The sequence below is a fragment of the Manis javanica genome, chromosome 2, assembly GCF_040802235.1.
Source record: "Manis javanica isolate MJ-LG chromosome 2, MJ_LKY, whole genome shotgun sequence".
NCBI classification, from domain to species: domain Eukaryota; kingdom Metazoa; phylum Chordata; class Mammalia; order Pholidota; family Manidae; genus Manis; species Manis javanica.
The window spans coordinates 151586362-151658450 of NC_133157.1; the positions used below are offsets into that span (position 1 = coordinate 151586362).

The 72089-nt window shown below is 36.4% G+C and overlaps 1 protein-coding gene across 7 annotated transcripts; it reads left to right on the plus strand.

The window, feature by feature from the left end:
• The first annotated feature begins 1157 nt into the window (after nucleotides 1-1157).
• YTHDF3 (YTH N6-methyladenosine RNA binding protein F3) lies at nucleotides 1158-39229 on the plus strand. Of its 7 annotated transcripts, none has more exons than XM_036998026.2 (6): nucleotides 1856-2010; nucleotides 2559-2583; nucleotides 5839-5984; nucleotides 8265-8350; nucleotides 16627-18225; nucleotides 36152-39229. In XM_036998026.2, the coding sequence occupies exons 3-6, from the start codon at nucleotides 5927-5929 to the stop codon at nucleotides 36173-36175; spliced, it is 1767 nt and encodes a 588-aa protein (XP_036853921.1). In that variant the 5' UTR covers nucleotides 1856-2010; nucleotides 2559-2583; nucleotides 5839-5926; the 3' UTR covers nucleotides 36176-39229. The 7 variants fall into 7 exon arrangements, with proteins under 7 accessions (XP_036853925.2, XP_036853921.1, XP_017525358.1 ...); XM_017669867.3 differs by having other exon boundaries at nucleotides 1984-2094; XM_036998027.2 differs by lacking the exon at nucleotides 1856-2010 and adding an exon at nucleotides 2107-2298.
• The last annotated feature ends 32860 nt before the right edge of the window (nucleotides 39230-72089 follow it).

The window sequence follows — 72089 nt, forward strand, 5'->3', positions numbered from 1 at the left end:
GCCTGTATTCAGATGCTGGCTCTCAAGTGACTAGCTGTGTTATTTTGGGCACATTTTTAAATCTCACAGGGTGTCATTTTTTTATAACAACTCTAACACACAGGGTGCTGAAAGGATTTAAATGATTACTACAGTGCCTGCATAAAATGAACACTCAGTGAATATACGCTGTTGCCACCTTTCTGAGAATTGTTTAGCAAAGGAACCAGAAATTAGCCATATATAGACAATGCTTATTGAAAGCTTACTTTTTGCCAGGAATTGTACATATCTGACTTAATTTTACTCATGAGGAAAGTGAGGCTTAGAGAGGTTCAGTCACTTTCTGAAGGTCATACAACTAATTCTAGTCTAGCCGGAATTCCAGCTCAGATGGGTTGGATTCCTAAACTCTGTTTTTCAACTAAGATAATTAAGAACCAAAGAGGAGGCCTGCCAAGATTTCACAAGCTTTCTCTTGAATACTGTCAATTTCCGCACTCATAACATGTAGTAGCAAACCCTTTCAAGCTAACAAGTTCTGTATGGGAGTGGAGGATTGGGTGAACTGGGGCAACTGAGAACAAGACCCGGAAGGGTAGGGGTAGTATTGGAAAATGGCAGGAGGGCCGAAAATCAGGCTGAGTTCCTGGGATGGTGCCAAAATGGAAAGCTGAAGATCTGAAAAATGCCTGTGATTTATATGAAGCAGTTGACAACTCAGATATTTCAGTTCTATTATTCAGTGCTTCTAAAATATTCTTACATGGTTAAAATTAATCCTATAATTCAGCAATTTTATACTCTCAAATTATCACTTGTTGGCTTTGAAGAAAGGAGTTGGTCATTTAAATTATGTCTTTACTACATCCACTCCACCGTTATTGCACAGATGTTATTTTAAACTGTCGCAAATGGGCCACCTTGGCATTGCCCATTTGCAGAAAAGTAACTACCATTTTTTATTGGAATTTTAAATGTTTCTCCTTTTAGGGCTGGAAAAGCGTCCTGCAACTATGCGCATCTTTCCCAGGGTAACTTTATTCACTCATGTATAAACCAGGACGGGGGAACATAAATCCAGGAATTGGGTGGCAAAGTTTGACTCAATTCATCTTAACACCAGGACGGGGGAACATAAATCCAGGAATTGGGTGGCAAAGTTTGACTCAAGAGGTTCCAGTTGAATTGTTACTCCTTATCATGTTCCCAGGGTTTCGTGATATCAAATACTTGCTGGCGCACCTATTTGCTCGTATCAGGCCTGGGGCAGTACCCCAGACACTTTCGCCGCACGTCCTGGCTCGAGCGGCAGGCCCAGCAACCCTGTCCCGAGGGCGGCTTATACTCAGTCGCCACGTGGCCCTGGGGAGGCTCGGGAGCAGACCCGGAACGGCGCGGCTGAGGCTGGGGCCCCAGAAGGCCCACATCTACCCCGCCGCGAGGAAGGCGCTGCCAGTGCGGGCACCGCGCCTTCGCCCAGGTCTACCACTGGGCACACTCTCCTCCCGCCCAGAGCCGCTTCCTTCCCGGAGTGTGCGAGGGAACCCGGTTGCGGCCCGGCTTCCCGCTACCGCCGCCGTACGGAACGCGTCCTGCGGTCTCTGCGCAGGCCAGAAGAAAGCCGGCAACGCCGCCCGGGAAGGGGGAACTCGCGGCCGCCCAGGCGCGCTCTCACGGCGGCGCGCGCGCCCACGGCTCGGCCAGCGGTCCCCGTCTCCGGTGACGTGGCGATGCGCGGGCGGAGCCAAGGTCGGCGGCGGGCGGGGGAGGAAGAGCGAGGTGAGCAGGGACGTCAGACTGGAGAGCGGAAGGTCAGGGAGGCTTGGAGCGGAAGTGAGACTAGGGAGCCTGTCCGCCATTGTGGACCCGAGGAGCGGAGAGCGAGAGAGGGAAGAGGAGCCTGCAGGCGGAGAAGACGGGCCCCTTCCACCGGCTCCCGAGCGCGAAGCCCTCTTTCTGGCCTCTCAGCGAGCGGCGGCAGCGGCGGCGGCTGGAACGTCACCCGGCCGAGAGCGGCAGCCAACTGCTGTGAGTGCACGGGGAGAGGCCCAGGCGGCGGCGGCGGCAGCTCTCGGGTTGCGGTGAAGAATGTCAGCCACTAGCGTGGATCAGGTGAGGGAGCAGAGGCCTCAGGCTCGGCGAAGGCCCGAGTCCCGGAGCTCCACCCTCGCGCAGGACTTCGGCTCCTCCCCGTCGCCGCCGCTGTTGGCCCCATAACGGTGCCCCGGGCGCAAGTTGCTGCGGTCCTGCGGCCTGGGCCGGGGCGTGCGTCCTGGCCCCGGAGCCTGCGGCCCAGGCGGCGGGCCGCGGGCCGCGGTGGGTGGGGAAGCACTGCCCTCATGGTCTTGGGCGCATCCCGAGGGCGACAGATGCGGGGCGGGGACCAGCGGGCTCAGGGAGCCAGATTTCCAGCGGCTGGGAGGAGGTTTAAAGGCTGGAGGTGGCCGGGTGATTGGCTATGGAGGATGTGGTGGGTTTTAACTCCTACGCGGATTGTTTAAAATAACTTGTCTTTGATTAACACACTTTCTCTCTCCTTCTTTCTTTTGTTTTCATTACCACACCTTTCGTCACAGAGACCTAAAGGGCAAGGAAATAAAGGTGAGTTTGGATATTTTATGTTATTTCGTAGTGTTGTTTTAGAGTCACTTTAAAACTGCGCTGAGGGGCTTTTTGTTTTTGATCCAGTCTTTTTTTTTGAAACGTAAGATTAGAGAAGCATTGATCACGCCTAAGGCAGTCGAATGCTATTCAAAACTTTGGTAGTTCCTTGCTTTGAACCTAGTTTTACAGAAACCAGAGCGGTCCAAGAAACAGTTTTTCTAGTTGCATTTTCAGTTAAGGAGGTATTATGAGTGTAGTAACATTTCTGTAATTTTGCAACTTATCTGTGTTACATAACTTGGGCCATAAAAATTTCTACAGATGTGTCGGTCAGTGGACATGTTGGACATGTCTTGGTTACACTGGAACATGCAGCTCACACAGTATTCCATGTCACATTGGTGAAAATTGTACTGTTTATCACTGATTCTGTTGAAATCAGTTGCAACGAGGCAGTAGCACGTGAGAGAGAAAAACTCAAGGCATGTCATCTTTCTGTTTAGTCCTGATTGCATGGTGTGACTCAATCTGATGTTTTAGAAAGAAATGGGAAGGAAATAATGTGTGAGGTTTCTGGCAGGATTATCTGATTAACTCTTAAGACTTAAAAAAAAATACTGTTGAAAGTAAAGTATTAAAAAATTGTATTTCGTATTTATCAATCTGGAATAATACAATCAGCTGACTGAAACAGTCATGTGACATTAGTACGTATAGAACAATAACTGCTTTCTTGGGACAGTGCCGGTTAACATTACATCAAATTACATATTTATAACAGGGCTTGAAATAAGTCTAAATAGAATTATGCTTCCTGTTTTTTATTTCAGTAGCAAAGTATTTCCTAGAAAATAAGATCTGCAACAGCGTTTTAGATGTAAGTTCGATGTCTTTATTGGTGTTCTTTATAATCTTAGGGTTTTTATTTGCTATTGCAAATTTGAAAGGAACAGGTTCTGTATACACAACTTAGTTAATTTTGAGTTTTAGTACATTTTATTTGGGCATTTGTATATACCAGATAGAGGCAGTGTATTAGGTAACAAATTTATTGCTTTGTTTTGATTAAAGATGTATTTTTTGCAGTATATAAACACTTAGAAATTTTAATTTTGTAATATAATTTTTAGAGTATGAATGTTAGGGTTTTTTTTTCCTATGTTGTAAGCATAAACCTCAATTTCATATGGTTAAATTATTTTAAATGAGTTTTTAAAATTTTATTTGTAATTAAAAAAGGATGATCCATTAATTTTTTGTTAGTCTGCCCATTACGAAGTGTATAGACTTGGACATATGTGAAATCTGTGGTCATTATTGCCTAGCATAAATTATTTTATCCTAGATCTGTGGGGAGGTGGCACTTTGCAAGGCTATTTGAAATGCTAAGTGTTTTGTGTTACCTGCTTTAAGGTAAGTATGCAAGTTCTTTGAAGTATTTAACTTGTTTAACAAAATAGAGCATCTACAGCTTTATAAGCTTTTACTACTGTCAGTTTGATTTATGACAGTCATTTCATGTAGGTATGTCCTAGTAATATCTTGACATTATAGATACAAATTTATATTGACTAAATATATATTTTTTGGTTATTAAATTTTTTGATACATCACTGTCACCTCTGTTAGTTGTATTTAGACATACTTACAAGGTATTTACTTGGATAGTTCTTCATTCCTAGAAATTTTCCTTCTTTCCCTCTTATTGTTCAGTTGATAATTTCAGTCATGGTGAGAATGATGGACTGGGAATCCTAGAAGACCTGTATTGTTATACTTGCTGTGGGTATTGACTTGGCAAGTGAACTTGAACACAATTCACCTTTTGGTCAGAATTTGTCCTCTATAAAGTAAAAGTAACAATTCTAGCCATAAATCCCATTGTAACTCATGAAAATTGTTGTAATTACAATAGTCCACTTATCTAAGTAGCTATTATATTTGCTGGATTTCTTCTCACCTTCCTCACCACATCTATTTTTAAGGTGCAGGAAGACTGTTGCCTAAGACATGGCAGGAAGGAAAAACTACTGGCCTAAAAGTATTGGTAATCATTTAAAATCCTTTAAAGTGTTAGATACTGCAAGTACACAAATACATACAGATTACTTGTATTTTTATGCCTCTGCAGGGAGAATAACAAGGTGAAGGCATCACCTGCAGTGAACTGATATGAGTAGCCAAGTGTGCGTTTGAGAAAAACTACTCTGCCTTAGCTGGCTTGGTTTTCAAGCTAATAAAATAATTTTACAATTACTCTCTTTACTTTTATGAAGCAGAAAGAGGTTATATTTCTTGAACTACAGCCTCAGCATTCTGAGAATATGAGTATTAAATTTGAACTCAGAACTTAACAAACTTATGAAAAATACATGTCCCTGAGGAGGTGCCACAAGTTTTGAAAGCATAATCTTTTTTCAGTTAATATAATTTCAGAGATGCTATATTTCTATGAATTACCTCAGTTGAAAGCGGTAGCCTAACACTTTTCTTCAGTGTCTTTGGTTTTCTGCTAAGTTTTTTTCTGTGTATCCTTAGTGGCCTAAAGGCATTAAAGGAACTAAAATTTAAAAGGAGTCAATCTCTTTGTAATGCAGAAATGCTTTTGTAGTATAAATAATTCTAGGTTTACTTATAAGTGTGAATTCTTTTTAATTGTGGTTTTCCCTATGTTAAATATTAGAACTCTGTTCTTTGCCAGGACAGTACTGAAGAATAGTATACATGTAAGGATAATTATTTGCCTGTTGGTCTATAATTTAAAACTGACTATATCACTTCTGTTTTTTAACAAGTAGAATTTTTAGTTGCTGGAATGAAAGTGTACTGTTTTTTCCCTGTGGGAAGCCCAGATAAAAGTGTCAGATCCCATACTCCTAGAAGCCTCAGGCCTTGCTGCCTGCTTCCTCCTATCCCTTAAGTTTATATATAGGCAAATCTCTGGAATGGAATTGATCTTTTCCCTCTCCTGTCTCTTCCCCACCCAACACAGAGAGAGATTCATTGTGTGGTACTACTGCAATTTAAAAGAATTAGGTTGAGTTTGCCTATCCTTTAGTGTTTCAGAAAAGTAGTGGAAAATGCCTTGTATTTTGGCAATATTCTTTTGTCTCCTCTCCCTCCTCTCTCCCCCTTCCTCTGGAAATGATTGCAAAGAACTTTACTGTCATTTTGGGCTTCATTTTATTATTAATCCTCAAAACATTCCTATAAGGAGATAGAGGGTATATGGTATTGTCGCTGTTTTTGTAGGTGGGAAAACATGATGCCCAGATCTGTTGACTTTCCTAACTTGATGTAGTCAGGACCAGAGCAGAGAATCACCTGGCTCCTAAGGCCCATGTTCTATCTTGATTTGACTCTGCTTCATAGAGCAGAGGAAACAGGCGAAGAATCATGTAAGTCATCTGTTCTTTTTTCCCTGAAGAACTTGTACAGACTATGGAACTGGCTTGGATTTCATTACTCTTTAATGGCTTTCAGTCTCCAAGACATTAGATTGTCATTAAGTAATATTCAAATACTAAAGTCTTTATGACAATTGATTTTCTTAAAGAAAGATATGCTTCTGAAACTCAAGGGCTAGTTTCTTATTCAGATTCTGATTTAATGCAAATTGCTTGTCAGTATGTGAAATACTTCTAATTAAACATTTTTTTCCTTAGATTGATATACTCCTTGAACAATCTTTTAGGACTTCTTAGACATTTATGCATCATTTATAAATGACTATAGACTGTATTTACTTAGTGTATAGGAATATTCTGTTCTTAAGTCTCAGCCTCTTAGGATAGAGGAAAATAGTAAGAATATCAGTATAATACATATTTAGATAAATTTTAAGTAGGTACTTATTTTTCCTACATTAGCCATATAGACTAAATTTCTGAGACTCTAATGAATAGTTGTCAAGTGGGTAGCTGTTTCAGATACTAGAATTTACTAATGTAGTCTAGTAGTGTGATGAAGAATTTTTTTCCAGAAGCTATAGGCCATGTATAAAGTTTTACCATTGCCTTTGATAAACTAGTGGTAAAGCTAGTGGTAAAGGAGAACAGGTATGTTACAATCTCTTGGGCTGAAATGATAACTCCACCAGAAATAACCTGAGGTACTCCTCCTCTTCATTCTAGTGGCTGTTAACATTAAAATTCTGGGAAGCACATTTAGCTTGACCTGTCTCTCATGCAATTCTAATCAAATACAGTTAGACTACCTTAGTGGAGCCAGGATCAGGGTGACCTTCAGGTGCCCTTGTAGTCTCAGGGGAAGTGTAGTATCATACGAGGTATACTTTAAAAGCTCCACAGAGTAAGAGTATCATTTCTTTGAGTGATTAATTCTACCCAGTGAGTGGCCAGGAACTAAGAGATTTCACCTGTCTTTGTTCTCATGTCACTGTCAACTCATACTACTACATTTTAGGTGATCTTAACTGGGAAAATTAGAGAAAATAAAAATGTTTACAATATTTAGAGATTAGGAACACATAACTTAAATCCATTGCCTTCAACCTTGTTTTCTAGTACTTTGTGACTGTTTTTGAGCAATAACTCTTGAGATTTGTTTCTAAACAATTAGTCAGCATGCATCAGAAACTTGCAACTTTTTTCATCGTGTGTTTCAAAAGTAAACTAGAATAGTATGTTTACATAGACAGTGCTAACACATTTATGTGGTCCTAAAGTAATTTTTAATCCTATTTAGTTCTTGTAATATTTTATGTAATGATATCCAAGATTGGGAACTGTTACTGAATACTCAGATAACATGAGGTAGGTACTGTTAATAATCTTGAACAGAGAACTAGAGTGAGAGAGGCTAAGTCATTACCTAGAGATCACCCAGTTTGTCCATGTTACACATGGGATTCAAACCCAGGACCCTCTTACCTCAAGCCTGTGCTTAAAAGCACTCTGACACAGAGTACAAAGAATAACAACTTCATTGATCATTTATGGAAATGAGTTTTGAACATATATGGCATTTTAAGTGATCCTCTGGTTTTCTCGTGTTGCAAGAGCAATCATGGTTATCTTTAGTGTCTTGATATTTATTTATACTTTGATTTGAAAGTCTTCATAATTTTTTGGTTTAGAGTTAAAGCCCTTTTTAATTTAGATTTTTCATATTGTATTTATTATTTTTGATACTGCTTTAAGTGAATTTTAGTCACTTTCTGTAACTGGAGACATTGATTTACTGCAACTTTAGTTACCAAATAAAGTTATATTCTTTATATATCTTATTGGACTAAATAACATAGAGATTTAACAAAGGTGGGGAACATTCAGAAATCTCTCTTTCCTGCAACACTATTTGAAGTGTTTATTTTAGACTCAATCAAATACAGTACTAGTGAACTCGCCCGACCTTTTAATTTAATTACCCTCTACAGTCTGGAGATAGGGATTTTACTTGTTTTTTGTAATGGTAAGAGTATATATAATTTGAATTTATGTAATCTTGAGCTTATATATAAGAGATGTGTAATTTTTTGGCAATACATAAATATTTGTACCCAAAATTAAGTTAAACCTTAAGAGGGTTTTTAAATGGAAAGAAAGAACTCAGGGTAATTTTTTCTGAGTTGGTTTGAAAAACACTGAAAATGTTAGGTTATTCTGTGAGTTTCATAAAGATAATTACAACGCATCTAATACAAACATATTTTTTAGTTTCAGTACAAAACGGTTCGATTCATCAAAAAGATGCTGTAAATGATGATGATTTTGAGCCATACTTAAGTAGCCAGACAAATCAGGTAAGTCTGACAGTCTCATATTTAGGAAATTAAACTTACATTAGTATTAAATGGTTTTTCAAATAAACATTTTAATTGAATGGATAGCCATAACATGAATTAGTCTATTGTGCTTGCTTAATAATGAATAGCAGTTGCAGGTTTATGGCACAGGAGGAGAGTTCTTCAGAAATTGTAGGTGGCTGAAACTAGCTTTGAAATGTAAAGATTTGAAGATTAACATTATTTGTATATGTTATGGTTATTTTTCTTGAATGTGAAAGAATTTACCTTTTTAATGTCATTGCCATGTTTTCCTAGCCAGAGCAAATCCAAGGTTTAAATACCTGGTAGTTTGTGAGAGGACTAGTTTGTGCCTGAAATTTTTGGTTAAATACGGTTTTTTTTTCTTCTCTGCAAGGCATTCCATTTTGAATGTCATTGATTATTAGAGTTTTAATATAACCTGGTAATGTAGAGAGTAGTATTAAAGGCTTTATAAGCATACATGTAGGCATGGAGAACTTCTTCAAGTAACTGGTGGTTTTTGAGGTTCCTTTGTGTCTAGGTTTTTTTTTTCACCCACAAATAACCTTGTGAATTTGTATGTAGGAATAGTTCATATTTAAACATTGACAAACAAAGATACAATGTTATTTGGTCTCTATCATTTCAGAAACCATTTTTGCTTAAATAATAAAAAATATGTCTACTAGAAATAGATTTTTAAAAAATACACTTTAATTATTAACCATTTTGTTTAAAACATTGGAATGAAACTGCTCTTGTTGTTATGCTTTAAGAAAGATACGAAAAACATACCTGAAATCTTAACCTCTAGATTCTTTTTAAACTATAAAAGAACAAAGAACCAAACATTATCACAGTTCCAGGGAAAATCTGAACAAAAAGTAGTTCCCAGTTTGTGGAATGTAAGATTATTTTTAGGACTGTGGAAATCCATGGTTATGTTCTACCTGATCTACCACTTGATCATTTCTTTTTAACCACCCACTTCTATCTGTTGATCTACATTCCTAGTATACATTGTTGAGAAGTAATAAATAAATGACAAAGAAAATAATGGTGGTAATATGTGTGGAAGTTTGCCAACTCTTAAAGAAAAAATTCATTCAGTACTTATATAATCTAACTTTGGAATCTCAATAAATTTACTTTTCACCTGAATGTTATAAAAGAATATATCACTGGAAATAGGGGAAGATAATTTGTTGTGAAATGTAGTGCAGATTTTAAGAGAAATATGTAGGATTTGGGGCCCTACGGGGATCTCAGTTAACATCTCCTACTGCAGTTTCCCAACTTTTTTGAGAAACTCTGATATTATGAGGTATAATAGATAACTTCCTCAGAAAAGTCTCCATGGATTAGATAAATTGGGGAAATTTGTTTGGTTTCGATTTTAGATCATTGTTTTTTTTGCTCTTGATTTCATACTTCATATAATGTAAAATGAGTTTTTAAGACAAGGAGGGATATAAGATCCTCTGACTTGTTCAAACTCTGTTTTCAATGAACTTTAGTGGAATTGTTACCTCTAAGAATCCTCTTGTTTTACTTGGTAACAGATTTTTTTTTATTAAGGTATTATTGATATACACTCTTAGGAAGGTTTCACATGAAAAACAATGTGGTTGCTACATTCACCCATATTATCGAGTCCCCCACCCATACCCCATGGTAACAGATATTTTATAATTTATTTCTCACAGGGGTTTAGAAGATTGTTTTTTTTGACATTCTGCAATGGTGCTTCAGGTCCGCCTAAGGCGGGGGAACCAGTGGAGGGGTACCCTATATCCCTCTGGTGTGGCAACCAGCCCTGCTCTGCTTTTTATCTGTTTTGTATATTGGAATTCTGCATAAGATTTCACTTGTAAAAAATCTTTAAAAGTGTTAGAAAAGCATTATTTTTCATGTGTTAAAGGCATTTAGTGAACTCAGTTTTTAAATTATATCTTAAAAATTTCCTTACATTAGGGCAAAAATATCTATAAAGATTTGTTTTAATGTGATTAAATGGGAAATCTTGTGCTTTATATTTATCATTTTAATTCATCTAATATTTCAATCAACGTATTCATAAGCTTTTATAGAAAAGTTTTAAAATTTGATACTCAAGGAGGCTGTATTTTATCTTGCTCTCTTTGCCAGTACTAATGAGTAGTTTTTTAACTATTATCCTTCTCTAATACTAAGAGTAATTATCTGTAACTAGGGCACATACTTACTTTTTAAAGAATACTAACACTCTAGAACATTGAAAACTGAGTGTATTGGAGAGAAAAACTGAAAATTAGCTGAAATCTTAAAGATGAGTTATTCCGGAATTTAAGTAACTCATAGTTACTTAGGTAAAGATATTTTTGAAAATTGGCTTTTAAGGCAGACTACTGAAAACTTGATTTATTGGTGAAATATCTCAAGTAATTATTTGCAGATTTAAAGTTATGCAAGTACAGTTCCTTGAATCAACCTAGTTGAAATAATTGTTTAATTAAAAGAATTTTCAACTAAATATATAGTATGTCTTTAAAATTAAATCCCTTCATCTGATTTTAATATTATAAAAAGAATGAGTCTTTTATCGGGAGAGGTATTTAATGTTTTTGAGTAGTGATCTAAATTGTTCTGTGTACTTAGATTTAATTTAGTTCAAACCCAGAGGTACTTTAAAACAGGTTGTTGGCTTATGGCAACATACTTCTTGTATTTTCTAATGCTCAGCTTCTTAGAATAGCTTTTATATTAATTTTTAAAGTAAATGTGTTTTACATCTTAAAACTAGTTGTCTATAAAGTTCCTCAGGATAATCTAACAATTAAGTTGTTGATTGGAAAATTCAGATTTATTTGGTACTGTTAAAGATGATATGCAATTTGTGCATATATATTTGAAGAATAAATTGAAAAAAATGAAATTTGAGTTTGTTGTACATATGGCGAAAATCCTAGCCATATTTACCAGAGAAGAGGTATAGAGAACTAAGAAATAAAATAATATTTGTAATTTTGTTATTTTCTGTCCTGTCATCACTGCCTTTAGTTAAGGTTTATATTATCTCTGCCTTTTGGCATAATTTTCTAAGTGGTAATTCTGTGTTGCTACTCGTCAGTCTTCATGAAGTCCAAGTCTGATTGTACTATTGCCATGAAAAGAATTACCACAACTTAACAACAGTGGATACATTTATTATATGAATTCTTATTAAAATGGCTCTACTTCACACTCTGCCCTATCTTGGGTTAACCTCCATCTAACTTGCTCAAGGAAATAGGACGTACCATTATTTTTTGAATTTTTTTTCATGATCTCAACCTTTGTATTTACATGTTTAGTTTATATACACACAGACATACTCCTATATCTGTCATTTTATGAATTCTGATTTCCTCAGAATTGGATACTTGCTCTGTCCTTTTTGTATGAGTGTTTGCTTTGTACTTCTAGTACAGTACCTATCAAATTGTAGGGTAACATATTTCTTACTAGACCTGTGAAGTGTTCCAGGTCAGAGGCTGTGTTCTTCATGTTTTTGCCTCTCGTGAATAGAACTGTATCTGGCACATAGAAGGGATTCATTGAGTGTTCATTGAATGAATGCATTAGGTTGTCTGTTGGAAATAAGGGATTAAGAATTATTGTTGATGAAATATTCAGGTTAATTGAATATGACATATAATACTATTTTCTTATATCTTTATGATTAGATTTTTTTGAAAATACAGCATTTTTAAAACAGAAGAAAATATACATAAGCATTAAAAGTATACTAAACTTAACTTTTTGTTGTTTAATTTAGAAGTCAGTTCTAGAGTTTGAAAAACCTCAGGTTCTTAATGGAAAACAGTTTTTGTTTTCCTCTGTGCAGAAGTGCGGTTATTGGTGAATAATGCTTTAACTTTTTTAGTTGAACTTTTAAGATGTGGTACATTGCTCTTTCTTGGAAATTTGGATATTTATGAAGTAAAAAGATTAAGTTACTGTAACTGAAAAGGCCTTATTTTTAGTGGAGCTGTGTTAAAATGTCCTAAGGTCAGAACAGTAGTCATGAACTTTTTTCTTCTTCAAGTTTTCTTTGAGATAATGGAAAAACAGTTGAACTATATCACAAGGCTAAGGAATAAAAATTATAATGACTTTATAATTCTAAGGAAGAACATTGATTTTTTTTTATATCATAGTTTCCAAATGAAAAAAAAACAAAACAAAGACTAAAGGTAAGGGCTTAATTAAATCTGTTTTATTTCTGTATAGCATTTTGCAATTAACAAAGTAGATTTAAAAAAATCTTTACTATTGATTAGAGCAACAGGTATTATCAAAGAAACAGTGTTAGGGAAGTTAAATGATCTGATGAGATCACTGACATAGAATGTGGAAGAGTAAAGCATTAAGCCCATATGCTTTACTACATCATGCCATGACTTCATACTCTTTGCAGTTTACTATTTGTTATATTATGTGTTTGGTGATTAATTTACATCTTAAGGGAGCAAGTTAAGCTATTGTAATATAATGTTGATTGAATACTTGTGTCCTAGGTACTATGTCTTTATTTCCTTTTAATAGATGGGAAAATGATTCAGAATTTAAGTAACTTGGCCACTTTTCCTCCCTGGGCTGGGATTAGAATTTAGATACCTCATGTCTTCACTGCAGCCTTACAGTAAATGGCCATTATAGGTTGTGTTTCTAAGTTTAGGCTGTGGGTAAAGGGTCTATGGATCTGTTGACACAAGTGTGTTTAATTGTATTCACTGATTATTATATCACCACATGTTAATGTTATTTTTCTCCTTCCAGCTAACTCTTTTGAGTATGAGAGAAATATCAAACATTTCACATCATTTGGTTTAAATAAGCTATTTGGACATGACATAAAGTGTTTATGTCTAATTATAACCACGTTTTAAGTAAAAGGTGAAAGTAAATTTTGAGTTTATTTTCCATCATCAGTAAGTGGAAATTTTGTTCCTCTTGCACTACGAGGGTACATCCCTCTAGTTGATGTTCCACTTAGCTAGTAATTAAAATTTTATCTTAAATTTAGCAAAATGTATTTCAAAGTATTTCCAGTTACAGTTAAAATTCTACCAGTTCAAAATGTGTTGACCTTATCTTTCTTCCAAGCTTTGAAGAGTTTCCTGTGACTTTTTTCTTACTAGAACCAGACTGAAGCCTTGCTTTTTGAAAGGACACTGTTTAAGTTACTTTCATAGAGTTAAGGAAAACTCTAATTCAGCAAAACTGCTGAAAGAATAGGGAAATAAATGGTTATGTTGTTTAATAAACTGGAGAAAGCAGGCATTTATCCAGTATAGTCAAGGAGTGTAGTAATAGTAAGACTGTGGACAGCTCTATAGTCAGACAGGGACAGCAGTGCATCTCTGCTTGTTAGCCAGAGTTATCTTTGATAGCCAGTTGGATTAAAGGAGAACATTTTAAAGCATTTAAACTGACTATTTTGACAAAATTACTAATTTAGGGTTGAAATAGTCATAGTAAAAATCATGACATTTAAACATAATTGAAGATATCTAATAAAACCCCCACACCTGAAAGGGTTTGGGCCTGTTTCCAGAACCAGAGGTGACAGATTAGCAATAATTTGTTCCCCATCAATTGAATAGTGTAGGTTGGGGGTTTTCATTTTTTAGGAAACAGTACAGATGAAATAATCAGTTAAAATGAGTTTGACAGACTGGCCTAGGGACCAAATCCAGTCTATGCACTGTTTTCAATGAGAAGACCATGGAGCTAGTAGCTTTTTTAAGGGAGTTGTTAAAAATGTTACTATATGATAGTGACTGGCAACTATTTGGCTTGCAAAGCAAAAAATATTTCTCTGGCCCTTTAGTTTGCTGATCCCTAGTTACTGTATGGATACGGGTATAGTTATTTCAGGAACTTGGCATGTAACTGACATGCAAACTTTAGCATTTGCGATGGTGAAAAGATGAATATTCTTACTGTATTTAAACTTACATTGAATATACGTAAGTTAAGAATGTAATTTTGTAAACACTGTTATATAAAGAATGAACTTAAAATTTTTCTGCCTGGTCTGCTTTTCCATTTCCACATCCAGGTAAGGACTTAACTGAGTCCAGATTTTCGTGCCAGTATTCTAAATTAAAATTTCAAAACTGATTACCTCCATATTCAGCCTAGTTCTCTTACTTCTCCCCCATGTGGAATTTATTTACTTCTTTGTGTTTTATCTTCTTAACTGATTTCTTTTAGAATTAGTATTTTTTAATTAGGCATTCAGTAAATGGTAAATGGTAGGTAGTTGAAGTAATAAATAAAAGGATACCTTTAGTTTAAAAGAGTTTTTAAAATCTTAATTGATTATATGTTCATGTATATTGGCTGAACTTCTGTTCATTTTTATTAAGCTTTTTAGAGTTAATGTCAGTGACTTGTCACTATGAAGCACTATGAATAGTTTTATTTATAGTAAATAGTCTAGTGATCAGTTTACATGTATGTGTGCATCATCTTCATGGATAGTAAAGTTTACTCGTTATTTATTCAAGAATTTTTTCTATAAGAACTGTTGTGCTTCTGAGCTTTCCTCAGACTTCTCTTTTGTTTGTGTAAAAGTCAGTATTTCCAGTGTTGGTCTCCCTAGTGATACCGGTACTGTGTTGGTTTTGAAGACACTATTTCCTTCATACTAATATAATAATATTGTTATCGTTCTTTGAATATATTTTCAGGATGATTAATAATTAGCCAGTATAGTTAAAGAATATGTTCAACTAGATTAGTGATAAGTAACACATATATTTCCAGTTTTGCATACAGTAAAATATATGTAATATCAAGTGAATTTAAAGGTCTTTTTTTCCTTTAAATAATAGTAAGTGATAAGAGTTATTTCTTGCTGTTAGCCCAAACTTTACTGGAAATACTCAGTAACTATCATAACTATTTATTTAAATGCAACCTTTTTTGATTTTTTAAGTTGTTTTAATTTGTTATATCAGAATCATTTCCAGAGACAAAATACTAGCTTTTTCATAGGCTAATTGTAACATAGGCAGTTGTAACAGTTGCAGGCTATGTCACAAGTAATTTAATAGTAGTAAAGCATCTCAGTTTTCAGTGATAGGCCTTTAACAAATAATTGCAAATGAATTCCAGGTAGTATCTGTGATGTTATTGTCACACATTTATGTAGACATACTTTCTCAAATGGGAAAGCAGTGGCAGAATATTCCCAAGACAGTAACAGAAAAGAAGTGGGTTGTGGGGGGAGGTTAAACACTTTGCTCCCTGGAACTTGGATTGAGAATATCTATATAAATTAGATGAATAATCAGCCTTCAAAATGGTATTCACCTTTGCAAGGGGACTAGTCCTGACTGGATATTAGCTTAATTTTTTCAAATCATCAAAAGAAATCCTTAAAATACTTTATTTCTTACATTGGCTATTAATAAGTTTGAGTTTTTTTTTCCTTTAATAGAATTTGGTGTCTTTATTTTTGTCAAATTACTGAATGAATAGTTAACATTAAAAGTAAAAGTTAATTACAGTGATTTTAGAAAAGAGTTACAGGAACTTAGTATTTCTAACTTGAAATTCTGATAAGAAAGGTTATACATTTATTGTGTAAAATCTGGAAGGACAAAGAAAAGAGGCAGTTTTTATACTACCATTAAGAAACCACAGTATGGATTTTGTTTCACTTCTATTTCAAAATTCAAAACAAAGCAGGAAGTAAATTTGGATCTTGCCATATGTGTAATCTTGACTCTTTTTTCTTCTCAGAGTTGAGCATTTATCCATGTTATTTTTTTCTTTATGAAAGTACAAAATTTAATTGCTGTAGATTCCATCATATAGATGTACTGTAATTTAACTTCTCTATTGGCATACCTTCCAGGTTTGTTTAATCTTTGCATATAAATTTTTGGATACCTCAGTTGCATAAAATAAAGCTGGCCATGAATGATCACTCCGCCTCCCTAACCAAAAAAAGCCCTATAGTTTTATAACAAATAATTTATTTTAAATTATTTGTTATATTTTAAACATATATTTTAAAATAAATTTTAAAATATTTTAAAATATTTTAAAATAAAAGTACTTATCAGCAAATTTTCTGTTGATACAAATAGGTGTGAAATTCTAATTTTGTGTTCTCAGACTAGTTGTCTTTTTCATTTATTTACAACTATTTGATTTTAATCTTTCAGGTATCATTTTTCCCCCTTATTCTTCAGAGGACATATCTCTTCTGATTACAATCTTTTGTTTTCCAGAGTAACAGCTATCCACCAATGTCAGATCCATACATGCCTAGTTACTATGCTCCATCCATTGGATTTCCATATTCTCTTGGGGAAGCAGCATGGTCCACGGCTGGAGACCAACCTATGCCATATCTGACAACCTATGGACAAATGAGTAATGGAGAACACCATTATATACCAGATGGTGTATTTAGTCAACCTGGGGCATTAGGAAATACCCCTCCATTTCTTGGTCAACATGGATTTAACTTTTTTCCTGGTAATGCTGATTTCTCTACATGGGGGACAAGTGGATCTCAGGGACAATCAACGCAAAGTTCTGCTTATAGTAGCAGTTATGGCTATCCACCTAGTTCTCTTGGGAGAGCTATTACTGATGGACAGGCTGGATTTGGCAATGATACTTTGAGTAAGGTGCCTGGCATTAGCAGTATTGAGCAAGGTATGACCGGACTGAAAATAGGTGGTGACCTAACAGCTGCAGTGACAAAAACTGTAGGTACAGCCTTGAGTAGCAGTGGTATGACTAGCATCGCCACCAATAGTGTGCCCCCAGTTAGCAGTGCAGCACCTAAACCAACCTCCTGGGCTGCCATTGCCAGAAAGCCCGCCAAACCTCAACCGAAACTTAAACCCAAGGGCAATGTGGGCATTGGGGGCTCTGCCGTGCCACCGCCTCCTATAAAACACAACATGAATATTGGAACTTGGGATGAAAAGGGGTCAGTGGTAAAGGCTCCACCAACCCAACCAGTTCTGCCTCCTCAAACTATAATCCAACAGCCTCAGCCATTAATTCAGCCACCACCACTGGTGCAAAGCCAACTGCCTCAGCAGCAGCCTCAGCCGCCACAGCCGCCACAGCAGCCAGGACCTCAGCCGCAGGCCCAGCCTCACCAGGTGCAGCCCCCACAGCAGCAGCTGCAGAACCGCTGGGTGGCCCCTCGGAACAGGGGTGCTGGCTTCAATCAGAACAATGGAGTGGGCAGTGAAAACTTTGGTTTAGGTGTGGTTCCTGTCAGTGCTTCGCCTTCTAGTGTGGAAGTGCATCCAGTGCTGGAAAAGCTAAAGGCCATAAACAACTATAATCCCAAAGACTTTGACTGGAACCTGAAGAATGGACGCGTGTTTATAATTAAAAGCTATTCTGAGGATGACATACACCGTTCCATTAAGTACTCTATCTGGTGTAGTACTGAGCATGGTAATAAGCGTTTGGATGCAGCTTACCGTTCCCTGAATGGGAAAGGCCCACTCTATTTACTCTTCAGTGTGAATGGCAGTGGACATTTTTGTGGAGTAGCTGAAATGAAGTCTGTTGTGGACTATAATGCATATGCTGGTGTCTGGTCTCAGGATAAGTGGAAGGGCAAATTTGAAGTTAAATGGATCTTTGTCAAAGATGTTCCTAATAACCAGTTACGGCATATTCGCTTAGAAAATAATGACAACAAACCAGTTACCAATTCAAGGGACACTCAAGAGGTACCCTTAGAAAAAGCTAAGCAAGTGCTTAAAATAATTGCTACTTTCAAGCATACCACCTCAATCTTTGATGACTTTGCACATTATGAAAAGCGTCAAGAGGAGGAGGAAGCCATGCGTAGGGTAAGAGTATAGTAATTTTTTCTGGGGTGTGCATGGATGGGTATGCTCTAATGCCTTTTAATTGTACTTTCTGAATTCAAGAATGTTTAGTCTGAAGGAGACCACCCACTTAGTTTACGAAACAATTCTACAGACAACCTTGATGGCCTCTGATGCCACGTTTGAATCATTTCCTTTTCCTTCTCTAAGGTTGCCCTTTGAATTTGCCAGTTCTGCATACTCCTCAGGTGATAAAGGTTGCTCAGTCTTGTTCATCAAAGTTTAATGAGTTCTACATTTATAATTAAGTACACTTAGGCACTCCAATCACCATCACTAATCTGCAACATTAATTTTATGGGAAAATATGTTAGGGTTTGAAACAGCTTATAAATAAATGTTTATTATCCATTTTGTATTTGTGAGAAATAAAATAGATTTTTTTTTCTCTTGAAACTCCTGAAGCATTTTTGTAATTTGTACACTTAAAGCACTTGTACAGAATAGAGTAAAGCTTTGACTTTAGGAAGGCAGCTTAGAATTAGGAAGACATGGGCTTTAGATTTAGACTCTGCAGAATTTGATTTCTAATTGTTATTTACTCTCTCTGACACTAAGGGAAAACTTTCCCTGAGGTTACACACTGTTATGCTTGCATCACGTCTGCCAATATTTGATTACAGGTCACAAAGAGCAAGAAAGGCTGGGACATGTTTCCTGTTCCAAACTAAAAAAGAAAATTGGAGTCCTGTTTTTAGGAGGAGAAGAAAGACTGAACGGTGTAGGCAGCTAGCGGATTTTTCCATAGACAATACATTCACGTTTCTTTTCAAATGAAGCAGAGATTAAGTTAGAAGCCTCTTCAGTAATTTAGGTTGGTTACTATGGAAAGCTCCTATGTAGAAATTAAGATAAAGCAGAAGCTTAACTCTATATAAAACATCAGTGATTCATTTGTGTTTGAACTGTGTCTTGAGGCTTTTTGGTTTGTGCAGAAGAGGGAACTGTTTCAACTAACATTCCTCACTGGTGAATAATGTTGAAATGACCCCAGAGCAGTGGTTTCCAAACCTTAAGGCACAGAAATATTAAATGTGGTGCTTCTTGGAAATGCACCCCAGAAATGTTATATATTTGATAAGGGACTTGGTGGGGTACATGTTTCAGAAGCACCACAGGTGATTTTGGTGCTAGTGGTGATGTACTGCTTTTGAATAATAAGATGCCTGTTTCAGGTTCTGCTCAACTATTTAAATGGATTGCTGAATGCAGTTGTTTTCTCCCAGTTAAATGTGGGAAGTTAGGGAAGAAGGAGACTCTAAAGCTTAGCTTCTGAGTTTTTGAGATCAGCAGCTGAGTAAATACTCTTACTGTAACTGTCATTACAAATAGTGGCTCAGGAAAAATGATTTGAGGTGTGAAAGAAAGGTGGGATGAAGGTGAAGATTTTGTTGTAAGATACCTTTGAGAAATACAGACAGTGAAATCTCCGATGAGGCAATTAGGTGTGGGAATCACAGAGTTGGGGAGTTTTGTTCTTAAACAGTTGGAATCCACAGAAATGGGATGAGATTACTTTTGGAGAAATGATATATGGCAAGGAAATATTTATCTGTTTCTGTATCTACCACAATGAAGGGGAGATCATCCTTGTGAGTCTTTCCACTGTTAACCTGCAAATAAAGAGCCACAATGAGAGGCAAATGAGCATTTATTTGGAATCAGAATTGCAATATGGGAGCACAGATTCAGGTAGAAATCCTTAAAGTGTCCCACTTGTAGGGTGAAAGCAAGGGGTTTTATGAAGAAAATTTAATGAGTTGAAGAAAAGAAACAAAAGGTTTCTGTAGGTACAGGCTAATAAGCTACTCTGGTTATATAATAATTGACCTATTAATTTCATCTTCAGAAAGTTCACAGCCATCAATCTTGTGATCAGGATGTCTGCTCTTGTGCTGACTTCTCAGGCAGTGGCTTAAAACAGTTGCCGTTTTGCCCAGTTCAAACAAAGATGGGTTAAGGCAGTTTCTCTGCCGTGGGTGTGTTTTGGCTCCAGTTATGTCAGTTTCACAACACATTTCCTCCCTACCCAGTCTGAAAATGCAGTCCTAATTTATTTTTATATAATTGTCTCAGAAATTATTTATGATAGTTGCATATTATCTTATAATCACATATACAACAGTGACTTAAATTTTATAGTTAAAAAATTTTTAATTTTACATTTAAATTGTTTCATGATTTACTTCCAGTCTTTTCATAGTATGTCTACCTTACCTTTGATAATGTTTATTTTGAATCTTCTTTATTTTTTTTTTAGGAAGAGTAATTTGATAATATGTTTAATTAAGCCCTTCTAGATGCAAAAAATGTGTCTTTGGCCATGATAGGTGAACAACTGTTTACTTGGATATAGAATTCTTGGGTCACAGTCTTTGATATTTTGCTTTATAGTTTTATATTTACATTATGTTATTTACAGTTTTATATTATGGAGAGGTCTGAAGCCGGCCTAAATCTTTTTTCTTTGGAAATAACTGTTTCTGTCTGTGCACAAAAGATTATTGCAATATTAACATGTAGAATGTGTACAATATTAGTGTTTTATAATTTTCCTTAGTACTTTATCTGTATGCCAACTTTTTATTTTCCTTTTTCTTGTAATGTCAAAAAATATGTACCTGTCTTTGAGTACCATTAGTCCTTATTTCTAGTATTTTTCTCTGTATTTGGAGTCTTCTGTGTCATTGATTTGGTTTGCTTTGTGTTAATTCTGATTTGTGATGTTCTGAATTCTTCAGTGACAGGTTTTAGTTTGCTCATATCATCACAGTTTGATCTCCTTTACGTCTGTTAATTTTTTTCTTATCTGAATTTCTTGATCCAGAGTTCATCTTGATTTTATTGAGCACAAAGATGACTGTTTAAAGTTTATTTCTCCTTCCTCTTTAGTTTGTATTTAGAAACGTTTTCCTCTTCCATATCCTTTCCAACTTTTCTTTTTTTTTAAATTTACATGCAGTAAAACAGTAAATTCTCTTTTGCTGACTCTTTGTAACTAGCACTCTCTTCCCCCATTCTTCTAATTCACTGGTCTGTTCTTTGCCGTCATAACGCATTTTCCATAAAGTCATATAAATAAAACTACACAGTGTATAATCTTTGGAGATTATGTATGTTGTTTGATATATATCAGTACTTCTTTCCTTTTAATTACTCACACCATTTTACTATATGAATTTACCACAGTTTATCTCTTCCTTCTTTGAGGGACATTTGGGTTGTTTACAGTTTTGGAGAATGTAAATAAAGGTGCATATCCCAGATGCATATCCTATAAATTCATGTACATATCCTTTCTTAAACATTTTGTAAAAATCATATGGTTAAATTAACTTCTTTGGTATGTACAGTGCTGTGAATTACAATACACACATAGGTTTGTGTAATCACCACCACCATCAGGATACAGAAGAGTTCATCATCCCCAGAAAACTGCCCTGTACAAAATACAAAGCAGAAGTACTTTGTATCTATATACTTCCTCCATGTCTAACCTCTGGCAGCTGTGATCTGAACTCATAGTTTTGTTAGTATTCTGTTTTGTGAATAAATTTCTCAAGACTTGTTTTGGCTTTCTTCTTTCATCCTTGAACGATGAAGAGAATTCAGGTCAGGTATTTGCTCCAGAATAGGTTTTTGCTTTTGTCTTTTTCCCTCTTCCCTTTAATTTTTGGTGTTAGTTGCATATTTTTGTCCATTTCAGATGTGGAGATGAGATTCATGATGTAAGTTTACCAGTTAAATGATTCATCAGCCTGTGAAGTGTAAGAAGGGGGAGCCAGTACAATGGCTATGCTAGGACATTAATTTTGACTGCAGCTTGAGTTTGAAGCCATGTCAGGGAAGAGATTTTCCTGCTTACTCACTCTTTAGTATTTGGGGTATCATCTCTCTTTGCCCAGTTTTCTTTCTGGTGTTGTTACCCCTTGTCCAGGCAGAACTTGGAGATTTTCATTTGTAGATTTTCTCTTGGATAGGCTTGTTTTTACATTTTGACTTTAGAGCATAATTGCTTTTAAGTACTCTTGGCATCCCAGTAATGAAGGATGTGCTCCCTATCCTAACTTATCCTTGGCTCCATGAAAAAGGACAAATTAGTGATGTTTTCCTAGAATTTCCTTTTCTTAACATTTTTTTCTTTTTTTAATTAAAAGAGTTACAAGTGATTTAGTGTTCTCTTTTAAAATGATTCCATTGGTCTTGTGTTTAGCTGAAATTCCTCAAAAGCTTTCGATATGTGGTGGTCATTTTCCCAGGTGCATATCCTTCAGACATTAGGTAAAGCAGGGTTTCTTAAGGCACAAAACAGCACTACTTATAAAATAAATGATTGATAAAATTTGACCAGATTAAAATCAATTTATTATAAAGTGCTTTAAAGAAAGTAAAAAGACATGCTGGGAACTGGGAGAAATTGGGACACAACTGACTGAAGATTAATATCAAGAATATATAAGAACTCCTTGGAATCAGTTTAAAAGTTCAATCCAGTAGAAAAATAGGTGGAATATATGGATAGTCATTGCACAAGAGAGGAAACAAATATGTATGTATAAAGTACATAAAAAAATATTTAGTCTTATAAATAATTAGGGAAATACAAATCAAGACTATTTTCTACCCATTTGTTTGGCAAAACTAAGAAATTTAATAGTATTGAGCATTGGAGAGACTATAGATCAACAAAAGCTGTTATAATTGTGGATTCATTAAATTGATACAGTGGGGAAGCATTTTTCCTTTTCTTATAAAGCCGAACATTTTCATATACATTGTAATTAAGCAGCTCTTCCCTAGGATATATACCTAAGAAAAACTTCCCAAATACCCCAGAAGACACGAGAATGTCCTTAGGAGCACAGTTGATAATAGAAAACAAACACTGGAACAACTCAAATATCCATCAGCAGGAAAATGGCCAGAATACATAGGAGTGATTGACCTACAGCTATGCAGCATTATGAGTGAATCTTTTTTCTTAATCTTTATATTTAGAAATAATTTAAGTTTATTTGGAAGAATAAGCATAGTGCATGGAATGCTCATGCCTTTTATCCAGATTGACCTATTAACATTGTTCCCTGTTTGCTTTACGATTTTTTGAACAATTTGAGAGTAAGGTCCATACGTCATGGCTCTTTACCTCAAAAAAGTAAAGTGTATATTTTCTAAGAATAAGAATATTCTCTTAACAACCACAGTATTCTTGTCAGTTGATCCAGAGTGTCCTTTAAGCCTTTTTATCTTTTTTCCAGTTTATGATCTGTGCCATGATCAGGTAAAGGACCTAGTAGCCAAAACAATTTTCAATAATAATAATAATTTTAGAAGGCTTATACTAACGTGACTTCAAATCTTTGTCTTTTCCAGCTTTGGGAAGATTTTTTCCTATGCTTTATAATAGGTTTTTGTAGTTTAAAATTTTACATTTGGGTCTGGGTCTGTGGTTACAACACTTTCTTTTCTTTCTGTGTTCATGTTTTTCTTTAATTTCTTGAACCTACTTGTAATAGCATACAAGGGCTTTAAAAGACTAATTCCATCTTGTCATTGCTAGGTCTTTTTTATTACTATTTTTTTTTCTTTGATTATTTTAACCTTCCAGGAATTCCCCAGTTTCCCTTGGCAGCAAAGCACCCTGTGGAGGAGCCAACCAGCATATCCTGTCTGGCTCTATACAACTTAAGAGTCCAGGCTCTCTGAGTGAAAGGGTATTTGTGAAATTTATAGCCTCAGGAGAAATGCATGCCAGTTATTGTAATATTTTTCTAGTTCTTTCATTCTTAGGTTTGAACAGATAATTCTGATATAATATTGGTATTTTTTAAATTAAAATCAACCTTGATGACAGTCAAGACAAATCCACTAAAATAGTTCATTCAAGGAGCAGACAATAAAATATAAAACAAAATTTGATATGTTGTTTAGATGTTGTTAGGGAGTATTCATAAGTAAAAGTAAAAGAAAACCAGAAAATGTTCTTGGAAAAGAGAAAATGATTGTTAAAATTAAAAAATCCATGAGCAAACACGAGTAATAAAATGTTCATGCTTTAGATCCAGTTGATGATCTGGAATTAAAGAAATTTCCAAATGAGCAATAGAGATGAAAAACAGAAATGATAAAAGATGTGATAAAAGAGAGGAGGCCGACTATCTCTCTAATGGAAAAGACAAAGGAAAGAATGAATAAAGAAAAATTTCCGAAGCTGAAAGGGTAACAAGGATTGGGCTTACAGAATAACTATCAGGATTATCTAAAATTGAAAAGAAAGGAAAAGAAAAGGAAAAAAATAATAAAAGACAGAATAGAAAATTTTAAGCTTCCTGAGCAAAAGACAAATTACCTACAAAGGAAGGAGAATCAGACTATCAGAATTCTCTCATCTACAATTCTGGGTACTGGTATGTAAAATTATTTCAGAGTAGAATGGAATGGGATATAGAATTATGTTCTTAAAGATGAATGTTGAATTATATCAGTGAAGGGGAGTGCAAAATAAATATTTCAGGTGCACAAGAGCTTAGCTGCATATCCTTCATGAGAAAGTTATTTCAGCAGGATGAAAAAGAAATTCAAGAAAGATAATACCATCTGCTAGCCGGTTATACTAGAACATATATCTCTCAACATGGACTCGTATGCATTTTGAGTCAGACAGGTCTTCATTGTATATAATGTATCTTAGGACTATAAGCATCTGTCCACTCTGTTAGTGGTGCCTGTGGTCGTTGAAGCCTGACAAATGAAATCAGCTCTTAGTGGGGAACCACTGACCTTGGAGAAGTGAAGGAAGCTAAAAAGAAAACATAAAATGTCTAATGATCTTTGCTGTCATTGGAACATAACTCTTTGTTAGCAGGACTTGATTTGTTCTCTGCTGAATTCCTAGCATCTAATGGCTTGGCACATAGTAAGTAGATGTTTAGTAAACATTTGTGAAATGAGTAAATGCTTTGAAGAGTTTCTTTTTAGAAAGTTTGAATGTCATAGAATTTTTCTTTAAATTAATTACTGTACTTCAGGAACTATGTACTCAATCAAGTTACATAATACTGCCTATTGGTTTTTCCATTTGTAGAAATGGACAATAGTATATAAAGATTCAATTATAGTTAGAACAAAATGTAAGATGGAGTGGGAGGGTAAGATTTGAGGAAAGATAAATACGTTATTTTTCTCATTTTTCTGAAGATAAAGGATAATTGTTAGAAGATGATATGAAGCAGTTGCGATGAAACATATTATTTGAAGTCATAAGGACAATCAGAACTAAAAATAGTGTGGCTTAGTGGAGGTAGGGGAAAGAAAAGGAGAATACAGCATTCACTGTATTAAATTACTGTTTATAGTATATCCACTGGAAATTGATAGTGTCTCATTTGATAAAGTAGGACATTTATGTATCAGTTTGCTACTTAAAGTTACAACAACTCATAAAGGAACTTAAAGTAGAAAGAGCTAGAAGAGGGTAGGGGAGCTTTACTTTTTACTTTAACTTGCTGTTTGTATATTCTCATGACAAAACTAGTTTAATTGGAAAATAAAAGAATGTTCAGTGTATATTTGTCCAATATAAATTTAAGTAATCTACACAGAATTTATTTTTGACTACTTAGGCAATGCTTTCATTGAAATTGTACTTTTGTTGTACTGAATGCAAGTCATTTAGATCCTAGTGTATTCTTTTATTTTATAAATCCTTATTGATCAGGAAACATAATCTGAGGTGAGCTTTTGATTCAGTGACTCAATTCCATATAGGAATAATTAGTTTTCAAATGCCTGTAATTAGTTTTGGCCCAGAATGTATCACATTAATACCATGAACTTTTATATTGAATTATCTGATTAATATAAAACATGGAGTGATATTTTGAGTAGTCAAATGATTCTGTTTTAAATGCAGTAATACTTTATCCTAAAGTTGGTAAATATTCTTTGCTTCCATAGGTGGGAAATGAGGTGTTTCAGTTACTGTCTTTATAATAGTGATTTGTTTTTTTTCCTCAGACTAATTTTGTCATTCCATAGGAGAGTTAAAAGGAGGCTGTGTTATATTCGAATGCTGATAAAGAATTTTACGAGTTTTCAGTAAATGAACTACTATAGTTTTATCCAGGTACTTATAAGTCTTGGGGAGATATTTCTGTATCTATTACGAACAGTCATTATTAAATTGAATGTATTTCAATTATTTTTCTTCAGCAGGAAGTACATAATTAATAATTACTTAAGGAACATTTATATTTAATTTCCAGTGAATATGAAAAAAAATTCAGGAAGTAACTTAAATTGTTCAATTATATTTTAATAGTTTATTTTAGAAGTTTGATGTGCAATTTCTTAATTTAGAAATTTACTGACTATATTGCACTTTAATTTCTGAATAAAACTGACTACAGTCTCTTGGCAGAAAACTTTGAGTTTATTGAATTGATTTACTTACTGAATATTAAATTCTGCTGCACACATCTTATATTCTAGTCAGCCTAGTCTAGTAGCACTTTATGTTCTTTTATGAACTATGTTCCCTTGTTCTTTCAACAGATAAATATTAAAGGTTACCAGTAAGCGAGTAAAGATAATAGCCCTTCATAGAACTCAATCTTGGAGAGAGTGTTTCTCTCAATGACATAGTTTTCAATGTTGAGGCATGCACGTCTTTTGCTGAATTTATTGCTAAGTGTTTTATATTTTTTAATGCTATTGTAAATTGTAATTGCATTTTCAGATTTACTTCCCAGTTGTCTGCTGCTAGTTTATAGAAATGGCCTGTATGCTTGACCTTGCTAAAATTCACTTTTATTAGTTCAAGTAGTTCTAACAGTACATCCTTAGGATTTTTTGCTTTTACACATTTGTCATGTTGTCTACAAATAAAGATCATTTTATTTCTTTTAGATCTTTAGGCTTTTTTCTTAGATTATATTTTTAATCTAGCATTATTTAAACATGAAATTAAGAACTCTAAAACCCAAATAAGACAACATATAAACAAAAAAGTTAGTTTACTGTGGTATGGTGATGTTATTTTGCTGAAACGAAATCACAGCTCAAAACATGAATTAGTCCAAATTCTTAGAATCATATTTTTAACTCTCATTTGGACCACTTAAAACTAACACAGTTATGACTCTTTTCTACCATTTTTCAGTATTTGAACTTATTCCTAATTCTTCAGTTTTATAGTACACTTTGAGGTTATTTGATCTTTGGTGATAAATAGCTTATTGACTGCATCTGTTCTTTTCTGAAACCTGAAATAATTCTTAATTGTATAAACACATATTTAGGCACTGGAGTTTTTAAAAGCAGTTCTTTACTGTATTGTGGCCATGCAGAGAATCAGATGTTAGTGTCTCACTTCAATGGAAACAGGAAAACTCACAGTTGACTTCCAAAAACAACCTCCAAAGCAAAATCATTGTTCCTTCCCTTTGATTTCTTGATTTTGAATTCTTTTACAGTGCAGAATTGGTCTATTTCCTTTACATTCTTTTTCTTTTCTTTCCATGCAAAAGGATCCATCATGTTGTTGGACAGTGCATGTCAGTTTATCTCAGCATTAAAGCACTTTAATGGCTTTGGACAAATGTATAGTCCTTTGAACAGCTGTGGTTTTATCCATCTGTTACTGCCCTTGTTTTACTTTTTAGCATGAATTTTTCCAGTCCTGTAAGCCAATCTGTAGATTTCATTCATGGTACATCATTAATTTTCCTGAAAAATTGAATATATTATATATTTTAACTTCAGCCATTGTACATCTGTAAACTTTGCCTGTTCTTAAAACACGCATACCATTTATTTTTTAAATTTAAAAATAGAGTCTGATACTTAACATGGTTTTACTTTGGGGTAGAATTTAAGTAAAGTAACACTTTAAACTTCATAAACAATACAAAGAAGCATTAAAATGAGAATTCCCTATAGGACATATATGTGATACATATTTCTGCTGCAGTATGATGTTGGGGAGTTGTATTTTTCTAACTTTATTATGAGTTTTTGAAACTATTTTGAAATTCCTTCAGGTTTTAGATAATACAGGGAGTTTCTGTATGTCCTTTATTTAGATTTTCGTAATATTGACATGTTACATAATCATAGCACATTTATTCAAACTAAGAAATAACATTGGTACACCATGTTAACTAAACAGACTTTTTTCCAGATTTCCCCACTTTTCCCACTAATGTCTTTTTCTGTTCAAAATCTAGAACATCAGCTTTGTGTTTAGTTGTCATGTCTCCTTGATTTCCTCCCAGCTATGATAGTTTCTCTGTCTTTCCTTGTCTCTCTCATGGCTTTAACTAAATTGGTATTTTGTAAGGTATATCAGTGTCTATCTGATTACTGAGGTTATGGGAAGAATACCATATAAGTGATGTGTCCTCTTCATCTGACCATAACTTATTCTGGTCCTATTAACTTGGATTACTTGGTTAAGGTTGTATCTGCTAGGTTTCCCCTTTATTACTTCTCCTTCTCTATTCTTAGAAGCAAGTTAGTATATCCAGCCCACACTCTAGAGGAGGAAAATCAAGTCCCACCCCAAACAAGGAGGAACACTAAAATATTTGTGGAATTTTTTGTTATTTAGTTGTTATTTATTTAACTCTTCTTCTTCCTGCTTCTAGAATATTCATTTTGTCTTGGATCTATGCTCCAGTTTTCTGATATTTTTCTGTGTAATTTGTAGCTTTTTTTTTTTCTGCTCTGTAATTCAAAATAGTTCTTGGACATAATATTCTACTTTCCAAATGAGGCAGTGACTGTTTCCCTCTTTAATTCATCTGCTGACATTTTCAGTTTGCAAATCAGGTTTCTAAGCTAGCAAAAGGGTTTTATCTTTGTTGCATTTGGATCTCATCTGCCTGCTTGCTTGCTTTTTCTCTTTTTTTCTCCCCCTGCAGGTGATCATTGTCTCTTTTCAGCAGTTCTGTTGTGTTGTACTGTGTCCTGAGTAGTTTATCTCCATTTTCTTTCTGGATGGTGTGGCTTCTTAGATATGTAGTTACTTTTCCCTCAAGGCTCATTTGGACTCAGGTCTCATTACTGAAATATTACTAATGGTGTTAAGCCTACATATTATTAAAAGGAAATAAGTCATTTACCTGCAATGTTGAGGGCAAGCTGTTGGCTCCTCTGAGGACACTGAAAAATAATTTTGTTTTCCATCTCATCCCTAAGTAGGGAAGTCTTAACTCTGTTCAGCTCAGTCAAAAAGACATGGGTTGGCAAGTAAACTTTCTACTGGAGTTAATCTCCACAGGCCAGGTTCTGGGTCTTGGTCTTAGAATCCTGTGTTGGTGTCCAGAGACTTTGCTCACCTCAAGGTAGTGAAGAAGCCCTATACCAGAGACTTAAAGCCCTCAAATCTCAATCTGTCTGGTTGAACCCTCCTGACTCTATTAGTGGAAAAGGGATGTGGAGGGATATCTCTGCAAAAATTTTTTTGAATTGTCAGTCATTGTTAAAATTAAAATTGAGTTCACTGAATCAGTTTGGAAAGTTTGTATCCTAAAGAGTGTACATGAGATCTCAAGTTCCTTCTTTGGATCTATCACTGACTCCTTTACTGTAATTCAGGTTTCCTTTCCCTCTCTGTTACTTATCAGCAGCACACTAGTACATGTAATTTTGATGTCAGCTGTGTAATATGTACTTCATTTTAGAACAGAACAAGTTAGTGGTATCACTGATACCTCATTATTTCTTAATCTCCTATTTCTAGTGGTCTCTGGCTGATGGTGGGCCCATAGGTATCTTACTGTATTCAAATATTTAATATTAACAATTTCAGGTACAGTTCTAGACCTTGTTAATGTAAGTGTGGGATATTTTTGTTTTGATTTTTGTCTTTAAGCAGAGGTATGGACCATAAACTTCAGGAGGACTTGAGTTTTTTGACAGATGTTTGCCATGCTAAGAACTTAAAAATCTATATATCCATCCTGGACCTTTTATCTCCAGATTCACGTATCCAGGAGTTATTTTTGACATCTTACTTGTTCAAAAAACATCTTAATTTTAATATAACTCCCATTTCATTGCCTGCCGCAGACTTTCCATCTTTGTAGAGGGCACCAATGCCCTTCCGGTTGTATAGGCCAATAATATTGGAGTCATTCCAGATACTTACCTTTCTCACCCCATCTCTAATCCAATCTATCAGGAAGTCTTGTTGGCTCTCCTTTGAAAACATATCCCAAATCCAAACACTTTTCACTAGCTCTCCTTGTTACACCCCCGTATAAGAGCAATTATTTTGCTGGATTGTTACTGTGCTCTTCTTAGTTGCCTTCCTGTTCCCACTTCTGCTTCTCTACACTCTTGTTACCAGCAAAACAACCCTTAAGAGTTCCTTTGTGATTGGTGAGACTGGACTCTTAGGTTTCTCTTGCTTTTCTTGACAATGTTAATGTCGAAGTGTTGCTAATCTCAAAAGAATCCCTCTTTTTCTAGTCTCTGGAACAGTTGGTGTGAGTTTAGAATGATCACTTCTAGGAGAATTAATCAGATGCACCTCTGAAATCACTGTGAGCCTTGTGGGTTTTTTTTGTTTGGGGTAGATTTTTAATTATTGATTAAAGTTATGTAGTTATAAGTCTCGAGTTTGGTAAATTGTATGTGGTCAGTTGTATTTTGGAAGTTGTTTTGTCTTAGGCTCTTTGGCATGTTGACAGTAGTGGTTTTTTTTTTTTTTTTACCCAAGTCTTTATGATATTGTTTATGCTTCATTTCTCTTTTAATCTTTCCAGAGATTTATGTATTGTTAGGTTACCCTCCCTTTTTCCCCTCAGAACACAACCTCTTAACTTTTGTTCTTTGGTTTTGTTTTCTGTTTCATCACGTCCTCTTCTGTAACATTCCTTCTCCTTTTGGGAGCTTACTGTTAGTCATTTGCTGATGCACTGATAGAGCTGAATGATGAGTTGTTTACTTTTCAGCTTTCTATTTTTAATTCTGCACAGGTACATTTCTAATTTGAGGGGAGGGGCCTTAGACTGAGCATTTTTGTTATTAACACTGGTGAAAAAATTTCCAAATATCCATTGTGATTTTTCGGGGAATACTTAAAGAAGTGTCCTTCAGAATTTCCTAATGTAGTAGTAAGGTTTTTGTTGTTATCTGTTTGTTTTGCTTATAAAATTGATGTCAGAAAATGTGATCTATATGATATGACTCTTTGATATCTTTTAGAGATTTGCTTTCTGGTCTAGCATATAGTCAGTTTTTGTGGTGGTTCAGTTTTGACCCTGTAATTATTTGGCTCCATTCTATATATTCTTTTTTTTTTTTTACAACTTCACTGTATATTATTTCCTCTTCTGAAAAATATACATCATACAGAAATATATAAAGATAGAATAAGAATTATATGCTTTACATGTCATTTAAAGTCTTTTTTAAACATTAAAAACAATTTTTATTAACATATGATTGATATACACTCTTATGAAGGTTTCACATGAGAAAACAATGTGGTTATTACATTTATCCATATTATCAAGTCCCCACCCCTACCCCAATGCAGTCACTGTCCATCATCAGTGCAGCAAGTTGCCAGAGATCCACTATGTCCCTTCTCTGTGATAATACTGTTCTCCCATGATCCCCCACACCATGTGTACTAAACATAATACCGGATGGGTCATGTTTTTTATCCATTCAGTAACTCTATATCTTTTGATTGGTGCATTCAGACCATTTACATTTAGGGTGATTATTGATAGGCATACACTTATTGCCATTGCAGGCTTTAGATTCGTGGTTACCAAAGGTTCAAGGTCAATTTCCTTACTATCTGAGAGTCTTAACTTAACTCACTTAATATGCTGTTACAAACATAATCTAAAGGTTCTTTTATTTTCCTTCTCCTTTTTCTTCCTCCTCCATTCTTTGTATATTAAGTATCATGTTATGTATTCTTTGTCTATCCCTTGATTTACTTTGGGGATAGTTAATCTAATTTTGCATTTTCTTAGTAATTAGCTGTTCTGCTTTCTTTTCTGTGGTTTTATTTCCTCTGGTGACAGCTATTAAACCTTAGGAACACTTCCATCTATAGCAGTCCCTCCAAAATAGACTGTAGAGATAGTTTGTGGGAGGTAAATTCTCTCAGCTTTTGCTTATCTGGAAATTGCTTTATCCCTCCTTCAAATTTAAATGATAATCTTGCTGGATAAAGTAATCTTGGTTCCAGGCTCTTCTGCTTCATGGCATTAAATACATCATGCCACTCCCTTCTGGCCTGTAAGGTTTCTGCTGAGAAGTCTGATGTTAGCCTGATGGGCCTTCCTTTGTATGTGATCTTTTTTTCTCTCTGGCTGCTTTATTAGTCTGTCCTTATCTTTGATCTTTCCTATGTTAATTACTATGTGTCTTGCTGTTGTCTTCCTTGGGTCCCTTGTGTTGGGAGGTCTGTGCACCTCTATGGCCTGAGAAACTATCTCCTTCCCCAGATAGGGGAAGTTTTCAGCAACTACCTCCTCAAAGACACTTTCTATCCCTTTCTCTCTTCTTCTTCTGGTTTCCCTATAATGCCAATATTGTTCCGTTTGGACTGGTCACTCAGTTCTCTCAATATTCTTTCTTTCTTAGAGATCATTTTTTCTCTCTGTGCCTCAGCTTCTTTGTATTCCTCCTCTCTAGTTTCTATTTCATTTATGTCTCCTCCACTGTGTCCAACCTGCTTTTAATACCCTCCATCATGCTCTTCAGCTATTGGATCTCCGACCTGAATTCATTCCTGAGTTCTTGGATATCTTTCCGTACCTCCATTAGCATGTTGATGATTTTTATTTTGAACTCCCTTTCAGGAAGAGTCGTAAGGTCCACATCATGTAAATTTTTCTCTGGAGTTATGTTAATTTTACTCTGGACCAGGTTTCTTTGGCGTTTCATGTTTGTATATGGTGCCCTCTAGTGTCCAGAAGCTCTACTCTGGAGCTGCTTAGCCCCTGAAGCAAGTTGGGGGTTGCAGGGGAGCAGTCGGTGCCTGGGGGGAGGAAAGAGCTGTTCCTTGCTTTCGGGCTGCTCTGCCTGTCTCCACTGCCTGAACTAGTGGGCGGAGCACACAGGTATAAGCTTTTGTCCCAGAGCAGCTGGATATGGATCCATGCTTTCCACAAGCAGCTGGAATCTCAAGTCTCTCCAGGAATTCTGCCTGTTTTAATTTTTCAACCCGGTAGTCATGAGAGTATCATGCAAGCACCATGAAATGTAGGTTGTGCTCCCAGAGCAGATCTCCGGAGCTAGGTATTCAGCAGTCCCAGGCCTTCCACTCCCTCCCTCCTCCGTTTCTCTTCTTCCTGCCGGTGAGCTGGGGTGGGGGAAGGGCTTGGGTCCCGCTGGGCCACAGCTTTGATATGCTACCCTGTTCTGGGAGGTCTGCTCTTTTCTCCAGGTGTGTGCAGTCTGGCACAGTCCTCTTTCCTGTTGCTCTCTCAGGATTAGTTGTGCCAACTATATTTTCTAATTATATCCAGTTTCAGGAGGAAGCCTCTGTCTCTCCTCTCATGCCACCATCTTTAATCCAATCCAGTTTTATATATTCTTATTCTCAATCTGTATTTTACTAATATGTCTGCTTTTCCAATTAGAGAACTGTGTTAAATTCTCCTGCTATAATTAGAGACCTGTCAGGTTTTCTTTGCAATTCTGACAACTTTTAATAAATGAAATTATTTTTTTAGTGTAATATTATTATTGCTTATTTTTAAAATGTTACTCAAAATACATTGGCCATTTTGTCTCTAATAATGGTTTTTGTTTTCAAATCCATTTCATCATTGTGTTTTAAATTTATTTCTTGTAAATCATGTGTAAATGATTTAAAAAAAAATCAAGCTGTTACTTTGCTTTCATCAGTTAACTTACTTTTTTTGATTACGTGATATAAATGTGTATTTCTGCTGCCCTCTATTTTGTGCTTTCTAATTAATCTAGATCTTTTAAGTACTCCTCCTCCTCCATCCCACCTGCCCTTCCCTTTTCTGTCCTATCAGATTTATTTTTTTCTCTTTGCCTTTACACCGAGTTACAAGTTAGGTATTACATACATAGATGTAATCTATTTGTTTTATTGTATATAATTTATATATTTATACATATATGTAATCTATATATTTTATTGATAAAGTGCATAGTTGATTATAGTTCAAACCAAAGAGGCATCTCTAACAAATTGAAATAACACATCTTCATTGATAACTGATCATATTCCTTAAGTTAAACCTCTTTAACTTACTTTAAATAGTATCATATTTTTTCTGTGAGTTTGGGGCTCTTTATGCAGTTGATGAGTTTTCTTTAGTTTTCATCCATCGTTTAATAGGGAAGAATAAGCAGTATTCTGGTATCTTTTCTTGCTTCATCTGTTATATTGTTTTATATCTGGGTAATTAAAGCAGGCTGCAAAATATTCATAGAAATCTATTTCTTTCAGCTGAGAACTAAACTTTCTGTTTAGGCTGGTTTTTTAAAAGTTTTAGGGCCTTTATAAAATTAGATTACAACTTCCTGGTACCAAAATCTTTTCTTGTCTTTTTTTCCTTTGTATTGCTGGATTTTGTTTTGTTTATCTTTCTGAAATGTGATTAATAAGGTAGCTCTGTGTCTATTTTCATTTTGTCATATTCCTTAATTTCATAGTATCCCACTGATACTTAAGAGTCTAGGAAATAATTTCAATTGTAATTATCATATATTAGGGCATTTATCTTACTAACTTTCTGAGTTAAATGCTGTTTTTTCAGGTTTAGGGATATATTAAAATGAAAAAGAAAGGAATTTATTAACAAAGAACTTAAAGGCCTCTTTGGAATTTAAAATACAGTTTTCTGATTGTGTCACAGGATGGGAAACCAATTTGACTATTGCAAAGTTTATTCATCTTCGTTATAAAACATGTATTACTCAGGCAGAAATAAAATGGGAGTATTAAAAACAAAAGGAGAGAATCTTAATAATGTGTTAAAAAACTCAGGTGGTTTTCAGAGTGTGGTCCCTGGACCAGCTGTATCTGAATGAGCTGTGAACTTGTTAGAAAGACAGACTCAGATTTAGGTTCAGACCTTTAGGGCCCAATAGTCAATGTTTCCACAAGTCTTTCAGGTGATTCTGATGCTCAGGTTTGAGAACCACTGAGTTACACATTAAAACAAGATGGTACAAACAAACTACATGGTGCATAGAATTGATAGGCTGCACAATGCTGGCCATAGTTTTTTTTTCTCAAAGGACAGAAGTTTACAGGTAAATACTTGGTTAATAAACATAGTGAAGGGATCACTCAGTTTAACTTTTGTTCAAGGGTTTCCACTTTCTTAGAACAAATTACTAATAATATGTATTAGTATTTCTTGATATGGACAGTTGTAATATACTGAATGTGAGAATATGATATGGAGGAAGTTTGTGATTGAAAGTATTTTTTGCTTAACATGGAAGTTGAACTTCAGTGCAACTTTAATGCAGTTTAATGTAGCTCTTTTCCTTTCCGTCTAACCCTACCTGTTTTGCTACAGAGACCTTTTAGTCTATTTGCTACTTCACCGTCAAAAACTCGTTGAGGGCTCGAAGGACATTATTGTAATTTTTCCACCTTAAACAAAATTGCATGGGAAAATAAGGCTGTGGAGAGGGCCTGTACTTTCCTGAAGTAGGTCTTTGTGTTTGGAGGTCTGTTACCATAAAATGTTTTATTGTAATCATCCCATTGGGGGGTGTGTAGGTAATAGTAAATCATTTTTAAGTACTTACTTGAATTAATATTTGAAGAACCTTTTATGGAGATGGTTTATATTATATATGCATATAATTTAAATCTTTAATGATAGTATTTTGTTAAAATTCATTTTTTTTTTTTTTCCAGGAGAGAAATAGAAACAAACAATAACCAGATGAAGATGTCCTATTAGAATTACAACACTAATGATGTAGACTCTGGAAATGCCTAATAAGTCAAAGAAGACGTTATTAAAGTTTTTTTCTGCTTAAGGTGACATCTTTGAACTCTAACACAGAATGGACTCTTCTTGTAATGGTTTTTCATCAGCGCATCTGCCCTTATACGCTCACCAAACACACTTGAGAACTGTAACTTCATCAAGCACTTTCTGTCCTGAAGCTTTTACCAGTATCTGCTGTCTTTTGTAATTATGCATCCTAGCTAAGGCACAGAAGACTGAATGAATGCAAGGATTCATTAACTCTTTGAATTTGTTAAATACTAACAGTTAACCATTAGAAGTGGTTCAATGATGTAAGAGTCACACTGCTTCAACTTTTTCTTTGTTGTAGTTTTTAAATTGTCGATTTTTAGCTACTTGAGAGATTAAAAGCAAAATAATCATGCCATATTTAGTCCTGGAGTTCAAGTCTAAATGTTCATGTGAAAAATTACTGTAGTAAACTTTTAATATGGCAAAGCAACCTCTTAAGCTCTATTTTAGCCAAATGAAACATAATCTGAAATTATATTAGAACATTTCCCTTGTCTTCAAACTGTTTGGTGTAACAAATATTGATATGCAGCTTGGTGGAGTTCACCAGTTAATGCACATTCTTCTCCCCTTCCTCCCCCAATAATATGTATACTGAAAAATGTGCATTTGTCTGAGGAATTATTTTGTTTGCTACCACTTAATGAATCTCAAAATTTTGAGTAAATGTACCTCAGTCTAACCAGACTTTTTATGACCTTTATAATTACATTTAAAACCCCTAATTCCTATTTCTGGGTGTTTGCGAGCCTGATTGCTATCATGAAATAAAATTTATTACTCTAGGTATTCACTAGCTAAATAAACATAGTTCTTGTTTAGCAAGCATATACTGTTCCTCAACTCTTTTCTCCAGCTTTTGCAGTGTCCTGGCATCCTTAAAATACTTTGAAAATATGGCCTTGATCCATGGATTAAATCAGTATCTAAGTGAATGTGTTGATGTTTTATTGATCAGATCTATATAAATGGGAATACAGCATATATCTGGGTATTCTTATAGTTATCTTTTTAACATCTTATTTTTTTCATTAATTACATATCAACATTAATTTTGTAACTTGAAACAAATTGATTTTGTATAATTAAATGTGTCAAAAATATGTATTAACTGATTTGATGGCATAAAGTTATGAAGATAATGTACTGCCCCTTATATTACTGTTCCAAAAGGAGAAAACTATGTAGGAAGATACATTAAGGGTGAAGTAGCAATATAGTAGATTTGAATACCTTGATGTTTTACATTACTCCATTTATGTTTACATCATGTTTAGAAGTGTTTTCATTTACTATGGTCTTCAGTTGCTTCAGTTCAAAAATTTAGTGACAGATCTTTGAGGCTTTCATTTATATATTTTTTTGTAGAATGTTCTCTTAAAATGAACGAATACTGTATCTAAAGTGAAAAAAATACAGTATTTGTAGATAATTGTATTTACTTTACAGTTCTTTGGTAGTCCCAGTGTAGTTATATCAGTGTTTACTGAAGGGAACATCAAAACAGTAATGGTTTATTACAAAATAAAGACTTTATTAAAGGAAAATTGCACTTATTTTACCTTTATAAAAGTAAGCCATGAAATCTTGTAACATGTCTCTTAACTATAATGAAAATTGGCATTTGGGTATAGTCATCACAGCAGTGTTCTGTCCCGAGGATTATATAGGTAGGACATGTCAAGGATGACTTGTCACTCTGGAGGTCCTATTAGAGAAAACTAAAGGGGTGACCTTGTAGAAAGGATCTTGAGTCCTCTCTCTGAGGTTCTCTCTTTCTTGGTGCTTTATTAGCAACTCTGAATATTTTTATAAAACTAGTTACATTATAAACGGATTCAAACTTGTTCAACTTAGGTTTCTATGTAAGAAGTGTTGCAGAAACACTCAGCAAGCAGGCTTATTGCAATAGCAGACTCAGAAATGTCAGATGTGAATGAGTAGTCTGTTCATGGTAAGGAGTACATCCCAGTGCCTTTAACCTGGATTTCTAAAATTAAGTGACATGGGTGCAGCATTCCTTTGGGGAAAAAAAAAACCTTTAACTTTTCAATAGGTAATTTTTTTTCTTTCAAGTTTTCTTCAGAGCACCTACCTTGTCTTCCTCCTTGGTCTGTCAGTGTATTGCAAAATGGTTTTTCCTCTAAGTGAAATTATCACAAGTTGTCTCAATAGCACAACTAACTGAATGTTTCTTAACTGTAGGGACCAAAAGGGAGAGAACCTGGGCTCTACAGGAGACACGTAATCAGATGTTTGAAATTTCACAAAGTAAGACATTATTGGCCCAGTAATTACTGATTTCTTAATATTTTTCCAAGATCTGGTTTGAATGTTTATTACTAAAGTTATCTTACGTGGATATTTTATTTTGAAAGGTATTATTGTTTGTATATTTAACAGTAAGGGGGAAAAACGTAACCAAAATTAGTGTTCTTTCTCTATACATACTGGTACTTGAAGATTCAGAAGAAACCCCAGCCTTTTCCTAATTTCAATACTTAATTGCTCATTTTAACCTGAATGGTCTTTCTAATTCAAAAGCTGTGTTCTTTTTGAATACCATGCATGAAGGTTAAGCTGATGTTGAAACAGTTTGCAATAAAAAAGAATCAGCTTAAGTCATTTAATCGTTTCAAATGCATTCTGCATCCTATACAAGTTTGAGAAACTTAAGAGAATTGTGTTTTCATTAAGTTTTGCATATCTTTTGTTATGCCATGTAAATTCCCTTCTTTTTCGTATGATTAAAGAAAGGTTATGATAAAATGATTAGTTCATTTACATTCACTTGTAGCAATTACATGAGAATTTGAATTTTGTCGTGTTTGGGTTTGTTCATTCCTGTGAATGATGGTACAGTTAGGTGAGATTTTCTGTTATGGTACCCAAACTCACCATTTGGTCCTCTTTAATCTTTGAGGGTTTCAATAAAAATTGTTCACTCATATCTGTGTTCTTTCCATTTTATCTTTATAAATAGGTATTGTCTGACAGAAAACATTTTTGCCTACTAATTATGGAATTCCTCTTTGACATACACAGTACAAATAGAGTTGAAAGACAGACTTCCTGTTACTTCTTACTGCTGTAGATTGACACTGAGCAAATCATATCATGTGTTTTAGTTGGCCATTTACATTAAGTAGGGAATTAATGAGAGGAAAACAGTTTATACTAATCTTTACCTGCTCCAGTGAGCTTATCAAATCACATGCTCTTAATACTAAAACTTGGAGCAAGAAAGCACTATTTTCATTTAATAGGTGTTCATAGTGGCATCATCTATCTAGTAACCCTAAAACCCATTCTTGGTACCAAAGAATGCTTTTCTAACAGTCTGTGCATTATCCTTTGGGATACATAGAGCTTACGTAGTAGGATCATAGTGAATCTGGATGGTGCGTAAGAGTTTAGTTTTGTGCTGTCAAAACCTGCTAGATGCCTACAGCAGTGCTGGCCTACTGACCAAGGCACAGTTTTACAGAATCACTCCAGGTGTCTCACTGCAACATCAGAAGCCTTTCTGCTGGTCATCTTCTAAAGGGAGGGTTTGCAGCTCATTAGAATACTTATATTTGAGGCTATTTATTTGTAGTTGGGACCCTAATTCTTCCTGGCTCAGCTTTATCTTGCTTAGTGATACCTAGATTTAGTAATTCTAGTCCAGGAGCTAAAATTTTCTTGAAGTCAACTGACCAAGGTTATTTTTCTTTACTTTCTAATTGGAGTACTTGCTATATTGCATAATCTTGATATGTATTCTTCCCTTGTTTATCTTGCTGCAATGATGAAAAGCAGAACTTTCCTTATGTATCACCCCAAGATTGTTTTTGTAAAACTGTGCAAGGAAGAGTGCAAAGTTCATAACATTGGGTTCCCCAACTCATCCTGTCACCCTGCTTGCTCTTCCAAAGAATACCCTTTACATAGAACACAATTAGAAATTTAAGATATTTGCTTGTCATTGTAAAGCATTCTTGGGCATTTCTGTCACATCTGTAACCAGAATGGAATTACTGTATAGAGGAAGATTTTAGAATTGGGAGTTGAAAGACCAGACTTCAGTTACTTCTAACTGGTAGATTGACACTGAGCATATCATTACTTTAGTTGTCAGCATACTTACTAGTGAAATCAGGAGGTTGCTGTAGAATGCATCAAAGGAATCTTTGTAGTTATGAAATTTTATAATTTGTGATTTGAATAGGTTTATAGGCTATGACAACTTAGTAATGGCAAATGTTTGTTCTTTTGGAAGTAAGTGGAAACCAGTATAATTTTTAATAGTCATCCCTGGTTTTCAGAGTACACGTAATAAATACTTCCAATTATGTTTTATTCATTGATTCTGATAAAATATGACCACTACATCTCTTCAGAGAATTTTGAGGTCTAGTGGTACAAAATCACCGTCTTTTCCACAGCATCGGTAGAAAGCAAGATAATGTGTGTGTTAAAGAAATACAAGTTTTTCTTCATATATTCTCATTTTACATTGTATTTTTAAAATATACTTTCTATTTAAAAAAAAGTTTTACAGAAAAATTGGGAAGACAATACAGGGATATACCTTGCACCCATGCCCTATTATTAACATCTCACATTAGTATGGTACATTTGTTATAATTAATAGACCAGTAATGATCATAATATTATCATACTTTTTTTCAGATTTTCCTCTGTTTTGACATAATACCCATTTTCTGTTTTAGGATACCATCAAGGATACCACTTCTAGTTGTCCTGTCTCCTTAGGTTTCTCTACTGCAGTGGTTTCTCAGACTTGTTTTTGATGACCTGACAGTGTTGGGGGGTGCTGGTCACGTATTTTGTAGGATGCTCCTTCCTTGGAATTTATCTTGTGATTTTCTTACGAGTAGACTTGGATTATGAGCTTTTGGGGATGGAGCCCACATAGATGAAGTGCCATTTCCATCACATCCTATTGAGAACACACACTACCAACATAGGCTTATGCTATTGATCTTGATTACCTGACTGAGGTGATACTAGCTTTCTCCATTGTAAAGTCACCCTTTTCCTCCTCTCCGTACTGTGCTCTGTGGAAGGGAGTCACAGTCCACACCTGAGTGGGCAGTTATGCTCCCTCTTATGCTTGTACCTTTGAAGAGGAATTTGGGACCGTGTTATTACTACTTGGTCTCATCCCACCAGGCTGTGTGTCAGTACCTCTTCCGTCTGCCTCTTGTCTTTAGAACTACTCCCATTCCCTGTTTCCCCTTCCTCATTTTTCAACAGGACAAATGTATAGTGGAGGAATTCTAATGCAGACTCATATTACTTCTTGAATTCTAATTGTCTGTATAGTGGAGCACTGGTTTTAATAAGGGGATTGAAGATGTTATTAATAGAGAAGATTTAGATAATGGCAAAATACCCTGATCTTATGTTTTTATGTAAAAATGGTCATTCAGATTTCACTGGTGTGAAACAACTCAGGTAGGATTAAACAGTACATTACAGTTAGAATGGTGCTTCCCTGTTAAAAGAGAAGGTGATTTAAGTGGCTTGGCATCTTTATTTTTGATGGAATTTTTTAAACACTTCTGAGGCTGCTTCAAAGGCCAAGAGTGTGGATTTTGGAAGCCTATGGCCCTGGCTTTGACTCCTGGGTCCACTAAACTAGCTTCAAGCCTAGATTTACTTTTTGACTAAAAAAGTAAATAGAATGACAGTAGAACCCATTTCAGAAGGATTGAATGAAGTAACAAAGTTCCCAATTTCTGGGCTTGTGGCAAATCCTTAAGTATTAACTGTTACTATCCTCTTGGGGGGAAATAGAATGTGTTGATGACCATTGAAGATACTTATTTCCAAGGGTTATCTTTACATGCTTACATTCAGTTTAGAGGTTGTAGAAAGTTGACTATTTTCAATTCATACTGTTCTATTATTGAGACTCTGAGAAGAGCCACTGCCTGAATAAACCTCAAGTTATCATTTGCCTTTGTTTTTGCAGCTTTTGGTTTCCAGGGTTTTCAGTGATTGTCAGCCATGCTTTTTCTAAGTAAATGAAATATACCAACATAGAGTTCGTTAATCCAGCTAGAGCAGAGCAGATGGCAGTACCAAAGGCAATTAGGCCAAAAGGAAAGCAAATACGGGGGAATAGAAGACACCCTAAAAGCAACAGAAGAAAATTGAAGCCTAAGATGAAAATTAGATCAGAAAGTAATTTTTTTGCTTTGCTTGCTAAAGTGCCCCACTGATAGTGATTGTCCTTTAAGTATATAAGTGTCAAATAACAAAACTAAAGCAATTTAGTAATGAGCTTGATATCCTCTATCCAAAGGAAAATACATTGATTGAGAGAGTACACTGCCTGACAGGCAGCAGAGCGCTGTTGCCAAGGGGTGTGGGCCAAGAGCAAGCTCGTTGAGTGTTAAGAAGAGGCAGTGGGGAGGCGGAGAAAGACAAATGCCAAATGATTTCCCTCATTTGTGGAGTATAACAATGAAGCAAAACTGAAGGAACAAAATGGCAGCAGACTCCAAGAATGAACCACTGGTTACCAAAGGGGAGGGGTCTGGGAGGGCGGGTGGGGAGGGAGAGAGAAGGGGACTGAGAGGTATTATGTTTAGTACACATGGTGTGGGCGATCACCGGGAGAACAGTGTATCAGAGAAGGGACATAGTGGATCTCTGGCAACTTGCTGCACTGATGGACAGTGACTGCATTGGGTATGGATGGGGACTTGATAATATGGGTAAATGTAGTAACCACATCGTTTTTGCATGTGAAACCTTCATAAGAGTGTACATCAATCATACCTTAAAAAAAATAAAAAAGTAAAAAAAAGAAAAGGCAATGGGGAAATGACAGGACAGGCTAGGTCGGGAGTTTCCTTATAAGGCAAGCATGTCTTATTTCTAGGGTAAAGTAGCAAAAACTGAGTTGAAGGATCATGATTGGTAGGTGTTAGGTTTCCTTGACAGGTGTTTCCTTTACCTGTGGGCTGACTTGGGTTTAAATTTGTGAGGTGGGCCTGGCCAATGGGGTTGCCCCCATTTTGTGGGTACTGACATACGAATGAATTTTATCATTATGAAAATAGTAAGATCATTATGAATAGTATTATTCAAAATGGAAACACTACTATGGCTGTGTCACCTCCATATTTCATCAGTGATATTGTACAAGTTAGAGGGAAGAGATGTTTGATATATACAAAGTAAGATGGCAGTTCTAACTATTCTAGTATGTATTCAAAAGGAAGGTTATATCTTGGGGTTAAAAAGGTTACAGAGAGCTTCAGCATAATATTTTTGCATGCTACTGTCAAAGCTATGATCTCCAGTGCATACATTAAGTTTATTATTTCTGCTTGGGCTTGCTGCATTAACTAACGGTTTCTTCTGTAGAGCAGCAACCCAGTGCTGAGAGCACAATTAGTACTTTCATTTCAGAGCTATTTTGCAGTTCACCCATGTTTGTGTGCTTACCAAGAGTCATCTGTGCTTCTCTCTAAATTTGCTTATTCCAGTTTCTCTTATGAGATTTAAATAAGTGAACTGATAAAATGTGAAAGAGAGTTGTTTCTATGAAAGCTGAATTTACTGCTTTGGAAATACCTTATAAAGGTGAGTTGTCTAATTAGGTATAGAAAATTAAAAACTTGTCAGGAAAATCATAAGAATGTAGATGTTTACACATAGTTGCAAGTAACTTTTCAGTTCTCTCTTCAGTGGGTAATCTTAGATGATACATTAGAAGTGAGGTATGTTTCAAAGAAGAAAGACATCAGGGAGCTCTAATCAATAGTTTCCTATTTGAAGAAAAAGTCTTGAATGTATATGAAATCATTAGTGCATTAAAGCAACCATCAGTTTTAAATTTAAATGTTAAGGTTTGTTTGTACTACTTTCTTTGATTGCACTCCCTAACACCAATTTCATTATTTAACACTGCTCATTTTTAAGATTTTAATCTAAATTGTTCTTTTTCAAGTTCCAAGATTTTTTTTCCTCCTCTGCATTAAACAGGTTAGCCATTTTCTGCATCTGGCTGCAAATGTACATGTATAATGGTAAGCTGTTATGGTTTCTGGTAAATAATATAATAATCTCTTTATTCAGACCATTTAGACAATATAATGTGCTAGCACTTACATAGTTATTTCAAATATCTAAATGGTCAGAAATGTTTTCTGTAGGAAATGTTGGAGAGAAGAAATGTACCCAGGAACAATTCCTAGTATCTAAATTTAAAGCCACTGAAACCGAGTCAAGTCTTGGAAATTGCCTTCAGTAAACCATTTCTCTTTTGGAAAGGCTAATGTTTCACTTCTAGGAGCTCATAAAAACACATGTATTCCCCTGTCACTGTCTTTTAATAAGGGAAAAAAGTGCCGGTGGAAGAGGATGTTAACCATTAAATACCTATCTTGGAATTACTGACCTAGGCTTTCCAGTTAGGCTTGTTATTCTTTTTGTTTGTTTGTTTTTGTCATCCCCTCCCCATTAAAAAAAAATTTCTACTGCTTTCCAGGCAATATTTGTAAGGTCACACATTAAAAACAATGAAAAACCAGGGAATGCATATGTGTGTAAGAAATAAACTATTTGCATCAATATTTAATTTCAATGGGATTAAAAATAGATTTCACAGAAAATATTTTGAACAGCTTTCTAAATAACAAAGGCTCAAATTTTAAAGATACATTAATACCAAGTTTTATTCACACAAAGACACAGCCTCTCCTTCCTTCTCAGTTCATATTTATAGTTTGGTGAGGAAGCTATTTCATTCACAATGAAGTTGCTCACTGTTTTCAAGGGAAGCCTCAGATGTTTCTTGTGTATCTTTTTTTTATACCATTCAGGAGTATTGTACAGAACAACAGTAGACACATTACTATCTTCGAGTGTGGTTTTTGAGTGGTTTTGATGCTTGTATCTACTGTCCCAGGTATCTGATCTTAATGGGTTCCTAATTTATTGCTAATAAAATTCTCACCATTCAAGTTCATATTTGTAATATTTACATAAAATATATGATAATCTATAATACATTTCAAATTTAACAGGTTGAGCACCAGTTCTCAAACCTTCAATTTAGAGACCCTATTACACACAAATTATTGAGGTACCCAAAGAACTTTTGTTCATGTGGGTTATAACTGTTGGCTATCTACTGTATTGGAGATTAAACATTGGAGATTAAATATTGAAGATTAAGGCACTAATGTTTTATTTAATAACAGCTGTATTCTCATCTTGTGTTGAATCTGTTGCACTGTCACTTGCCATGTAATCTTCTGGAAATAGATTTTGCATTCATGGGAGAATGAGAGTGAAAAAGTCTCAGTATGATTATGAACAGAAACCTGGCGTGGCAGTCTCCTGGGGGCCACTCCTCTGGTACACACTGTTGGTGGACTACTTGGTGTTCCTATTCCTCTGCGTAAATGGATATTCTTAAGAAGCTCTGTTGAGTCACTTTTTGAGTTGTCCTGTCTTGGCATCTCTCCACCATACACTTCCCCAGGCCCCCCAGCTTCCCACAGATACACACCAATTGCTTTCCTTCTTGTCTGGTGACACAAAGTTGAATACACATCCTAACACATTCATTAAAAGGAATCTATTGGCTCATAGCTTCTGGTTATCACTGAACTGTCTTTTTCTTTAACTTGATATCATTTCCTCTATAAAAATGAGAAGAACATGATGGGTTTAACAGTCAAAAGTAGTTTTGATTTTGTAAGAGAATATTGTGACGCTACTCTGTATCTGCTCCAAGCAAAAGTCAACAAAACTGAGGGAAATTGTCAAGTACTCAGTGATTCCTCTCCCCATGTCCTCAGCTGGTTCTCTCTTCTGTCCAAACCAGCAGCCTTCATTCCCAGTGTAGCCGGCCGGATTCCCACACCCCCTTCTTTCTGCCTTGTATGCTCCAGTCACACTGTCTTCCCACAGACTTCAGATTCATTCCCACCTCTGGAGTTTTCTGTCCTGCTTCTATCAGGTATTTGTGGTCACAGGGCTCTGCTAATAACATAACATTCAGAGATATCCCTGATCACCCTATCTCAAATAGTTACTCTGCCACACTGTTCCCTTGATTTCTGTTTGTTCATAGAATGTATCTAAAATTATTTGTGTAGGACCCTGTCTTTGTTCTATGAAGTATGAGGTTCACAAGGTTAAGGGGCTTTGTCTTACTGCCACAGACATTGCCTGACTCATAATAAAGTGCTGCTCAGGGTCTCCTGATTGATGTTGTCATTGATTCTTCTAATCCTGTCCTTTGACGCTGCAGTCGTGGACTTCATTGCCTGGGGACAAGAAGTCAGTCTATGAGCTGGTGATGTATAGAGTAGGGAAAAGTTGGTGCTGCTATTACTGCTTGATAAAATGACTTTGTGACTCATTTTCCTTACTCAGGTGCAAGTTGACTGCCTGATAATATCCCAAGATTCCAGTTAGTGGTGGAACTAGGACATCAAGCCCAGATTTTCTAGTTTCTACTTCAAAGCCAACTTCTAAATCTGTGTCCAACCTACTATTTAGTTGTTGGCTGACCAAATAATTAAATGCCTCTGTCTGCTTTCTTATTTGTAAAATGAGAAATATCCTTTCTAAGATTTGTTTGGTGAATTAAATGCAAATGCACACTGTGTGGCTTCTTGAAGCCTTCAGTGTGTGTCAGCTTTTTCTCCTCTTCTCTCTAGCAGTCCTGGCTATTTTCATGTAGAACTTGTTCTTTCCCTAATTTGGCAGGTGTTTGTTTCCTTTTCTGCATTCAGTTGTAGTTCCTCTAGATCCTTTTTGAAGCCATCAGCTTTGAAGCTTCATGTGACCAAAATTGTCTAGACAAGAGAAGCTATCGTTTTAACAATTAGTCTGATCTTTAGAGATTGATGTTTCCTTGTCACTTGAAGTATATATCACTTCTCACTTGAGTAATGTAATCACTTCCTTCAATTATACTAATACCCCTACCATATAGGAAAGTTTGACCATAAGATGGTCATTATTCATGATACAGGAGTGATGCTTTTAATTTTAGATAAAAGTGATAAGGATTTTAACACTTGATTTTTATGCTATCCAGCTTAATATGGTTCCTAATTGGGTAATTACAAACTAAAACAAAGGTAAATAAAACAAATAATTGTTTTAATTACACAAACGACAGCAGAGGGAGCTATTGAGTTTGATAACATTTTCCAATGCACTGGTTGAGGTTTTTTGCCTTTGGTTTTCTTTAAACTCTAATATTTTCACTTAGACTTTCTTATCTCAATTATCAATATGCAGGAAAAGTTTTTAGTATGTATATGCACTTTGGGATTACAAAAAATGGGGATTTTTTCTATCTGCCCCCTCTTCAATGCTCCTATCATCTCCAACACTCCCATAAATGTAGTTGGTATAAGAAAAGTAATGATAATTTTACAGTGGTAATTTTAGAAATGAGTCTACTCCATTAGTGTAAATTTGGGGCATCAGAAACAGCTGCTGTACAGGCCATTTTCCCAGATTGTGTTTATTGCCTGACTACCTGGAGACTTCTGCCGGGCTTCCAAAGTCTTAACAGTGACAGCTTGTGTGATCATCATTCAGCTCTATTTCAATTATATGTGGTAGATTATGAGACTGAAAGGGTTAAAATCCACAGCATTTTATGGAAAACCCTCATTAGAAGAGGGGACAGTTATACCTGGACTAGATCTGGTGCAATCATGCATGTTCATGTTCAATATGTAGGTAAGTGGTGTCTAGGGAAGGGAAGTGGAAAGGTTTGTTTAAGGCCTTTCTCCACAATCTTTCAGTCACATCCATGTATATGATCTACTTCTGCTCTTGGCATGTTTTATCTCCTACCCTACTTGCTGGCTCTGTGCCTCCTAAGTGGACATACACCTCAGCCTCAGAGGTCTCCTCACCCCAAGTTAATCTCCACACTTCAGCCATAGTCTTCATGTTTTCAACACTACTCAGAATTTCTCCTTTTGTGCATAAGTGCACAAAAAATGGGTGGGTAGGTGGGGATCCTCCTTGCAGTATGATTTGTAAAAACAAATTAAAAAATAGGAATAAACTGTTCATCTAAAAAATAAATTGTGGGATTCCTTACAAAGAAATACTGCATAGCCATTACTGCTGATGCAGAAAGATGTTGATGTATTTTCTTGAATGAAAAAACTCATGGCACATATCTGTGTGATCTGTGGTATGAATTTTAAAATTTAACACAATTTAAACAAAATTTGCGTATACTTTCAATATATAATTTAAATTTAAAGAAATTAAAAAAAATTTTATAGTAAACTTTCTGGAAGTATGCACAAGATGTTCATAACAATGGCTACTTCTGCAGTATGGTGCTAGACTTGCTGGGCATTAGGGAGGAAAGAGGAGAATTTGCTTTTTGTCTTGTATCTTTCTTTGGTTTTAACTATCTACTGAGATCTACTTATAGTTAACAAAATGTTAAATTTAAATGAATAAATCTACCATCTTCCAAGATTGTATCCCAGTATCAGTGTTTCCCTTGAAGCCTTTCATGACCCTGTTTGTTCTGATCTACCTGGTGTTCATTTGTGGTCCCAGAATTGTAATCCTCTTCTCCACTTGAGACAGCTGTATATAGTAGAACCAGAAGGGACTTTGCTCAGGAGTAGTTGGGGTAAAATCATGACACAGTCTTTACTTGCCATGTGATATTGGGCAAGATATTTAGCCTCCTTTAGCCTGAGTTTCTTCACTTAAGAGTGGGGCTACCTATGCCAATTCTTGCAAGACTGTTTTGAGGGACAGAGGGAATTTGTGTGAAGGCTCATAGCACGATGACAGACAGATGGAGGTGCTCAGTAAGAGGTAATAGGTATTTTTTTGAGGGAGATTGTTTTCTCCATTCTTATAGCCTTGGTCTTTTGTTGAATATATGCAGTAAATTTTTATACTAGGTTTTTCTTTTGTGGCATGACACCATTCCTAGACTTCTGTATCAAATTGTTCCTGTATTATGTCTCATTCACTTCAAGCTGTGCTCTCAGCTAGCTGTTTGTATGAACAGTCTTGATTATGGCTCAATGCAAGGCCTGCTCTGTTTCCAACAGTCCTCTAATGACTTACCTAAAAGGTGAATTTAAATGGTGAGATCCAGGCACCACATTAGGACAAACATAGGTATAGAAAATTCAGAATGAAGATTTGGCATTTTCAAATCAACTATACAGGTAATTTCTACTATGGGTGGGTGAGAGTTTTATTTAGCCAGCGTGGAGCAGAGAAAAGCAGTCAACAAGGTGCTGCACCTGAGGGCATCACCTGCATCAGAGATAGTGAGTGGTCTTACCATGTTAGCAGTGTCACCCCTTTTTACGAATTACTGCTTTTTAAATGCATTTCTCCTATATTTCGTTTTGCTTTATTCTGAAATTGTACACAGCATTTATCCTGTAGCAGAGTCTTGTCAGCACACATTTTTGAATGAATGAATTAATCTATGCTTTTTGTCCAAGTCTGATAATATTCTCAAGCACCCAATTTTATGCCATTTTGTTGAATGAGGTATAATCAACCATTTTCTTCTGCTTCTTGAGAAGCATTTAGATGGCAAGAACCACTGATCAATTTGATTGTTCCGAAAAGATAAAAACACTACTGGCATAGTTCACTTGTTTAAAAGATGTTTCTGGAACTGGGTACTGCATCTATGTGATAAGGTGCTGCATCCAGGTGAGTGAAATACAATTTGGAAATACATCCTATAAAAATTTAGTGTTGCCTGACTCTTTGGGTTCCTCCTTTCTGTTTCTTTTGACACTTTTCTTTTTATCAGCAACAAGAAATGTGTTGTTTTATCTTCTGTTTTTTCAATCTCTGTTTGAAACCTTGCCCCCTGCCCCCATCCAAGAAAAATTTAAAGGTTTATTTTTCTTGATAGCCAAGATTGTTATCCCAGGAAATGAGTCAGTGAAGACTGTGTCTGCATAAAATAGCATTAGCAAAACCTGTTCTTAATAAAAAGCATTGTTCTAGGAAGAGCCCAGAGCTCAGCAAAGAGATGAGATGATTTCCCCCAGATCACAGTGGCCAAAACCTTTGCCAGTCAAGTCACTATGCCAGGTTATACATCTGGGGGGAAATAAAGTACATCTTCCTAAAGTACATCTCTAGTACGCCCATTTGGGGTGATAAAAATGGCCATAGTGCTTTCATTATGAACCTGATTAGGAGGTAGAGTCCATCTTACCCTACCTAGACTCTGGCCTGCCTGTAAGTGCGTAACCAACAGAAGGCAGTGCAAGAGATATTGCCTAAGTGATTCTAAGCATTACAAAGGTCTGGAAACTTCTGGTTTTAAATTTTGGGGAGCTGTGAGTGGTCATATGACTCATCTGGCTACCCCATTGGAGAGACCACATGATGCTACATGGAGGAAAAGATCAATCCATTCCAGTGTCTAAGGAAAGCCTCTACATGGTTTGTCTCATCTACATGGTTTGTCTCATCCTCCTGTGGAGAGACCTATCACAAAACCTGTAACATATGTGTTTGGCTTTGGGATAGGTAGAAGCTGGAAAGGGACTCAAAGAGATTGTTAGTGACCCCTGGGAGGACAAAGAAGAACTTGGCAATGGAGGTTGGAGATAAGGTGACCCATGTTATCCATGACTGGCAAAAAGCTGATAGTATAGAAAACAGGAAATACACTAATGAACTTGTGGATAGAGTTCTTGGGATACATTCACTTTTCCCCTCCAACAGCCTTGCAAGGATGGCATCAATATCCCTGTTACTGACGTGAGGAAATTCAAAGTAAAGGAGGTTAAATACCTTTGCCCAATATCACAGAGCTGGTAAAAGGCCAAGTCATACTTTTAGCATAGTTTGGCGAAGGGGATTGTCAGGCAGAATGCAAAGTACCAAAAGTTTCCTTTAGCTATATATGAGAAGGTATCCATAGACAGATGAACTAAAGAAGAAACTTGAGTTTTTGAGAACTTAAAGGGAACATTTCCCAGCAGGGATCTCAGAGACTCAGTAAGTGCATCTGTCTGAGAAGAAAATGGGAAAGGTTCTGTTTTTAGAGGGTGATTGGCAGCAACTAGGCTGTCGAACATAGACCCCAATGCCTCTAACCTTTATGCAAATTAATCAGCTGGGACAGAAACATGCTCCAGAGGAAGGGTTTAGATTTCTCTTTCAATGACCACATCATGGCCAACTCAGGGAGACTTTCCAGGCTAATAAAGTCTCAGGAAATACCATGGAATAAGCTGTTCGAAGCAAGAGAGCTATAGCTTCTTTAGATCAGCTGTACAAGGGAAAAAATGGCAACTCTAATAACAAGCCCCCTTCCCAGAGAATTATTGATGGATCCTTAAAATCTGTCCTTCCATGTGGAAAACTCCAGGAATAGTGTTGTTGATACCCAGAGTCCCTGTGCAGGAGCTGTGGTGACTACGCAGGTTAAAGGTAGACCTTCCCACCCCACAGACAAAGCCATGCCTCTACAATCTGAGACAAAACCAAGAATGGGGATAAAAACAAACCCTCTTCAAAGCAAACCAGCAATAAGGCCATATGAATATGGATTAACAAGCTTTTCCCAAAGAAGAGATAGAAGGTGTGAGCAGTGCAGAAATTTGGTCTATATATCAAGTGGAGGAGGTGGGATCCAGGAGGCAGTGTCTTCACAATTGAAAGAGGAAGTGCCTCTTTAGAATCAGGTTCCTCAATAGTGGTTAACCTCCAGCTACTGGAGGGTATAAATCAGGGAGCTGCCTGGCCCTACATTCCTCTATCTTGGTTCGACAGCTTATTGGAAAAATATAACGTGAGGATGGGACCAAGAAAGAACTGATCCTAGGAAGAACTCTTTGACCCTGGAAGGAACTGAAGAACTTACACTATTTGAAGGTACAATGAAATAGGATGGAAGGACTAGGGGTACAAATTTTTATGGCTCCTTTGGATACAAGTGTTCACATGATTATCTTATTAGGTTCTTTTGGGCAGTGAGGGCTACACATTCCATTGGCTGGATATGAAAAGGGAGTACCATGTGGAAGGTAAGTAACTGTGAACTGGGCTGATCAAACCACTGAGGAGCACTGCCATTGTTCTTGTCACTGTCTCATCAGCTCTGCTGTGGGGTCTGTGAGCCCAACTCTCCTTGAACTACAGGTATGTGTTGTTAACAACAATGCTGATTGCTATCAGCAATGGATACCTGAGCCTCAAGCAAAGAGCGTCTAGTTTCCTGATAGCTGAGCCAAACGTAAAAGTAATGGTATTTATGGGTGGCAGTAACTGGCTAGACCAAAGACAGCTTTGAAGGTCAGGTCAGCACACTGGCCTAAATTGAAACCACTCTTGGTGGGAAAAAGAGAAATGGAGCAGGGAGCGAGTAGAAACCCAGGACTACTAAGCACCCATTTCTGGAGATCTGCTCTGGGAGCACAAACCCACATTACATGGTGTTCTGGAGATTAGTGGGATTGGAAAGCAAAGACAGAATACTCAGAGAGACTGAGATTCCAGCCCCTTGTGGAGAACAAGTATGCATAACCCACTGCTCTGGGACAAAAGAAAGGTGGGCAATCGGAAAGACTTCTTAACAGTGAGAGGGGTGCTAAAGGGGTAAAGATTATACAGAGCTTGCTGCTCAGGAGAAAGAGCGGGTGGACAAAATTGTCCTCGCACACTCAGCTCAGCAGGTTGGAGACTTTCACAAGCTTCAGATACTCCATTCCCCTGGCTGGCAACACAGCCCCAAGGCCCCATACTACAATATGCAGCCTGCCACTCCTTCCTGGCAGGCTCCAGTCCATACACCTGCTGACCTGCCATCCTGTCAGGCCAGTTGGAGGGTGACCCTGCATACAGCAGCTACATAAGCATAATACAGAGGCTTCTCCCTGTGTGCTGGGCCCACTGGACCTGGCAGTGGGGGCAGGCACTGCAGCCAGGAAGTAGGAAAAAGCTCTTGCCTTTTGACAGGCACTAATGTCACTCACCTGAGACCCCTGCCTTTGCTCCAAGAGCTTGGCAGGTCCAGAGAGTAGAGCTTCTTGGCACTAGAGGGTGTCAATGAAACAAAGTTATTATTTCATAGGAATCACTAGAAAAATGAAATGGCAAAAAAATTTGTACAAACAAAAATTAATCAGGCACTAGAGGGCTAAGTGAAACTGAAATCACCAATCTTCTTGATAAACATTTCAAAATAAATATCATAAACCTGCTCAAGGAGCTACAGAAAAATATTGAAGATCTCAGGGAGGACTTCAAGAAAGAGATACAAACTTTGAAAAATACAGTACCTTAAACATACAATGGAGGGATTTAAAAGTAGATAAGATGAGTTAGAGGAGATAATAAATGAAATAGGAATTAGAGAACAGGAAAACAGAAGCAGAGGTACAGACAGAAAAAATATCTCTAGGAATAAAAGAATAATAAAGAGAACCATGTGAACAGTCCAAACAGAACAATATTCACATTATAGGGTACCAGAAGAAGAAGAAGAGAGAAAAAGGGATAGAAAGTGTCTGAGGAGGTAATGGCTGAAAACTTCCCCAATTTGGGGAAGGAGATAGTCTGTCAGGCCATGGCAGTGCACAGACCTCCCAACACAAGGGACCTAAGGGAGACAACACCAAGACATATAGTAATTAAAATCGCAAAGATCAAGAATAAAGACAGACTAATAAAGCAGCCAGAGAGAGAAAAAAGACCACATACAAAGGAAAACCCATCAGGCTACCATTAGACTTCTCAACAGAAACCTTACAGGCCAGAAGGGAGTGGCATGATATATTTAATGCAATGAAACAGAAGGGCCTTGAACCAAGAGTACTCTACCCAGAAAGATTGTCATTTAAATTTGAAGTAGGGATTAAACAATTTCCAGATAAGCAAAAGTTGAGGGAATTTACCTCCCACAAACCATCTCTACAGTGTATTTTGAAGGAACTGTTCTAGATGGAAGTGCTCCTAAGGCTAAATAGCTGTCACCAGAGAAAATAAAATCACAGTAAAGGAAGTAGACCAATTAATTACTAAGTAAATGCAAAATTAAATCAACTACCCACAAAGTAAATCAAAGGATACACAAAGAGTACCGAATATGACACCTAATATATGAAGAATGGAGGAGGAAAAAGAAGGGAGAGAAAAAAAAATTTGGATTGTGTTTGAAATAGCTAGTTAACTTAGACCGTTAGTAAGGAAGACACCCTTGAACCTTTGGTAAGCACAAATCTAAAGCCTAAAATGGCAATAAGTACATATCTATAGATAATCACCCTAATTGTAAATGGACTGAATGTATCAATTAAAAGACATAGAGTTACAGAATGGAGTAAAAAAACAAGACCCATCTATATGCTCCTTACAAAAGACTCACTTCAAACCCCAAGACATGCACAGACTAAAAGTATGAAAAAGAGGCAGAAAAAATGAGTAGCAATACTTATATCAGACAAAATATATTTCAAAACAAAGAAAGTAACAAGAGACAAAGAAGGACATTACATAATGATAAAGGGGTTGTTCCAACAAGAGGATATAACCATTATAAATATGCACACAACACAGGAGGACCTAAGTATGTGAAAAAAAAATACTAACAGAATTAAAGGGGGAAATAGAATGCAATGCATTCATTTTAGGAGGCTTCAGCACACCACTCACACTAAGAGACAGATCAACCAGAAAGAAAATAAGTATGGAGACAGGTACTGAACAAAGCTTTAGAACAGCTGGACCTAACACATCTACAGAAGGCTCCACCCAAAAGCGGCAGGATACACATTCTTCTCAAGTGTACATAAAACGTTTTTCAGAATAGGTCAGATACTAGGCTACAAAAAGAGCCTCAGTAAATCAAAAAAGATAGAAATTGTGCCAACCAGCTTCTCAGACCACAAACGTATGAAACTAAAAATAAATTATGCAAAGAAAATGAAAAAGCCCACAAGCAATGGATCAATGACCAAATAAAAAGAGATCAAGCAATATATGGAGACAAATGACCACCATAACACTGTAAAAATCTGTGGGACACGGCAAAGGCTGTGCTAAGAGGGAAGTATATTGCAATTCAGGCTTACCTCAAGAAAGAAGAACAATTTCATATGAATAGTCTAAACACAATTAATGAAACTAGAAAAAGAAGAAGAAATGAGGCCCAAATTCAGTAGAAGGAGGGACATAATAAAGATCAGAGCAGAAATGAATAAAATTGAGAAGAATGAAACAATAGAAGGAATCAATGAAACCAAGAACTGTTTCTTCAACAAAATAAACAAAATATATAAATCCCTAGCCAGACTTATCAAGAAAAAAAGAGAGTCTCCACACTAAACAGAATCAAAAATGAAAAAGGAAATACAACTACGGACACCAAGGAAATACAAAAAATTATTAGAAAATAATATGAAAAATTAAATGCTAACAAATTGGATAACCTAGAAGAAATGGACAATTTTTTATTTATTTTTAATTTTTAATTTTTGCTGTTATTAATCTACAATTACATGAAGAACACTATGTTTACCAGGCTCCCCCCACTTACCAAGTCCCCCCAACACACCCCACTACAGTCACTGTCCATCAGCATAGCAAGATACTGTATAATCACCACCTGTCTTCTCTGTGTTGCACAGCCCTCCCCATGCCCCCCACAACACTATACATGCCAATTGTAATGCCCCCTTTCTTTTTCCCCGCCCTTATCCCTCCCTTCCCACCCATCATCCCCAGTCCCCTTCCCTTTGGTAACTGTTGGTCCATTCTTGGATTCTGTGATTCTGCCACTGCTTTGTTCCTTCAGTTTTTCTTTGTTCTTATACTCCATATATGAGTGAAATCATTTAGTACCTGTCCCTCTCTGCCTGGCCCATTTCACTGAGCATAACACCCTCTAGCTCCATCCATGTTGTTGCAAATGGTAGGATTTGTTTTCTTCTTATGGCTGAATAATATTCCATTGTGTATATGTACCACATCTTCTTTATCCATCCACTGATGGACACCTAGGTTGCCTCCAAGAAATGGACAATTTTTTAAGAAAAACACAACCTACCAAGGCTACCCAGGAGGAAACAGAAAACCTGAACAGACCAATTACCAGCAATGAAATTGAATTGGTAATCAAAAACCTATGTAAGAACAAAATCCCTGGAACAGATGGCTTCACTGCTGAATTTTATCAAACATTTAGAGAAAACCTAAGACTCATCATTGTTAAAGCTTTCCAAAACATAGAGGAGGAGGGAATACTTCCAAAGTCATTCTACAAGGCCAGCATTCTACTTATTTTCTAATACCAAAACCAGACAAAGACACCACAAAAAAAGAAAATTACAGACCAATTTCCCTGAAGAACATACATGCAAAAATACTCAACAAAAAATAGCAAACCAAATTCAAAAAATACATCAAAATATCCTTCATGATCAAGTGGGATTATTCCAGAGATGCAAGGATGGTGCAATATTTGAAAATCCATCAACATCATACACCACATCATCAAAAAGACAAAAACCACATGATCATCTCAATAGGTGCTGAGAAAACATTTGACAGAATTCAACATCCACTCATGATAAAAAATCTCAACAATATGGGTATACAGAGCAACTATCTCAACATAATAAAAGCTATATATGACAAACCCATAGTCTACATCATACTTAACAGTGAAAAGCTGAAAGCTTTTCCTCTAAGATCGGGAACAAGACAAGACAAGGATGCCTGCTCTCGCCCACTTGTCTTTAACATAGTACTGGAGGTCCCAGCCACAGCAATCAGACAACACAAAGAAAAAAAAGTCATCCAGGTTGGTAAGGAGGAAGTTTAACTGTCACTGTTTGCAGATGACATGACATTGTACATAAAAAACCTAAAGAATCCACTCCAGAAACAACTAGAACTAGTAACTGAATTTAGCAAAGTTGCAGGATAACAAATTAATACACAGAAATCTGTTGCACTCCTATATACTAATGAGGAACTAGCAGAAAGAGAAGTCAGAAAAACAACTCCATTTACAATTTCATCAAAAGGAATAAAATACCTAGGAATAAACCTAACCAAGGAGGTGAAAGACTTATACCCTGTAAACTAAAAGACACCCATAAGAGAAATTAAAGATGGTGCCAATAAATGGAAGTACATCTTGTGTTCATGGATAGGAAGAATTAATATTGTTAAATGTCCATCCTGCCTAAAGCAATCTACAGATTCAATACAATCCCTATCAAAATACCAACAGTATTCTTCAACGATCCAGAACAAATAGTTCTAAAATTCATATGGAACCACAAAAGACCCCAAATAGTCAAAGCAATCCTAAGAAGGAAGAATAAAGCTGGGGGAATTACACTCCCAACTTCAAGCTCTACTACAAAGCCACAGTAATCAAGACAATTTGGTAATGGCACAAGAACAGACCTACAGACCAATGGAATAGAATAGAGAGCCCAGATAATAAACCCAAGCATATATGGTCAATTAGTATACAATAAAGGAGCCATGGATATACAATGGGGAAATGACAGCATCTTCAACAACTGGTGTTGGCAAAACTGGACAGCTACATGTAAGTGAGTGAAACTGGATTATTGTCTAACTCCACACATAAACATAAACTCAAAATGGATCAAAGACCTGAATGTAAGTCATGAAATCATAAAACTCTTAGAAGAAAACATAGGCAAACATCTCTTGAATATAAACATGAGCAACTTTTTCTGGACACATCTCCTGGGCAAGGGAAAGTAAAGGGAAAATGAGCAAAACATCAGCAGAGCAAAAAAGGGGTCCTACAGTATGGAATAATTTACTCATAAATGACTAATCAGCTAAAGGGTTCACATCCAAAATATATAGAGCTCACATGCCTCAACACCCAAAAAACAAATAACCCAATTAAAAAATGGGTGGAGGAGCTGAAAAGACACTTCTCCAAAGGAGAAATTCACATGGCCAACAGGCACATGAAAAGATGCTCCACATCACTAATTATCAGGGAAATGCAAATTAAAAGCACGATGAGATATCGCCTCACACCAGTAAGGATGGCCACTGTCCAAAAGACAAGATACAACAAATGCTGGTCTGGATGTGGAGAAAGTGGAACCATCTTACACTGTTGGTTGGAATGTAAATTAGTTCAACCATTGTGGAAAGCAATATAGAGGTTCCTCAAGAAACTAAAAATAGAAATACCATTTGACCCAGGAATTCCACTCCTAGGAATTTAAGAAAGCAAGATCCCATATCCAAAAAGACATATGCACTCCTATGTTTATCACATCACTATTTATAATAGCCAAGATATGGAAGCAATCTAAGTTTCCATCAATAGATGAATGAATAAAGAAGATGTGGTACATATACACAATGGAATATTATTCAGCTATAAGAAAAAAACGAATCCTACCATTTGCAACAACATTGATGGAGCTAGAGGGTATTATACTCAGTGAAATAAGCTAGGCGGAGAAAGAGAAGTACCAAATGATTTCGCTCATTTGTGGAGTATAACAACAAAGCAAATCTGAAGGAACAAAACAGCAGCAGACTCACAGACTCCAAGAAGGGACTAGTGGTTACCAAGGGAATTTGTTGTGGAGGGTGGGTGGGGATGGAGGGAGAAAGGGATTAAGGGGCATTTTGATTAGGACACATAATGTAGGGGGGTCACGGGAAAAGCAGTATAGCACAGAGAAGACAGGTAGTAACTCTATAGCATCTTACTACACTGATGGACAGTGATTGTATTGGGTTGAGGTGGGACTTGATAATATGGGTGAATGCTGAAATCACAATGTTGCTCATGTGAAACCTTCATAAGATTGTATATCAATGATACCTTAATTAAGAAAAAGAAAATAAAGTTACCACTATTGCTCTAGATCACACTCCTAAGGGCCAGATTTGTTTTATGTTTTTGACTTTTGAGCTATGATTAACAGCATAAGTATCTGGTTGGGCACCAGAGTGATGATTGGCTAGTATATTAAAGATATATATATCTCTGTGAAGCTATGGGCTTTGGAAAGCCACTGCTAAGGCCAGATGGGACTTTGATATAACTTATATGAACACATTGTGAAGAATCCATATTGAGATAAATGAAATGATGTGGCCGGTCAGGCCTGTCCAACATAGGCAGGCAGCATCAGTGCCTGAATTTGTCTTTATATACTGAGTTCAATTTCACTCTCATTTTAAGAGTCTGTTTTTATTGACTGTCTTTTATCCTGGTTATAGGTCACATTTTTCTCCTCCTTGGCATGTCTGGTAATCTTAAGTAGTTTAGTTCCTAGATTTCGTCTTCCCTTAAAAAATATTTGAATTACATTTTGACATGTTGGCTATGTTGCTTAGGGATTAGCTTGATTTTTTGAGGCTTGTTATTAAGCTTTATTAGGGCAGGTCAAGAGTAATCTCTATTCTAGGACTAGCTTAGTTCTATATGTAGAGACACAGGTTAAAAAAACAAGGTGGAAAAATATACCATGAAAATACTAATTGTAAGAAGCTGGAGTGCCTATATTAAAATGAGACAAAGTAGACTCTAGACAAGGAATAGTACCAGTGATAATGAAAAACATTTCTTTAATGATAAAAATGTCAATTCATGACAGAGACCTAAAAATACACAAAGCAATAACTATGACAGAACTAAAAGAATAAACAAACCCATAATTATTGTTGGATTTTAATACTCTTAGTAACTGAGAGAACAAGGAGACCAAAAAATTAGTAAGGATATAGAAGACTTGAGCAATACTATCAACAAACTGGACTTAATTTATATTTATAAAACCCTACACCCAGCAACAATATAATACACCTTTTTCCTAGTGCACATGGATAACTCACCAAAATAGATCACATCCTGGATCATAAAATTGTCTCAATAAATATGAAGGATTTAAATCAGACATAGAACAATACTTAGAAAGTAAACATTACCCTTCTGATGAACCACTGGTCAAAGATGACATCAGAAGGAAAGTTAAAAAAACACTTTGAACTGAATGTTCCGGAAAACAAAATCCAGTAAAATTATGAATCCAAGTAGAAGAGTGCTTTAGAGGAAAATTTATGGTTTTAAATGTTTATATTAGAAAAGAAGATACCTTTAAAGTCAGTTATCTAAACTTCCACCTTAAGAAACTAGAAAGAGAAAAAAATTAAACCTAAAGTTAAAAGAAGGAAGGAAATAATAACAAAAAATGGAAATCAATGAAATAGAAAACAACAGTTGAGAAAATGAAAGACCCCTAAAACTGGCTATTGTAAAGATAAATTAAATTAATAAACATGTAGCTAGACTAATCAAAAATAAACAGAAAATACCTAAATAACCAAAATCAGGAATGAAAGAGACAACCTCACTACACATCCTATAGATATTAAATAGGTAATAAAGGGAATATTATTTTTATGCTCATAGATTTGACAGCTTAGATGGAATGGATAAATTATTTTATCCAAAAAATGGATAAAAATATTAATTATGAAAACAAATCAAGAAGAAATAGAAAATACAAAGAGACCTGGGGCCTGTATTTATAAAATGAACCAGAATCATATTTTAAAACATTCACATACACAGAGAAACTATGCCTGATGATTTCACTGGTTAATTCTGTCAAATATTTAAGTTAAAAGAAGAACACCTATGTTACTCATGCTTCTTTCAAAATTGAGAAGGAGGGAATATTTCTCTATTTTCTGAAACTATCATTACACTGAAATAAAGACATTACAAAGAAAGAAACTACAGACCATGATCTCTCATGAATAAATACAAAATAATTGCAAATCATATATGCGTATATGATTAATATTTACATTAACAAATATATTTATAAATATGTATAATTTATAGGTTGTGAACTAGTGAGTTTTACCCCATAAACATAAAATTTAATAATATTGAGGAATCAATTCATGTAAATTGCCATATAGAGGAAGATCATATGTCAAAAGCACTGGACAAAATCCAATGCCAACTTGTTAATAAAATCTTCTATCAAACTGAGAACTTTGTCAGCTTCCTCAAAGGGTATCTATGATATCTTTATCTAGTATCATAGTGGTGGAAGGAAAAAAACTTTCCTACTAAGATTGGGAGCAAGGTAACATCCATTCTTACCACTTGTTTTCAATATGTAATTGAGTTCTTAACAATACAATCATTCAAAGACAAGACATAGAATTCTTCTAGATTGGAGAGGAGAAAGTAAAATTTTATTTCCAGATGATATGACTATCCATGTAGAAAATTCTAAAGAGCCTGCAGAAAAAGTACCAGAACTAATAACTGTATTAACAAGTTTACAGGATAAAAGTTCAATATAAAAATATAAATTATATTTCTACATCCTAGTAATAGCATTAAAAAAATCGTTAAGTACTTAATGATTTAGTATTTGATTAGTTTTAATGAAATCTAACAAAATATGTGAAAGATTTTTTCCTGGATGCTTTAAAACTTCTCTGAGAGAAATGAAAAAAATCATAAATAAATATAGAGATACATCAGGTTCAAAGGAGAACTCAATGTTTTTTGACATGTTAGTATTTCCAAACTAACCTACAGATTCAATGCAATCCTGATCAAAATCCCAGGAAGATATTTTATGTAGAAATTAACAAGATGACTCTAAAATTTAAATGGAAATACAGAAGATATAGATAAGAACAATTTTGAAAAAGGAAAATGAAGTAGGAGACCTCACACTAGACCTAACACATACTTAAATAAAACCTCAGTAATCAAGATGGTATGGCATTAGAGTAAGGGATAGACATATATATCAAAAGAATAGAGAATCCAGAAGTAGATCCACAAATTGATTTTTGACATAGGAGGCAAATATGTCAGTAGCGAAAGATTTTTTGTTTTACATTTGGTACTGGAACAATTGGAAATCGATATTAAAAAGTACTTTGACTTCTTCCTCATTTCATATATAAAAATCAACTCAAAATGGATCATAAAGTTAACTATAAAACCTAGAAACTAATATTTCTAGAAGAAATCAGGAGAAAACCTTTGTGATTTTGGGTAGGCAGAAATTTCTTAAGACACAAAAAGCACAAGTTGTAAAAGAAAACGTTGATAAATTGCATTCATTAAAGTTAAAAACTTCTCCTCTTTAAAATATCCTGTTAATAAAATAAAAAGAAAGACCAAATTACTTACAAAACAGTGGGTAAAAATATTTGCAACAGATAAATAAAAAATAACTTGTTACTAGTATTTACACAGAACTCCTAAAACTCTATGATATGGAGACAACTTAATTGAAAAATGGGCAAAAGATTTGAACAGACACTGCACCAAAGAAGAGCTGCCAGATAAGCACATGAAAAGATGCTTAGTCATGAGTCATGGGGAAATGAAAAATGAAAATCATAAGATACTTCTCTACACTTAACTAGCATAGCTGAATTAAAAAAGACTGACAATATCAAGTGTTTGTCAGGATGCAAAACGAACTCTCATACATGAGGAATGCAAAATGATTAAAATAATTTTGTAAAGCAGTCTGGCAATTTATTGTAAAATTAATAATAGCTTTAGCATATGTGTCTGCAGTTTCACTTCTATGTTTTCACCCAAGAGAAATGAGAACATATATCCATCAAAGGACCTATATGCAAATATTTATAGGAGCTTTAGTAATAATTGCCAAAAACTAGAATGAACCCAGAAGCCCACCAACTAGAATAGACAAATAAGTTGATACATGTTTACGCATGTTATTCAACAATAAAAAGAACAACCTATGATATACGCAACATTACGGATAAATCTCAAAAGCTAAATGGAAAAAAACGAATACCAAAAGGTTGCACTCCGTATGACTTGATTTTATATGACATTCTGAACAAGACAAAACCTTGGGGACTGAGATTACATGATCAGTTGCCAGGGGCTGGGGCTGGGGAAGGGTCCATGGTAGGTTTGGTTAAAATATTCTATTTCTTAATTGTAGTGGTAGCTACATGATTATATATTTGTCAAAACTCATGAAATTTTATTCCAAAAAGTGAATTTTATTTCAGATAAATCATACTATAATGAATCTGACTTAAAACAAATTTATAATGATCTTTCAGAATGCCTACAGTGATCATGTATTTTTTTGGTCATTTTTTTCCTTTTTTCTTATACAAGTAACTCCAACACATGGAAAAAATTATACCTCAAGCTATTCAGAAGGGTATCAATGAAGAGTAAAACTTTCCTATATTCTCTGTCTTTCCAGTACTACCCCCTGAATTAACCACTTTTATTTTTTATTTTAACTTTAGAGCATACCTCTCTAATCTTTTATCACTAGAAGCTAATTTGTTAATTTATACAGTACTCAATGTCTTCCTGCTATGAAACATGAGGAATTAATTCATATTGCCCCACTGTTATAACTCCAATTTTTTGTTTTTGTCATTAATTTTAATTCTCACTAATTACCTTTGTATATTTAATACTTGAGATATATATCATCTTTAGATGGTTTCTCTTGACTCCTATTGTTTATGAGGAAGCCAGCATCTTTCCCTTCAACTTCCCAGCTTCAGTCAGGGGTGCCATTATTTTCACATAGTCAAGGTTTAAAACACTTTTATCCTATCCCAAATGACAAGGTCAAATGTATTTATTTTTTCTTACATAGAAATCTATTTGAAATCATGCAAAATTTTAGATGTGGTACTGCAATTTTCTGGTACAGCTATTTCCTCTGTTCCCTCTCCCCTGCTCAATGGCTTTTTGTTGAGAGGGGTGATGGTAGAAATCTGTAGCTGGTTTATCCATTTGACTAAAATTTTTAAGATTTGAACAGCTTCATGAAATTTACTTTTTTCTTGAGGACGTTTGAGCCCTCTGGCTTCCTGTTTTGGTTTAGGTTGATTACTCTGGATCCTGCTGCTCATTTCTCTTCTGAGGATTATTTTCATTGCTTCCTAGTTTAGTTCTATTGTTTCTTGACTCTGCTGTTTTATCTTTCTTGGATCTCTTTTCATCTACTGGATGACATAATCGAGTAGATATTTTTGTGTGTAAGTATTTCCAAGTAAATTTTTTTTTCATAAAGGGTGAGTACACAGTAAAGTTTCTGTCTTTGCATGTGCCAAAAAGTCTGATGTTTTCTATCACAGTTACTGATATTTTACAAGGTTGTATAATTTTAGATTGAAAATTGTTTTTCTCTCAGAATTGTGAAGCAATGTTTTGTTATCTTCCTTTGTCTAGTGTTGTTGGTAAGATTCTAAGGCCAATCTGGAACTATCTCCTTTGCATATAACTTATTTTCAGTTTTCCTCACAGTATGTTCCCTTTGCTTTGGTATTCTGAGTTCCACAGATATATCTACATATGGACCTTATTTCACTCATGGTTCTGGGTACTTTCACACCCAGGATCCATGCCATTCTGGTTTTGCAGTATTTTCTTCTTTTATTTATTCCTTTATTACCTTCTATCCTTATTTTACCTCTTTTCTCTTATTAGAATTATATTAGATGATTTGAGCTTTCTGAGGTGAGCCTTAATGTCTTTAACTTTTGTTCCTCTATCAAAATTTTATTCTTTGTCTTCAAGTTTCCACATTTTGATAGACTTTCTCATCAAGTACATCTTATAAATGTCTTCCCCAAATATCTGGTGATCCTTGGTTGTTCATTTCTGTTTATAAATGAAAGACTAGGTAGAGTATTATAAGAGTAGTTGAGTGTAGGTTTTTCTCTGCTATTAAGTTTCTTCCATGAATGCAAAAGTTGAGTCAGAATCCTATGCTTGCATGCTCATTTATTTATTTACTTATTAATTCAACAAATATGTAAAAGCACCTACTTGTTCTGGGAAATATTAAACTACCATGGTGAATAAAATAAAATGTTTCTTTTTCTTTTGGACTTTATTGTTGAGAGGAGGAGACATGAACAAAATACATTCAAATAAATGAATACTAACACACTGAGATATGAGAAAAGGACCATAGTTCTATGAAAACATATAATAAAATAGACACAATAGGACACTTAGCTTCTAGTGATAGAAAACCAACTGAAACTGGACTAAGACAAGAGAATGGCTCTTTTAGTGCAGTCCAGATCTCAAAGGTCAGGCAAATGGGTGAGGGTGATTAAAATGTAGACTTCCAGTTATAAGATAACAAACTTCAGGGGATGTAATGTGCAGTGTAGTGATTATAGTTTATGATACTGTATATTTGAAAGTGTATTTTAAGACAGTATATTTTAAGATCTTAAAAGTTCTCATCACAAATTTGTAACTATGTGAGGCAATAGATGTTAACTAAATTGGCTATGGTAATCATGTCACAATATATATATGTATCATGTCACAAGTAGGTGCTTTTACATATTTGTTGAACTAATAAGTAAATAAATAAATGAGCATGCAAGCATAGGATTCCGACTCAACTTTTGCATTCATGGAAGAAGCTTAATAACAGAGAAAACCTACACTCAACTACTCTTATAATACTCTACCTAGTCTTTCATTTATATGTTGTACACCTTAAACAAAATACAATGTTATATGTCAATTATATCTCAATGAAACTGAGAAAAAAATTCCCATCGTTCCTCATTTGAAGCTATTTTCACCATCTTGGAGTTCTAATAAAAGACAGAAATGAAAAAAATTATACAATGGCAACACAAAAGAGAAGTTAACAGTGATCCTCCTTATCTAGAACATACAAACATGCAAGGGAAGGAGGGACAGTTGGGAGCATCTTCTTTTTGAAATAAGGCAGGTGAAATCCCATAACATCCAGCTGTTAATCTGAGGTTTAGGTATTTCTTCCACAATTCATAAGATGCAAAAGGGGCACATTTCTCTCACAAATTTTCCAGTATAGGTTTGCTTAGCAAAGGAATCACTTTCAGAAAACTCTGTGTTCACAACAATCAAATAATTCTCTTTGACAATTCTAATGACATAATTCTCTTTGATGTCTTGGATTTTTGTTAAAATAGAGTATTTTAAGTTATATATTTGGAGTTATCATGGACTTTTAATTTAACACAGTGTGGTGATTTCTCTCTCTTTGCATACCAATATATAATATATAGTTTTTGACAGTTGAATTTTTTTAGTAGTCTGGAATTTGAACAATGAAACCAAGACCTATGCTAATGTAAGCTGACATGATCAAAACAGAAATCATCAATCCCGCTAAGTTTAGTACAGCTTTAAGTCCAAAGAAAACATTTTAAATCTTATTACAAGCAGCTGGAAAAGAATGAATATTTACTTTGCTGAAATGTAACTAAAGCTGAAGGACAGAAAATGGACATTACTACGTGTTACTGGAGTAGGCATATGTTCCCCTATTGTAGGGAAAAGGGTAAAGTAGAATAACTTAGAGATCGAATAAGTCCTTAAACCAGAGCCCCACCCACACCCCCCCTGCCCCTGGGAGTTCAGGAATGATTTCTCAAGGAAGCATGAAGAAACATTTGTTACTGCTCTCATGAGGAATGTCATTAGCCTAATTTCTTGGAAGAGATGAGGGGAATAACTGATTTTCCCATTGTGACAGCTCCTGTCTCTGAACTGAAATGATCTCATGTTGGTGCATCCTTTTGCAGTTGCGACGTGTTTACATTTTCCATAGTGATGACCATTATCTGCTTGATGCCCCTAACTCTGAAAAGAAATCTGAATTTATCGAATGGAAAAACCATGTAAGATCAAAGCTTGCCACAAGAGCAACAGTTTGGGGGTCATGATAAGTAACTGCATTGAAGCCACTGAGGAGTTCATATTATGTGCACATGTGTATGTGTGTAATCTTCCAAAACAAATGACCTTCAAGATGCTCTTTCCTATCTTCCAAGTCCACACTAAGTGATTCGAAACTTGTCTAAAGTTGTGAGTAGAGAAGTTTAAGGCCATATAACAAAAATGGTGGGGTAAGTCACCTGTGGCTCATTAGGAGGATCAGCTGTGGCAGCTGGATTGGCAGATCAGTGAGGGGAAGGGAGAGGGAGGAGACAGCGACTGTGGGAGACAGGAGAGTTGTATTCTTGAATTGTGCAAGTCAGGGACAGAAAGAGCGAGGGAGAGAGGAAATGAGAAGGTGAATGAGGCAAATCTACTTTTCCTACAGAACTGACTCTTTGGAGGAGGTCAGGCTCAGCTGCGGAAGAGGAACTGGAAGCTGGAGCTGCAGGAGGGGAGGAGCTACCTGTTGTAATTCAAAGAGCTTAGACCCTCCAGAGGGGAGAGACATAGTTTTTTCAGACCTCATTCAAATGACAGCTGGGAAACAACTCCAGGCCTTCCAAGCTCAAGAGCAGTCTCTGTGCCTGGCCCAATCGTGGTGAGACACATTTACCTGGAGCAGAATTCACAAAGAATGAAGCCACTGTGATAAAGTGAAGGTTCCTGTAGCCAGGATTCTCACCTGGCCCTGGTCAGCGAGCTCACTACACATGTGTGGGCAATACGTTGTTATTGACTCCATATGAAGAGCTCCTCCCAGTGCTCAGGGTGATGCAGTGGCACAGCTACAAGGCTGCAGGACAGCAGAGATGAGACTGGAGTGGTGTCAGTGGGGAGAAGAGAGGGCTGCGGGGGCAGAGAGGCCCAGAGGCAGAGACCGGGATGCTACCTGCAGACTCGCTCCGAGTGGACAGGATTCTAGGGATTGACCTGCTACTGTGGGAATAAACTTGAGCACAGCCCTTTCACCCCAAGAACGTTCCACTGTCATTCCTTGGCCTCACTGAATCCATAGTGAACTTGTCCGGGGCTGAACCCACTGGCAAGATAGCCACCTTTCTCAGAGAGAATTTTCTGGATCTGGCTAGTCTACAACTTGAATTTCTCAGGTTACCGCCGCAGCAGCAATGCCAGTGTGTTAAGGTAAGTGGGAGAACTGCAAACACACTGTGCCTGGACAGCTGGTAGGCCTGTGTGGCTGTGGGGTCCATCCAACCTTTCAAGGAGCCTGAGGCGAGAGAACAAATGGAGGCTTCCATGCCATTTGGCCAAATACTTACATATTGTAAGGCAAGAGGAAGCCTTTTATTGCCCTGCCATGATAACATACATTTCATAATGACCTAACAAATCAAGGTTAACTTAAAATTCTTGTATTTCTTAGAATTTCTTGTCAGAACATGGTAGGACCATGGTAGGCCCCAGCTCACGACGCCCCTTCGGCACTGACCCCTCCCCGCGGGGCCTGCACCAGGAAGGCTGCCAAGGCATGCACATGGAGCCCCCACTCGCGATCTGGATCCGAGCTGTCCGAAACCTGAAAATAGCCCCCCTCAGATGGATGCGCCATGGGGAGAGGCCTGCACCGGCCTATTCTGGAGGTCTGGAGAGAGGTCTGGGGTGGGCTCTTGGCTGGTGGGAAGGGGCTTGCTGAGGGATCACCTAAACAAGGCCCTCTAAAGAGAAGGACTAGGGCAGGGGCAAGTACCATGGACAAAAAAAACCTTGTGACGAACCCCAGAATACAAGGCAGGGCAGGAGTATGGATGCGGCTCCACTTCCCTTCAGCTGGGGATGCGACAGAAATGATTTGCTACAGGCAGACATCAGGCGCTGGCATTCCCTTGGTCTTGGAGTTTGGGGAGAATGCCCACTGCACTGATTTTTATGGGGTCTCATGATGTTTCCACCACTAGTGTAATGGGTATAAGAGACACAATGGAAATGGAAAATCCTATTGAGGTCTGCATGCACTAGTGGTCAATTCTACTTTCTTTCCTTCTAGGGTCACCCAGCCTCCCAGTCCTTAATTTACACCTGCTGATTCATGTTCTCACAAGACTTGACCCCCAGCTCCTGCCGCAGCAGCAGCAGTTTTCCTCCTGCTGCGCCCAGAGCTTCGGAATCGCAGGGGCACTTCCTCGCGGCCCCACCAGCAGCCTGCCTGGTATCGCCCCGTTCAGTCAGCTGCAGACCGGGGCACCTCTCCCACCAAACAGAATCTTCCCCTGGAGGCCTTGGCTCCCGGGTCCTCCCGCCCACTCAGTCCTCTCGCGCGTCTCCAGTTTCTCCCCCGTTGGCCTCTCTGCTCTAGGCCCTTCCCCCCAGCACCAGTGGTGGTCCGCCCCTGCGCGCCCTAGCAGCCGGCCGCTTCCGCTCGCCGTCCTCGCAGCCACCTCCCTGGTTTTGTCCTCCCTTGCAGCCGGCCTTCCTCAGACCGCTCAGTGTCTGCCCACCACTCACCTCCCGCGGTGTGTTTTCCCGCCAAACTGCCAAGGGAAACTGCTTCCGAGGACGTCACAGGCGTCATCCCTGTGTTCCTGAGTCCGAGCTATACTGTTCTGTCCACAGCTTCCTTGAAGTCCCAGCTGCCGTTGTTAGTATTGGTTACATTCTCTGGCCAGAAACCTTCCTTTCTTGGCTCATGTGGCACTGAACTCTCTTGATGTTTACCCTCTGGTAGCTTTTCCCCAGGCTTCTTTGCTGCCTTCCTCTTTCCTGTACATCCGTAAGTGCCTGTCTCCTTCGGGACTGTGGTGGAGACTTCTTTCCTCTCACTCGAACTTCTCTTCCTAGGGAATCTTATCCCATTTCATGATTTCAAGCATCTAAATATACTCATGATTCTCAAATCTGCCCCCAGTGCTGACCCTACTCACGAGGTCTAGATCTAGGGGTCTCGTTATCTTTTGGACACCAAGTTAGAATGTCACACAGATTCCTCAGCTCATTGTGTCTATCACTGAATTCATTATCTTTCTCTACACCCTGCTTCCTCTTCCCTATGTCACCACCATCTTGCCAGGCAGGCATCGAGGCCTGAAATCTGGGACCATCCTTGAATGCTCTTTTTCCCTCATTCCCAGTATCTAATCAATCCAGGTATAATCCTAAATATCTCTTCTGCCCACTTCTTTCCATTTTCACAGTCACTGCCCTCATCCAGACTGGCAGTATCTCTCCTGCCCTCTCCCTGGTTTCCCTCTTTCCATCATTGACCACTTGCAATCTATGCATCCAGAGACTGCTTTTAAAAGTGCAAATCAAATCACACCATTCTCTCTGCTTAATGCCCTCAGTGACTTCCACTGCTCTGAGAATAAATCCAAACTTAAGTGTTTCATAAGCCAGCGACCCTCAGAGCCCTCTTCAAGTTCAGCTCTGTCTACTCTTCCCTTCACACTCTATGTTGTGTCCATAGTGGACTTCTTTCAGCTCTTGAAGATACCCTTTGACAACCCCTGGGGTTTCTCACACTCTGCTCTTTGTTTGAAATTGTCCTCACCTGGGCCTCAATCATCTAGCTGATTCCTATTCTTCCCAGATGTCATGCCCAGGTAGGGATCCCTGTTCTATCTCCTGTGGGGCATCCTGTCCTCTATAATGCTGTTCTTCACACTTTGGTCATTACTGGTCCACTGATCTGTCTTCTATAGAAAATAGTCCTCTTCATGGTAAAGGCCATGACCCATTTGTTCTATGCTGTATTACCAGTTCTTGGCACATTTTGAAGCATAGTTGTTTTAGTTAATATTTGCTGAATTAGTGACTACAAAACAAGCTTCAAAAAAGAAACGAGAATAGCCTTAATTTTATGCATGGTGTTTGAGGCCGTTTGTTTGAAAATACTATGTTATCTGTATCTAGAAGATAAACAATTTTACAGGGAAAGGAGTTGGAAAACTCTCCATTTATAGTAAGAGCAACTACACATCAATTGTTGGGGCCCTGTTCTAATATGAACTTAACCTGTATCTGTACATGATAATCATGTTTTATCCTTAGACTTTTTATATTATATCTACTGTAGCAATCCAGCCCTCAACTTTATACTAATGACTTTCAAGTATACAGTTTATTCATCATTCATAGGTGCTTATGGAGTGCTAGGCACTCTACACAAGATGAATGACTCATAACCTCTGCCCTCAAAGGACTTATGTTGTACTGGGGAGGCTCATGAACAGAGTTACCGTATAAGTTCCCCAGTGGTATAAGCACAGAGAGCTGAGGGAGCAAACAAGAAAAGCCATACCCATTGGCTAGTGAAGGATGAGGTGAAATCTAACACAGTACTGGAGAAGGCTGAGGAGAGAAACAGGTGTAGGAGTTTGAGAACAACCTCTGGTCTGACCTTTCTTCTCAACCTCAGAAGTATGTTGCTGGCTGCTTATAGGATAGATACTCCTGGTTGTGCACCCAAACTGAACTCTTCTTCCCCCTTCCTCCATCACAAATTTGCTCATCTTCATATTTGTGAATTGCATCATCTTGTATCAAATTACTTAGGCCAGATTTGGTGCCGTATCTGACTCTTCCTTTCCCTTATTTCTCCCATCTAGTCACTAAATCTGGGAAGTTGTATTGCTTCATTGATATTTGAATCAATTGTCTTATCTCCACCAGGACTCCCTTATTTCATGCCCTTATCATTTCTCTCATTGTAAATGTCTCTTTTTTTTTTCTTTTTCTGATATCACCTTCCTCCAATCTAGCCTTCCCTCAACTTTTAAGCAAGTTGTCTGAGGTACTGTCATCTGGCACCTGTAACAGTTTCCTCACTGGTCCTGCCACTTCAAACCCCATCCATTTACCACAGGGTAATGAGGGAGATTTAAAAAAAACATATGAATCAGTTTATATCACTTCTATACTCTTACACTCCTTTTTCTGGCCTGTAAGGTCCTGCATGATTTGACCTCTACCTACCTCTTCAGGCTGATCTCATGTTCTCTCCCAGTTCACCATCGTGAACTAGCTACAGTGTCTCTTTTTCTATTTCTTAGTCACTCAAACCCTTTGCCACACAGGGT

Excerpts from the sequence above, each read along its gene's own strand:
- YTHDF3 (XM_036998030.2), top strand. The coding sequence starts at position 1,183 with ATGTTCCCAGGGTTTCGTGATATCAAATACTTGCTGGCGCACCTATTT. Across the intron at positions 8,351-16,626 it reads TAAGTAGCCAGACAAATCAG|AGTAACAGCTATCCACCAAT; the intron begins GTAAGTCTGACA and ends TTTGTTTTCCAG. Across the intron at positions 18,226-36,151 it reads AGGAGGAAGCCATGCGTAGG|GAGAGAAATAGAAACAAACA; the intron begins GTAAGAGTATAG and ends TTTTTTTTCCAG.